Here is a 72,089-nt window from a genome sequence, read left to right as displayed (position 1 = left end):
GGTTGAAGTGGCAGGCACCAGGCCAGGTAATAATAGATGCTCCCTGTTTTAGCTCTCCTGTTTTTCTGGGTTTATGTGTCTCTTGGTTTCCTTTGGGTACACTATATCAGAACGTTGCATTGCAGCCTTGTCATAAGCCGGTTGAAAGTGTCCTTCCAATCTGAATTCCTTCTGTTAGGTCCTATTCTCCAACACAGCCTGCTTTGCTGCCAGCTTTCAGCTTTTTCCCTTTGCAATCAGCTCGCTGCTCATTGTACAGGCAAGGAGGAATCTTTGCAACTGGAGGGTTTGCCATCTGGATGGCCATATGTAATCCCATAAATCCTACTCTCATTGTCCCATGACACTGCTTTCTTCATGTCATTATGCTGTTCAATGGATCCTGGTGCCTCTCCTTTGACTCTGGAACTCAAATCTCTCTCCCTCCTTCCCTCCCCCACCTGTGTGTGTGTGTGTGTGTGTGTGTGTGTGTGTGTGTGTGTGTGTGTGTGTCTGTAGGCACATGGGCATACATGCACATGCATGTGCATGTGCCTGTGCATATGGCAGCCAGAGGAAGACACCATTTTCTGCTTTATTTTATTGAGAACCCTTGAAACAGAGTTTCTCATTGAACTGAGAGCTCACTGTTCTTTTATCTAGGATGGCAGACAGTAAGCCACAGTGATCTTGTCTCCTTACACTCAGCACTGGAGCAGCAGGTGCTCACACAGACACCTGGCATTTTACCTAGATGCTGAGTCAGGTTTTCTTGTTTGCATAACAGAAGTTCTTACAGAGAACCATCTCCATGTCAACCTCTCAAATCAACTTTTTTCCTTCCTTTCTTCTGTCCTTCCTTCTTTCTTTCTATCTAGTATTTTTTGAGTTTTTGTTGTGTTTCTTTGTTTTGTGAGACAGGGTCTCACTTTATAGCTGTGTCTGACCTGAAACTCACTATGTAGACCAGGCTGACCTCTAACTCACCTGAGATCATTGCCTTCTGAGTGATGGGATTAAAGGCTCTGGGGACACCACACCCAGTATCAAACCACATTCTTAAGCCCATACCAAAAAGGCCAAGTGGGAATCCACCAGGCCATGCCAACCCTCTCACATACTCTGTCCCAGGCAATTGCCAATCTTCTTCGCCTTTCTGCCTACCATACAGAGTCTACTCCCTATGTCTTGCCAGCTTCTTCCTCCTTTGTTAATCAAAATGTTCCCTTCTCTTTCATTTTGCATGTACAAACTATCTAGCTTTTCAGTTAGAACACAAATCGCAACCTTCATGAGACTTTCCTTGGGATACCCATTCACAGTGATTCTTTGTTCCACTTTATTTCTTTTTCGATGTTTATAAAAAAACCTTTCTATTTATAAGACAAGGTCTTTCTATGTGCCCAGGCTAGCTTTGAACTCATCCTCCTCTTGTCATAGCCTCTTGAGGGGTGGGATTGCAGGTGCGTGCCTCCACAGCATAGCACTGTCCCAGCTTCCTGTCTTCCCAGAGCTTAAGGTGCAGGTCTTTAATGTAGTAACTTCTATTCATTTCATCTTAATTATGAATGTTCTTTTAGTTGAATAACAGCATCACTCTCATCTTTCCAACTGCATTAGAAGCTATTTGAGGAGAGGCCACATGTCTTGTTAGATATTTGATATGCTTTTTAACTTCTATCCACATGTCAAACATTCTATTTCGAAACTAGAGAAGAAGATGCATTCATATTTCTGTTCCACCCACAAGTCGGTCATCTGGGCTGAAAAGAAAGGGGAACTTTCCCATGCTATCATTTTGGGGTAGGGTTATGAAATATGTATCTGTGGCTCACAAATTTTTACCAATCCCTTCATATATATCTCCAAGCCAATGAATGTATGTACTTATCCTAATATCTTCTAGCTTTCCCCACAAGCCAAACGTTTGTCACTTGGCCAAACATGCAGATGATTTATGAGCAGTGGTGGTATTTCACCGAACGCTTGCATACTCTTCACCCAGCAATGAAAGGAGAAGAGACCTACCCTTTGAAGACTCTGCCAAACTCTTCCCTAAGATGCTTTGCAAATGAGAAACTGAATTTATTACACAACTCATTCTGTTGAAAGAGCATAGTCAGTTTGGGTCCAAATCATGATCTCCTTAAGATTCTAACTAGAGGGCTTTGGAGACTCAAAAACCTGAGTCTTCCTTTGATTCTAAGCAGAAAAACCATTACTGGAAATGCTGACAGTTGATAAGTTTGAGACATATGGTCCTATTCTATTTCTCCAAAATGAGAATGGTGGTTTTAGCAGTAAATTGATAGTGTAAGTAAATCTAGCACTTGAAAGAATTGAATTAAATTCCCCCCTTCTTCAGTGTGAAGTACCAGACAGAATTTATCCTTCTGGGAAAGACAGGTAATGGAATTCCCCCATGGCAAATGGCTGTTGCACTGGACCAACTCCTGCTGAAAAGGCAGGAATGATGTCCATGCAAGATAGCCTGTAGTCAACAATAGATAAAGACTGTCCAATTCTCAGTGGGGAATATATCACAAAGGTCACTAACATGTCAGCTTCCTAGGAGCACTGAGTATCCATCCCTGTGAGCTTGAACACAATAGTCCATAGGTTCCACAGCAAAAAGGAAAGGCCTCAGTCTCACTGATTGGTGAACAGTATTGCACTTGAAGCCACACAGTGGAGGTAAAGGAATGTCAAAATGGGACGAACAGAATTTACTTAAAAACATTTCCAAACAATGCTACGATTTAGTAGACTAACAATTGACTCAGAGCTCTAGAAGCCTGGCTGGTAATTTGAATTTGTTTTCTAACACTTTTTTTCCTAACAAGAAAAGTTCACACAAAAATCCTTTAAGCAATATGCAGTAGAGGGCATAGCCCTGGAAATCCAGTGTGCTATTCAGCATCGTGGCTTTCAGATGGAAAATATTTGTAAACAATTTCAGAAACTCATAAATGAAAGTGATTCCAGCTAAGGATGGCTTGAAATGGATGGGATTTTATGAAGCAGAGGCAAGGTGGATGGAAAGGTGATTACAGCTCTGCATCTAGACAAAGTTATGAAGGAGAGCGAATTAGTCCCATCATATACTCTTCGCCTCTTCCCTTCCTCCAACTCATGTCTATAATGCAGACATGCAAAGTTGGCTGCATGCTTCAACTTCTGTGTCTGCAGCCAGGACCTTCCCTCTGCTGGAAAAAACCATGCTCCTTGCTTTAGAGGGTCTTCCCTTTTCGTTCACACTCAATGGCGATCTCCTCTATGAGCATTCTCAGTCAAAGGTTTTTGAATGGGGGTTCAAGAGGGACAATGAGACAAATTGTTATGGGATATGTTTAAAAGAAGAGTTATCAGCGTTGTGGACACATAGACAACAAAGTGGCGGGTGTCTGAAGAGAGGAGTCAGAGCCCACATAGGAGAAGTGAGGTCTCTTCTTAAACCTTTCTGAGAGTGGGGATGATTTTATAGCATGAGCCATTAGCATTGAAGGTTATTTTTATTTGCCCTTGTTCACCTATAATACCCAGAGCCCCAACTCATTCCAACCCCAGCTGAAACCAACTTCCTTTAGACTCCCTGCTGGAAATACTTTATTGTCCATAATTACACCCTGTTCTCTTGGATCACATTTGTGTATGTTTATTTCTACTCCAGAGCTATATGTTTCCTGATAACAGGAGCATGCATTTTTATTTCCACTGTATCTCTATCTCCTAGCTCAGGGAACAACACAATAGTTGTCCAACAAGTCTTCGATAAGTGAAAGAAATAATTCAATGCATTAAGTTCAAGGAACGAAATGAGTGTGATGCTAAAGCTGTGTACCTGAAGGCAATTACGCTATAATTTTAGTCATCTTACTGATAAATTCCAGCCCAGCAGCCACATACTTGATTTGCTGTTTAAAACAGTATGCTTGCCTCTATTTTGACTATCATGATTTATTCTTTCTGTCTTTCTTTTTAAGAAATACCAGTTTTGCCAGGTGTTGGTGTACGTCTTTAATCCCAGCATTTAGGAGGCAGAGGCAGGCAGATCTCTGAGTTTGTTACCAGTCTGGTCTACAGAGCAAGTTCCAGGACAGCCAGGAAGAAAGAAAGAAAGAAAGAAAGAAAGAAAGAAAGAAAGAAAGAAAGAAAGAAAGAAAGAAAGAAAGAAAGAAAGAAAGAAAGAAAGAAAGAAAGAAAGAAAGAGGAAAGGAAGGAAGGAAGGAAGAAAGAAAGAAAGAAAGAAAGAAAGAAAGAAAGAAAGAAAGAAGGAAGGAAGGAAGGAAGGAAGGAAGGAAGGAAAGAAGAAAAGAATCAGTTCTTTAAATGGAAGCCTCTGCTTTATTTTATTTATTACTACCATGTGGGGGGGGCGGGACATGCCAGTCACATGCTTGTGGAGGCCAGATGACAACTAGGCTCATGATTTTCTACTTCACAATATACATATATATGTATATGTATACATATATATTCTCTTTCTCTGATGACTACCAGTTTCTTTGTTTTTGTGGGAGATGCATGGTTTTGTTGTTTTGTTTTGTACGTGTGTGTGTGTGTGTGTGTGTGTGTGTGTGTGTGTGTGTGGGTGGGTGGGTCCAGGGACAAACATCAACTGAGCTGTCTCCCCAGCTTTGACTACCAGTTTCTTTCTTTTCTTTGTTTCTGTTTCTCGGTCTTTATTTCTTCGTCTTTCCTCCCTTCCTTTCTGGTGTGTGTCTGTGTTATACAGTACTGTGTATGTTTGTGTGGTGTTGTGTATGTGGGTAGTATGTGCCTGTGTACATGTAGAGACCAGATGTGGACTTCAGATGTCTCTCCTTAATCACCCTCTGCTTTTAGTCTGGGGACAAGTTCTCCTGGTGAACCTGTAACTTGTGATTCTGTGAGGCTGGCTGGCCAAGGAGCTTCGGGGATCTGTCTCCCTCCCCTGAACCCCTCCAATTCTGGGATTACAGGCATGTGTTTCATTCTTGGCTTTTTATGTTGGACATTTTGTGGGAGTCCTTTTGTGTGGGTTCTGTGAATTTGAACTTGGCTCCTTGTGTTTGCTGGAGCAGACACTTTACTGACTGAACAACCTCCCTACCCCAAGACTTTAAAGGCAGGTAAATGGCAAATGTGAGTTTTCTTTGGATGCTTTATACACAGTGGGCAGTCAATAAGAGTATGTTGAGTTAATACCTTCTTTATAGCTCTTCACAATTGACAAAGCATCTTAAAGTATTCCAGTGGGGCAAGCAAAGCAAGTGTTATTCCTTCAGCCCATCCTCTTCTTTAGTTAAAGAAACTGAGTAATCAGAAAGCAGGGGGCTTAGCCCACCATCAAACAATGGGCAAGAATCAGGGCTGAATGCCTTGGGAGGCCCCCTGCTTCTAACACTGAGAGAGTGTTTACTTCTTCCCTTTGTGTCCTTTCTGTAGGCCAATCAGCTTCTCCCTGCAGGGAGCTCCTTCTTGGAGAAAAGTTCCCACTGGGTTCATTGATATAAACCACCTCACGGAATGCTTCAGACAGTGAACTGTAACTGCTGCCACACTTGATTGTCCAAAGGACATTCTTCTGAGGCGGGACTTCAGTACTGAGTGATTCCTTTCTGCTTTTCCCAGCTAGCACAAGAAAGTAATCTTTCTCTGGAGTCAGCTCAGAGCCCGGATCAAATTACATCCATCTGAATCTACGCTGACTATGTGTTAGTCAATCACATAATCACTGGGGGGAAAATCCTGTGCATTTTGGAGTGCATATTATGCTTCTTCAGTGTCCATTCAAATACATTACCACATTCAGATCATCCATCAGTGCCCCCAGGGGCAGCAAGAGGCAATTTTATTCCCAGGTGCAAGAAAGAAAACATGTTCAGAGTGATTAAATACATCACCCAGGGTTAGATAGTTACCATTTTTTGGCTGTGATTTTTTTTGGAAGCCTGGAGACTAAGTAGTCCAGACTTAAAAGAACAAAGAACATTTATTAGTAGTCAAGATGAATATGTACTGTGGGTCAAAAAGACGTGACGCTTAATAAAGCACATCAACCATGCAACAAAAGAGGGAAACCCTTCCATAGACAACTGACAAAGGAAGTTATATGGTTCATTTATTTGGTCAATAAATAAAACTCATTTTTTATCATGTTAGCCTGTGACAGGCTCCTATAACAGGGAGGTTGTAGTCTATTCAGCTAAAATGGTATTGTACCAATACTGCATTGTTAACTACTGAGCAAGTGCTCACATACACCACAAATGAGGTCACTTTTGTAGATTTTTGCAAACACGGCGGTAGATTCTGATATTTATCGAAACAACATTTAATTTCCCTGGATCTTGGTTTCAACATCCATTAAATGGAATATATGATATCTACTTCACAGAGGTAGCTATGAGTGTTAATCTTGTACAGTCTGTAAACACACTCTGGAAAGGAAGGGACATTGAATATTGCTTTCAAATACTGTTCTGCTGAAATAAGAGATGTTTCATATTCCCAAACTATAACAATGAGAATAAGTCAGGTATCATATGTAACTCTTTGGGGGTCTCACTATGTAGCTGGGGCTTGGGGATTTAGCTCAGTGGTACAGCACTTGCCTAGCAAGTGCAAAGCCCTGGGTTCTGTCCTCAGCTCCAGAAAAAAAAGAAGAAAAGACAAAAATAACAAAAATGCAGGCAGTGGTGGTGGCTCACGCCTTTAGTCCCAGCACTCAGGAGGCAGAGGCAGGCCAATCTCTGTGAGTTTGAGGCCAGCCTGGTCTACAGAGTGAGTTCCAGACAGCCAGGGCTATATACAGGAACCCTGTCTTGAAACACCCCCCCCCACACACACACACATACACACAAAAAACAAACAAAAACACTTATTCCTTACTACATAGACTGAAGTAGGCCTGGACTCAACGTATTTAGGCTCCCCTAAAATTTGTGAATCTCTTGCCTCAGCCTTCCAAGTGCTGGTGTTGAGTGTGTTCCAACATGCATAGCTTGGAACTCAAAATGACCTAGTATTTCAAATTTAAGAAGACTGGAAGTCATAAGTACACCAGATAAGTCCTGTTGCCTTTCCAAGAATTCTCCCATGTTAGACGATGTTCTTAGACTTGGGATACTTAAAAATATCTCCAGGAATGGGACTTACTTTCATTGCAAAGCCCTCAAGAAAACCAATCTCATTTCTTAATAATCACATTTCAGCTTTAATTCAAAATGTATGGACCACCCAAACAATGCGTTCATTTGACTAGGCTCTAAATGGTATCTGGCTGTTCCCAAACACCTAGTCTACTCCGATGCAAAGCCAGTCCAGTTGAGTACATCTAAGCACCAAGTCCTGGGGAATAATCTGTCCGTTACTCCAGAGACTATGCTTGTGCCTGTGTTCTTGAATGCCAGTTATCAAATCAATATGCTATGTTTTGAATGTTATCTTTATTAATGCTTTAAGTTAGTATACAAAATAATGATTTTTAAATATGACATTTTATACCTATATCCTTATACTTTGTTCTGTTTTACTTTTTTATTTGTGTATGTGTGTGGTGTGCAATGTATGTTGATGTGTGTTTCTGTGTGTGTCTGTGTTTGTGTCTGTGAAGGACAGCGATTGACCCACTTTGTTTATTGAGACAGGCTCTCCTTGAACCCAGAGCTGTCCAGTCCCAACTACTATAGCTAGCTAGTTTGTCCTAGGGATTCCATGTCTCTGCTTGTGTGTGGAGAGACGGGAGTGGCATAGGCAGCTGCTAGGCCTGCTTACCTTTTATCTGAGTTCTGGGGATCTGAACTCTGCTCTTCACACTTCTACTGCAAGCATTTATACACTGAGACATCTCTAGTGGTCCTGTACCTTGTCCTTATTCACCACAATGTGCTCTCAGACCCCCTGGCTTCTGCTGTCTAATCCATTTCTTCCAGACAAGTATTCTCGCCTTCTGTTAGTTTTCATTACCCCGCACTCCCCCTTTTCTCTTCAGTTAAGATTCCTTCCTCTTTCTCTTATTTATACTGTAATGACCTGTGCGCACATGAATAGCTAAACGTTGAACACATATCTATAAATACAATAAAGTAAAATCTAGATTTTGCATATGAGAGAATGGTATTTATATTTTTAAATGTGGCTTATTTCACTTAATGTAATGATTTCTAATGCCATCCATTTTCCTGTAAATGTCATGATCATGTTTTTTTATGGTTGAATATAACTCAACTGCGTATATGTACAATTATTTTCTTTATCTATTCATCTGTTGACGGACAACTAGGCTGGTTCCATTTCCTGGCTCGTGTGAATAGTGCAGTAATAAACATGGATGTGTGAGTACCTGTGTGGTGTGCTGATGTAGAATCCTTCAGGTATATTCTCAGGAGACTCATGTGGTGGTGTTATTTTCAGGGAATTTTTAGTAACCTCCATACTGATTTACATAGTGGCTGTACCAGTATACATTCCTACTGGTAGTAAGTGAAGTTTCCTTGGGTCTTTGGTAGCACTGGCCTTGGTTTTTGTTTTTTTTTTATGATAGACATTCTGATTGTGGTGAAATTGAATCTCAAAGGAATTTAAATTTGCTTTTACCCAATGGCTAAAGATGTTGAATACTTTTTCTTTTCTTTTTTTTTTAAGTAAAACATCTCAAATTTTATCATTGATTACATAGAATTAGCAATGCTGTGGTGTCTTGAGTCAAACAAACAGCACTAAGATTGATTTCACCAGCTTCCCTTCCCTTTTTTAATGAACCTAACACAAAGTGGTAAATTATACATATACTTTTATTATATGGTTTTTCTAATCTTTTGAAATTAAAAATAATATTATTTTCCCTTCCTACAATTCTTTCCATGTGCTCACCACCTTGGTCTCTTCTTTTTCCTTAATTGTTCTGAGAGAGAGAAAGAGAAAGAGAGAGAGAGAGAGAGAGAGAGAGAGAGAGAGAGAGAGAGAGAGAGAGATTGATTTCAGGACTGACCACTTGGTATTAAATAAACTATTGGAGGAGAAAGGCTCTTCCCTGGGGAAGACCATTTCTCCCCTTTCGGTATTCCTTAGTTGCCTGTAGTTCTTCTTCTTTTTTTTTATTTTACAGTACTACATAATAGCCACAGATTCCCTTGTTCTCTCCCTTCCTGCCCCTCTCCCCTTCCCCCCAGCACACCCCCCATTCCCACCTCCTCCAGATCAAGGTCTCCCCCGAGGACTGGGATCGACCTGATAGACTCAGTCCAGGCAGGTCCAGTCCCCTCCTCCCAGATTGAGCCAAGCGTCCCTGTATAAGTCCCAGGTTTCAAACAGCTAACTCATGCAACGAGCCCAGGACCTGGTACCACTGCCTAGATGCCTCCCAAACAGATCAAGCCAATCAACTGTCTCACCTATTCAGAGGGCCTGATCCAGTTGGGGGCCCCTCAGCCTTTGGTTCATAGTTCATGTGTTTCCATTCATTTGGCTATTTGTCCCTGTGCTTTATCCAACCTTGGTTTCAACAATTCTCGCTCATATAAACCCTCCTCTTTCTCGCTAATTAGACTCCCAGCGCTCCACCCGGGGCCTAGCCATGGATGTCTGCATCCAGATTCCTCAGTCCTTGGATGGGGTTTCTGGCCCAACTATTAGGGTGTTTGGCCAGATGTTGAATACTTTTTCATACCTTTGTTGAATATTTTAATTTTTTGAGAATTGTCTATCAGTTCATTACCCCATTTATTGATTGGATGACTTGGTTTGTAGTTAAAAATTTGTAGCTTTTTATATATTATAAATATTATTCCAAGTTTAATATATAATTACAATGGTTTTTTACATTCTGTAAACTATCTCTTTATGCTGCTGATTTATTTATTTTGCTGTATGGAAGCTTTTTGATTTTTATGGAATTCCATTGTTAATTATTGATATCATTTCTTGTGATGATACAGTCCTGTTCAGAAAGTACTTGCTTATTCATACATCTTAAATTTTTACCTTTGTTTTCCTCTAGCAGTTTCACATATCATTGAACCATTTTGGATTCATTTTTCTACAGAATGGACAGCTATGGATCTAGTTTCTTTCTTTTACCTATAGATATCCAATTCTCTTCAGACCATTTGTGGAAGGAATTATCTTTCTCCAATATATGTTTTTGGCATTTTGATTAAAAAATACAGTATCTATTGAAAAATCTTTTGTTCTAGTCCATCAATATGTATATCTGATTTTGTTACTATGGCTCCAGAGTGTAATTTGAGGTGAGGTATTATGATGCTTCTACCACTTCTCTTTCTGCGTCAGATTGCTTTGACTATTTAGGAATCTTTTTTTGCTTCCATATGAATTCTAGTTCTGTGAAGAACATCTTTATGGAGATGTGTTTAATCTGTAATTTCTTTCAGTGACAGCAATTTTTCGATGTTAGTTACTTTATTAGCATGAGAGATCTCTTTCTTTCTTCTGCTGCCTTCAATTTTTCACTAGTATTTTAACTTTTCATTGTAGATACATTTCACTTCCTTAGAATTCTTCCTATGTATTTTATTTTTTACTAATGCTATAGTAAATAAGTTTTTCTTTACTCATTTTCCTTGAATTTGTTATTGATACATAACAAAGCTAATAATTTTATGAGTTGTTTTTGTATCCTGCTAGTATGCTGACATTGTATATCAGATTTAAGAGAGTCAATAGTGTGAAGTACCACGATTTCTTTCTTTGTATTTGTGCTCCTTTTATTTTATTATTTTTTAAGAATTTAAGCACTATATTTAGTAGTATTGTAGAGAGTGGGCACACTTGCCCCATTCCAAATTTTAGAAAACATGCTTACACTTTATCCGTATTTGATATAATGTTGGCTAGCGGTTTACAATATATGCCTTTATCGTGCTGAAATAAGTTCCTTCTATTCCTACTTTCTTTCACCCTGAAAGGATGCTTAACTCTGTCAAAGTCTTTGTGTCTATTGAAATGATCTTATGGTTTCTGTTTTTAATTCTATTTATGATTTGTATTACATTGATTGGTTTGTGTATATTTTAATTTTTTTTCTTTTGTTTTTTTGAGACAGGGTTTCTCTGTGTGGCTTTGCGCCTTTCCTGGAACTCACTTGGTAGCCCAGGCTAGCCTCGAACTCACAGAGATCCGCCTGGCTCTGCCTCCCGAGTGCTGGGATTAAAGGCGTGCACCACCACTGCCCGGCTGGTTTGTGTATATTGAACCAACTGTCCATACTTGAGATGAAAGAAATTTTGTCATGGTGCATGATCTTAAAGAGTTCTTGAATTCAATTTGCAAGGTTTTTTTTTTTTTTTGAGAATTGTTTTTTGTCTGTTAGCTTCATTACAAAAATTAGTCTGTAATCTTTTTTTTTTTTTTCTTGTGTCTTTTTCTGGCTTTGGAATTGTAGAATGAATTTATTGGCATTTCGGAATTCTACTTTACAGAATGATTAGAGGAATTTGGGCACTAGTTCTTCCTTGAAGGTTCTGTAGTATCAGGGGACTATGTCTAACCTGAGCTTTCTGTGTGGGGAAGAGACATTTACTATTGCTCATTATAGATCTGATTAAATCATCTGGATTTCATTTTGAAAGTCTTATATATATCTAAGAATTGATTCAGGCTGGGCAGTGATGGCATACACCTTTAATCCCAGCACTTGGAAGGCAGAGCCAGGCAGATCTCTATGAGTTTGAGGCCAGCCTGGGCTACAGAGCAAGATCTAGGACAGGCACCAAAGTTACACAGAAAAAACCTGTCTCGAAAAAAAAAAAAAACCAAAATAAATAAATAAACAAAAAAATTGATTCATTTATTGTAGGGTTTTTTTGTTTTAAAATATAAGTTTTCAAAATATTTCCTAAAGATCCCCTTGATTTCTTCGGAATCTGTTAGGACAAAACTTTCTTTTTCATCTCTATTTTTATTACTTTTGGTCTTCTCTCTTTTGCTTAGTTTGTCTAGGTGTTTTTCAATTTTGTTTATATTTTAAAAGAACTAGCTCTGTCTTGATTCTATGCATTGTTCTATTAATCTCTAGTTCAGAAATTTATGCTCTAATTTTTATTATTTCTTGCTGTGTACTGATGGGTTTTGGTTTGTTCTTATTTTCCAAAGTTTTTGAGCTGTATCATTAGGTTATATATTTGAGATAGCACTGATTTTTTTTTATTGATTATTTGTGAATCTCACATCATGTACCCTGATCATGCTCACTTCCTGGTCTTCCCATGTCTGCTACCCCTGTGGTCTGCCCCACAAAAAAGTCCCTTTTGTTTCATCCATATACTCACTGGAGCATGGTCAAATTCCTAGTGGCCAGTCCTCCAAGGGAGAGGCGGGACCACCTTTCCCATGCCCAGCACAGGAGCCAGCTCTCCCACACCCACTCCACTGTTGGTGCCACCATGAGGCTGCCAGCAAGGGGCAGGGACAGCTCTCCTACAGCCAAGGATATTATCATGGCTTCAGGCAGCAGCCTAGACCACCAACATCTGCATGGGCTTCAGTGGTAACATTGGCTGCAGACATCAACACAGCCTTTGGCTGTGTCAGGACCACTGACCCACTCCTGGCCCTTAGCAGCTGCACTGGCCATGGGTCTCAACATGGCCTCAGGTGGCTACACATGCCACTCACATCAGGATGGCACCCTGAGGCAGCAAAGCCCAAGGACATCAGCAAGGCATCAGACAGGCAGAAGCACAGACTGCATACAATCACATGGATCTCAGGCTCCATCGGGGCCTGGGGCAGCAGCATGGACCACAGACACCAACATGGCCTCTGGTGTCATCAAGGACCATGGTGGTCCTGGGGGGGATCTAATCCAGACAGTGAACCTTTCCCCATCTCCATCTTCTATCGTTGCCCAGAGCCAGGGGGCGGGGATCCTATGGCCAGGCAGCAGGTTCTGTGGGGCTGAGCCTCCATCTGCATCAGCTCCAGGCTGTTGTACACCACTCTGCCATCTCTACTCTCTACTACATATTTGCTCATGGTAGTTGGCGCCTGCCACCACAGCCCTGGGCCTAGAGGGCCCGGCAGCCCTTGGGTATCTTCTGCCTCTGCCCAGTGAGATAGCTCTGATTTTTAAATATAAGCTATCATAGCCATAAACTTTCCTCTTAAAATTGTTTTTGTTCTAATTAAAAGGGTCTGGTAAGTTGTCTCATTTTCATTTGAGTCTAGGAAATTTTTCAACACCCTCACTATTTTTTTCAATGTCCCATTTATCACTCAAGAGTGTAGTGGTCATTCTCTACATGTTTGTATAGTTTCTGCAGGATTTTTCCAGTTTGAAAGTGTTTATCCCAATTCAAAACTCATGCTGAAACTTACTCCCAAAGCAGTGTTGGGAGGAGGAGCCAAATGGCAGATGATTAAGTCTTGGATGCTCAACCACCCTACTATTTTGCTGCAATAATATTCCTTACCCACATTGTTTCAAATGCATATTGATATATCTGCCTGGTAGATTCTAAAGGAATGGCTCCATTAAAGGGTCTGTAGAACTGTAATGGTGGTATAAATTGCCAAATATGCCCAGAAACTTACAGTTTAGTCTCACTATCAATGTCTGATCATGTTAGTTTTCCAACACCCTCGTCACTGAAGCATGTTGTTAAACCTTTTGTCCCTTGAAAATCTTATATGTTAAAAAAAATACCTCAGTGAGATTTTGATCCATATCTTTCCCACTATGGAGTGAAGTCAAACATCTTTTTTGGTTTTTTTGAGACAGGGTTTCTCTGTGTAGCTTTGGAGCCTGTCCTGGAACTTGCTCTGTAGCCCAGGCTGGCCTCGAACTCACAGAGATCCACCTGGCTCTGCCTCCCGAGTGCTGAGATTAAAGGTGTGCACCACCAGCACCTGGCCAAACATCTTTTGTCATGTTTCAAGTACATTTATATTTTTGTTAGATGGTGATTTTTTAAAAAAAAAAAATTCCACAGATCTTCTCTAAAGATAGAATACAGAAAACTGAGATGAAGCTTTTTAAGATAAGTCTTCATAACCTCTTGATAAAAGATAGGGATCAATGTATTAGACAAGTTCATATTTAACTGGCACAAAGAGAGGTCAAGGTAAAGAATGTTATGTTTCTATGAGAAGGGATGGGAATAGTAATATATTCTTTGACAAATACAGGTTGTTTTATTTAGGATTTAGATGCATCAGTCAAGATTAGCTTGACAACAGACACTAATTTAAAAAAATCACTAAGTTTCTTCTTGTCATTAATATTAAAGTTCTTTCCTCAAATTGCTCACATCTAGGAAGAAAAGAGATATAACAAAGATGTTATTACATAGTACTGGACAAGGCACGAGAAAGAGAATAATGGTGGGTGTGGGAAATGACTTGAGAAATTTTATTATGTCTATTTGCTTATTTGCGAGCTGGGAGCATGTGCACCTGTGTGGAAGTCAGAGGACAACTTGTGGGAGTCAGTTTTTGTCTTCAACCATGTGGATCCAGGGACTAGAACTCAGCTTGCCACACTTGGCAGCCAGCACATTCAACTGATGAGTCATCTCATTAGCTCTCTTTTTTTTAAAGTGGTGAAGTATACAAAACTTTTCTCCAATGCATAATATGTGAGTTAGATCTCCAAGTAGGAATGAGTGTATGAGTGTGTGTGTGTGTGTGTGTGTGTGTGTGTGTGTGTGTGTGTGAAAAACAGGGACCACTACTATCAACCATACAGAAATAGGAAAGATTATAAATAAAAGAATACTGTAGGCAATAAATTGTTAGCCAATAAATAGATAAGATGTTCCAATTTCTAGAAAGCCGTGAACTGCCAAAACTGATTCAAGGAAAAGAAATAGGTAACATGAACAGACCTAAAGAAGAAAAAAGTTTGACTTTTTTAAAAACAAAAAGGAAAAAAGAAAAACTACTCACAAAGAAAAATGTTGACACAGGCAGTTTCACTAGTTAATTCTATCAAATATTTAAAGATAAAGTAATAACAATTCTTCACAAATTATTCAAAATAAAATAGTAATGAAACCTCATGACTTAGTCTATAATACAAGTTCACCTTTATACCCAAACCAGACAAAATATCACAAGGATAAAACATTATAGGCCAACATCTCTTTTAAGTATTGGTGCACAACTTCGTTTGATCTACAGATTCAACACAAACTTTAACATAATCCCAGTCACCTTTTTTATATGTTGTCTCTCTGATTCTAAAACTTACATGGTGTTGCTAAGGACCCAGAAAAAAATCTTATTTTTGTATTTAAATGTATTTTGAAGTAAGGAAATGGTAGTTCTCAATATATGTTTTAGAATTAGGTAATCAATTCCTAATATGGACAGACAAATAAAAAGCCCAATTCCAGAAATGGGATATATCTTTTGGAGTTGTTAGCCAGTGAGGTCTCATAGATTCCCAAACACTATAGGTTATTACCATTGCTCTTGTTTACCTTCCAAAACTTGATACTGATTCTCTATTGCTAAGAACCTACATATTTCAGACATAGAACATGATGGAAATAAGCTAGTACTAACTTGGAAGTTTCATCCCCACTGGCTAGCCTTCACAGTGCTGGAAGGTGTTATGCAAGCTACTGAGGAGGGAAAAAAATCATCAATCGTACCCAGATGTGTATCCTGCAAGCTATAACAATGACTGGCCTAGCAAGACACACAAACATGTGCAAGAGTGGCATGAACATCATGGGAGTAACCAACTACTTTCTAATTAGATGTGAGTCCAGCTCCACAAGATGAATCCCATTCCTTGCACCATTATTGGACCAAGAACCTATGTCTAAATAGACAAATAAGCCCTGGGGGAGAACTACTATTGTGATGCTAAATAGACACAGAATTATACAAACATAACATGTATATGTATATATATCTCAATGCATCTCTCAGTTCTCATCTGTGAAGGCTCTATTTTCGGTAAATGGTGATTAACAGAGTGACCCACAAACTGGCCACAGTGCAGAGGATAAAAGACTGCAGGACACTTATCCCTAAAGGAAATATATATATATTATGCACCTGCCCAGAATTGTCAGGGATAATTGTGAAAGGAGGCGGAAAGAGTCTAAGAGCCTAGGCAGTGAATGACTACAAGGAAACAGACAGCAGTTTTGACAACATGCACAAAACCTATGTAAGCCCAAGTCAGTCCAAAGACCATCATGGAGAGGGGAAATGGACATACAATCCCACACCTAGTCATGGAAGATTGTCAACTATTAATTGCTGGGAGAAAGAGAAAGACAGTTTTCTCTAAGAGTGTCACTCCTGATTAGTGACAGTGGAAAACCACACATCCAAGACTAGTTGAGCATCATAAATTGGTTTTGAAGGGTTTAAAAAGAAGGCCACAAAGTTAAGTGAGTAGGGAAGGTTGGTGGATCTGGGAAGAGTTGAGAGAAGAAGGGTCGAATGTAATCAATCAATATACATTGTACAAAACTGAAAACTCTTAAAAAACTAATGAAATAAATAAGTAAAATTGTCATATCAAATTGAGAAAATTAATGTCAAAGATTAATATTTCCTGATTCTAACACTTAGCAAAATTGGTAATAGTCAAGATAATATCCCATCAATTTTAGATTGTATAGCATTATTTATAGTAAATGGTTGTGGTGGTAAATAATGGATATTTGTTAAGTTACAACACGGGATTTTTTTTTTACCTATTATGTATTCTGAAAAATAATGGTAGATTTAAAACAAATTAATCTTGTTTGAATGTCTTAAACATTGCAATTTATTTTAATATGCTAATATGCTTAATTTGTTCATATTTAATATTCTTAAATTTTTAGCTTTTCCTTGTTCTTTGTAATCACGGTTATAATAGACACAATATATATAGTGTATCTTTTTATCATTTTTGTCTCAATAATATGTTAATTAAAATAGTCATTATTGCTTTTTTGGTTTTTTATTTTTTATTATTATTATTATTATTTTTTTTTTGGTTTTTCAAGACAGGCTTTCTCTGTGTAGCTTTGTGCCTTTCCTGGAACTCACTCTGTAGCCCAGGTGAGCCTTGACCTTACAAAGATCCACCTGCCTCTGCCTCCCAAGTGCTGGGATTAAAGGTGTGTGCTACCACCGCCCGGCTTCATTATTGCTTTCTTAAAATCTTGATGTAGTTCACATTATAGAATTACTGGTTCTTTGTTTGGAAAGGTGTTCAGTGAAAGTGTAGTGGATATGAGAACATAATGGGGTGTATAAGATAAAATACATTATGTACATGTGCAACATTGGCAAAGAATGAATACATTTGTATCTGTATGCATGTTCACTCTTTCTGTTTCCATTTAACTACTATGTGAATATCCTCTATAAAAAATAGTTATTGAGCTCTTTAGTCTCTACATCAAAATTGAAACAAGGCTTTACATATTCTGCAAGGTTAAACTTGAATTTTTCCTGTGGAAATTATTTTAAAATTACATTTTTACTTTCTTGGTGTTTGAACATTTTAATAGTACCATTAAAAGTATAACTTTTATGATTAATATTTATTAAATTTGCATTTGAATCTTGTAATAATTTTGAGGTCAAAAACAATAGACATATAGAGCAACAAAACAGACTAAGAGCCCAGAATTAACTAGATGCCTATGATTAATTGATTGTTGATAAGGCTGGTAACACTACTAAATAGGAAAAATAATCCTCCTTTCAACAAATGGTAATATAACAACTACTTAGCCATATGCAAAATCCTGAAATCAGACAATTGTTCAAACCATGCAATAACGACATTAAAATGGATCAAAGATTAAAGATGAACATGTAAGGTGTCTTAATGACCTCAAAACTGGCAAAACAGTTTCGATATTATGCCCAAAGCATAAACAATAAATTTTGGTTCCCAGCATCTACAAAGCAGTTCCCAATAATCTGTAACTCCCATTTGAGGGAATACATCGCCCTCTTCTGGCCTTGATAGGCACTGCGTACACGTGGTGCATATGCAAACACTCATAACATAAAATAAAAATAAATAAATCATTTTTAAAAGTTCTTGTCTGACCCTCAGAAACCACATAAAACCAGGCAGGCATGGTAGTCACCTGTACATCCAGCACTCAAGAGGCAGAGAGAGTGGGTTCTTGAGGCAAGCTGTCCAGTAGAAGAGCCAGAATCAGCAAGCTACATGTTCAGCAAGATACCCTGCATTAATACAAAGAGAGTGGATAAGAAAGACACCTGATGTCACTTTGTCTTACTGCGACTTGATATGCCATGTTTTGTTGATACTCCTGGGAGACCTGCCCTTTCCTAAACAGAAATGGAGGAGGAGTTGACTGGGGTTAGGAGCAGAGGGGGAATGTCTGTCGGGAAGGGCCTGGGAGGACAGGTGTGGTGATATTTTATTTGTGCTCTAATAAATAAAGCCTGCCTGGAGATCAGAGGGAAAAGCCAGCCACTATAAGTAAACACAAAAGTCATGCAATGGTAGCACATGCCTTTAATCCTATCACTGTGGAGGCAGGGATCTGTCTGGATCTATGTGAGTTCAAGGCCACACTGAGAACAGAGCCAGGCATGGTGGCACATGCCTTAAATTCCAACAGTAGTCAAACGTGATGGTCTGGAAGTCTATACAGACAGACGGGAAGTGATGGAGCTGGGCAGGAAGAGGAAGTGCTGTAGCTGGACAGAGAAAATCAGATGGCAGAACAGCAAGGCATGTAGGCATGGGTAGACAGGAAGTAGCTCTCTTTTGGAAGCTGCAGAGTTGGTGAGGTGAGGTTAGCATGTGGCTGTCCCTATTCCTCTGATCTCTCCCAGGTTTTCACCCCTATATCTGGCTCCGTGTTTTCTATTAATAAGACCATTTAGAAATTCGTCTACAGACAGATGGGAGGGGAAATTGCAGCTGAAATGTAAAATAAATAAATAAATAAATAAATAAATGTATTTATTTAAAAAGGGAAGATACCTGATATTGATGTAACCAACCGTCTTATTAAATAAGAAACACAGAAACAATGTAAAAGAGAAAGCCGAGAGGTCAGAGCTCAGAGCTAAAATCTCACCCTTCCTCCTGCTGTCCCAGCTTCGCGAAAGAGACCTACTTCCTGTCTGTTCATTTTTTTTATAGTATGTTGTTCTGCCTTCTCATTGGTTGTAAACCCAAACACATGACTGCCTCGTCACTGTCTGAATGTACAGCCCCCTAGGTCTTAAAGGCATATGTCTCCAATGCTGGCTATATCCCTGAACACACAGATATCTATGGGATTAAAGGCGTGTGCCACCACCGCCACACTCTTGCTATGGCTCTAATAGCTCTGACCCCCGGACAACTTTATTTATTAACATACAATCAAAATAATATTTCAGTACAATTAGATTACCACCACAACCTGATGTCAACTTTGGACCTTCACTTGCATGTATACACCAATTATTTGCATCTGTACACACAAATATGTGTGTGTGTGTGTGTGTGTGTGTGTACACAAGAATACACACATGTAAGCACCATACACATATGCACAAAAATTAAGTAAATTAGTCAATTAAAAAATCATAGCAGGGCATGGTGGCATATACTTTTAATCCCAGCACTCAGGAGGCAGAGGCAGGTGGATCTGCAAAGTGAGTTTTAGGACAGCCAGTGCTGTTACACAGAGAAACTCTGTCTTGAAAAAGCAAACAAAAAAACCCACAAAAGACTGCAGGCAAAAAATCCATATATAAAAAATTAAAATAGAGAAAGTATGATAATAAAGTAAACAGAGATATCTGAGAAAGAAGTATCAGATAAACAATCTGATAAATCCATTACTACTTAACACCTACTTACTCGAGGCAATTGTTCTAGACACTGGGACATATCTTAAACAATGTTGACAAAAGTCTTTGTCATTATGGAACTTACGTTCCAGCAGGGGCAACATATAAAAGTCTCTCATCTAAACATGACAGTATATTAAAAAAGGATAAGTTTGAGAATAAAATAAGAAGAATTGGAACTGGAAGTATAGATCCATTTATAGAGTGCTAGCCTAGCACATAGAAGCCCTGAGTTCTGTCTGCAGAATCGCATAAACCAAACGTAGCAGTGTGTTTTGGTTACTCAAGAAGTGGAAGCAAGAGGACCACCAGTTCAAAGATATCCTCAGCTATATAGCATGTTTGAGGCTAGTCCCTATTACACAAGATTCCATCTCAAGAAAAGTAAAGACTGGAAGGCATAGTGTTTGGGAGGACAGTGTTGCAATGTTGTACAGAGTGGCCCCATTGAGAAAAGCAGCATTTGAGTAAAATACCCAAAGCAAGAAAAGAAAAGGTAATTTTCTAGACAAATGGAACAGCAAGTACAAGGGCTCATGTTACTCTATCATTGAGAGGACCAGTTAATGGAGGAGGCCTTCCAGGTAATTTCAAAGACCTTGACTTACTCTGAGTAAGGGAATCAGTGGAAAGATTAGTGCATATAACAGCCACAGTAAAGAACTACTGAATTGACTAGGGATTGGGATGGAGGAAGCTCACAAGCAGCAAGAGAATTAAGAAGAGTATAATGATCACCTAGCAACATGAACATGGTTGTTTGCTAGATTCATAGCAGTGGGGATACTATGAAGAGGTCCAGTTTTGGATACACCCTCCCACATATATATGTAAACAAATGTAAGACTTTCAATATCTCAAGATAGATTGGATTGCATGATATGTGAGAAATAGAAGATTTTTTTAAAGATTTATTTATTTATTTATTTATTTATTTATTTATTTATTTATTTATTTATTATGTATGCAATGTTCTGTCTGCATGTATCCCTGCAGGCCAGAAGAGGGAGCTAGATCTCATTACAGATGGTTGTGAGCCACCATGTGGGTGCTGGGAATTGAACTCAGGACCTTTGGAAGAACAGCCAGTGTTCTTAACCTCTGAGCCATCTCTCCAGCCCCAAGAGAAATAGAAGATTTAAGCCCACTCGTAAGGGTTTGGACTAAGTAACTGAAATTCCAGTTTCCATTGACTGAGCTTTATTCTGAGGAGAAGTAGGTTATCAACGGTCAGCACTGGACATGCTAAATCTCAGATGTTTGAATACACACAAGGAAAACTAGAGTAAGTTTGAATATAGAATTGAGAGCAATACAGCTAGAGATGTCAGTTTAGACTATTTAGACTATAATACCCAGAATTGTCTGAAAAGTCATGAGACTGAGTGCAGATTTATTGAAATACTCACACTAGAGTATAATCCTGTGAAAGAGGAATTTGTTTGGAAAGTAGGCAGGGTCAGAATTTTAGAAAACAGACCTTATGATCTTGAGGAAATGGCTTAGTGGGTATTTAAAATGCTTGGCACACAACCATGAGAACTTGAGTTCAGATCTGGGTAAAAGCTGGGCACAGAACACATTTGTCGTCTCAGCACTGGAGTGGTGGGCTGAGACACATGGATACCCGGAGTTCATTGGCTAGGCAGTCTAGCCCAGTTGAAGAACTGCAGGCTCAATGAGAGACCCTGTCTCAAAACATAAGATGGACAGCAACTGAGGAAGGTAGCAGACATCAGCTTCTAGCCTCCACACACATGTGCATACATGAATGTATTCAATTTTGGCAAAGCGTGGTTGAAGCCAACAGAACGAAGTAGGTTATCAACAGAATAGACTTTCTTCATGAAAGTATAAAGGAAAGATTGAGACATCCAAACCATTTAGGAGGCTATCACAAAGTTTAAGACATCACAGAAGTGTTTCTGAACATTATATATACATATATTACAGCACATACACAATGAGACAGGATTAAGAAATAGTGAAGATGGGATTTGCAGGACTTAATAGTTTTTGATTATGAGAACTGAGGTTGAAGGCAGACTTGAAGGTGGTATCCTAAGTTCTATTTTCAATTCATGGGAGGAAACATAAAAATGGGGTGGTGGATACTGTCTAGTAAAAGAAAAACCTAAATATATGAATACAGATGGAGTATCCCTTATCTGAAATACTTAGAACCAGAAGTATTTCAGACTTCCGACTGGTTTTGGACCTTGGGATATTTATACAGACATAATGAGACATCTGGGAGACACAATCCAACTTGACAGGAAATTAATTTGTTTAATATACACCTTCTACACAGAGCCTGAAGAAAATTTTATACAGTTTTAGTGTACCTGTGTTTTGACCACAACTCTAGCATAGGGCCAGGCATGGAATTTTCCATCTGTGGTATGTTGACACTGGAAAAGATTGGACTTGTGAGCATTTCAGATTTTCAATATGTTTAACTTATAGCAAGTTTGAGGCATCCTTGGGATCAGCAAACACACATGATTCTCAGAGTGGTCAGTCCTCTTCACTTTGTTCCTATTGTCCACGTGAAATGAAACTACAGTAGTTAATCCACACAAGCACTGTGATTGGTGTGAACATTGGATTACTGTGCATACGATAACTAGATGTTTGGGTTCCCAACGCTTCATAACTGAGGTCAATGTAGTCTAAAATTTCTTAAGCCCTGGCAGTCTCCCTGAGGTTCCTACTTTGAACAACAGCAATCTGAACTTTTTCATATCGATATTGTTACAGCCACAAGCAAATACATGGGGTCTTTGTTACAAAATTTGGGAAACGTATTATGTTTTTATTCCTCTAAAAGCTTTGGAAAATATAGAAAATTAGAAAAAAAACTAAAGTTGATATTTTTAATTTAATCTTCTGCTGACACCTAGTGCCAGAATTCTGCATATTCTGCTAACTGCCCCCACACAAAGGGTTGGGGGGGTATGCGGATTTTAAAGTTACCATTAATTTGAAACTAATACAATGATCTATTTTATTGAACAATCCTATCTGGGGCTGGCTAGATGGCTGAGGGGATAAAGGCACTTACTTGCCTGGCAAGCCTAATGGCTTGAGGTCTATCGCCTAATGTGGTGGTGAACATTTGTGCTCCCAGAATTCTGAAAGCATCATGGGAGGTGCAGACAGGAGAATCAGTCCGAAGCTCATTGGCCAGCTAGCCTGGAGTACACAGCACAGCACCCAGAGCAAGAGAGGCCTTAATGTCAAAAACAAGATGTCGAGAAAACCAATTCCTGGATGTTGTCCTGCACATAAGTGCTGTGATATGTGTACACCTATGCTCACCAGACACACCACACACACACACACACACACACACACACACACACACACATACACACACACACAAACACACACACACACCATTTTAAAACAACAACCATACTATCCCACTACCATACATTTACATCAGTTTTCTAACATAATCCCTCACATTAAATGCTTGTCAGTAAAAGCAATTAAGATATCCATCTTTTTGCATGTCCAAGAATTCAAATTTTAGGTAATTTCCATTCTTAGTTTGGTTACCTGCTGTAGACATTCTTCAGAGTCTGTAGAGGCCTAAATCACAATTACACCCTGCAAGTTTTGAAGCAGTTAGTGTTAAAGTCTCCTTGGAAGTAATGTTAGCTGGGACTGGAGTCCACAGTATTTCCATATCCATACTTCTCAACCACTGAAGAACCCTCAAATTTATAGTAAGAGTTCATATTAAACAACAACCTGCCATGTAATTAGTATAAACATATTTAAAGGAAGAATAAAAGTGTAGATGGAAGAGGGGCAGAACACTTTCTGGAGAATGAGGCTTGATCTATGTATACATTATTGAAATACTATGAAGGATTTGTAATTAAATCATGTAGTCAGTAGAAACATCCAAGAGGATTATATTTGTGTTTGGTAATGTTATAGCCATAGAGGCAAAGAGAGAAATTAATACTCTAAGATTTACGCAAAATGAGTGTAGCAGTCCTATACTCTACCTTAACCCTAGTACTGTTTCCTCATCTCTAAACTCTAGATAACGATACTATTACTTGCCTTGTGGTTTTGTTAGAAGAATTGAAATGTTCCACAAAACTATAGACACATGGATAGTATCCACTAAAAACATAACTGCCATTTGTAATAATAATATTGAAAAAATTGAAGCATGCCCTTGCCTCTACCCATGCAGTCAAATGCTGTCCCAGTAGCTAGAGAAGGAGATACTTTGCTAGAAAGGCTACAGAGTACTTTGGAAGGTAATTGTGACCACCCCCAGCATCTCAGTACAAGGTGACACAGACCCAAGGTGGTGGGAGCTCAGCTGGGAGACTGGCTCCCACATTTTACCCCAGGGTACTCTTGAGGAGTCAGGGATAAGAGATTTAGACAAAAGGATAGAAGGGAGAGAAATGGATAGAAATACAGGATAGCCTAGGGAGGGCCTGGATCATTATCCATTGGCCCCTCCTATCTCTTCTAAAGGGCTATTATAGGAATGCCAATGGGTGGAGCAAAAGACCTCCCCCTAGCTCAGCCAAGTGTAGACCCTTCCAATCACCTAGTAACCATGCACATGGTCAAGCAATCCTCTAATGCAGCTATGGTGGGTAAAGCAAGCTCAGATCTCATTAGAAAACCTTTGTGGGCCTTTGCACAAGGTCAAGTGTCCTGTGGCAGGTCACGGTGGCATGTTCCCTGAGGGGATATGAAATTGTTCCAAATAACTAACCTTGTTCAAGGTCAGAGAAAAAGGACTAATAAAATACAAATTATTTTACAATGTTTCACTAGCACTTAGGACCTGTGCTCCATTAAAACAAAACCAGTCGGTGTGGAGTGAGGTGGTGAATGAATATAGTGTAGGCTCTAGGGTCAGACTGAACTGAGTTGCAATGCAAGCTTTACCTAGACAAGCTGTGTGACTGCGTACAAGTAAACTTCTCTGAGCATTCACTCCTTGATTTATAAAATTGGGAGTAATGGGAATGTATAACTTGTAGTTGGGTTTTTTCACTCTTTGGTCTTTGGGGGGCCACCACCCAGCTCCCAAATAAATACACAGAGACTTATTCTTACTTAAGAATTCCTGGCCTTAGCTTGGATTGTTTCTAGCTTGGATTGTTTCTAGCCTGCTTTTCTTAAATTATCCCATCTACCATTTGCCTCTGGGCTTTTACCTTTCTCTATTCTATATTCCTTTTTTCACTTCTTACTAAGTAGCTGGCTGGGTGGCTGGGTGGCTGGGTGGCTGGGTGGCTGGGTGGCTGGGTGGCTGGGTGGCTGGGTGGCTGGTGGCTGGGTGGCTGGGTGGCTGGGTGGCTGGCCCCAGCATCCTCTCTCCTTCTCCTTTCCAACTCCCACCTCTTCTCTCTTCTATTTATTCTCTCTGCCTGCCAACCTAGCCTACCCTTTTCTTGCCTAGTTATTGGCCATTCAGCTCTTTGTTAGACCAATCAGGTATTTTACACAGGCAAAGTAATACATCCTCGCAGAGTTAAACAAATGCAATATAAAAAATGAAACAATATTTGCATCATTAAACAAATATTCTACAGCATAAATAAATGCAACACATCTTAAAATAATATTCCACAACGATAACTCTCAAGGCAATTGCAATAATTAAATGTATATAAATCACTTTGCTGAATGCCTAGTATCTAATCTGTAATCAATAGATGATTTTCATTATATCATTAAATCATGCTACTTATTGACACATCCAATCTGGCCTTTATATTTGAAGTATCCTGCAGTGTCAAATAAATTGTAATAATTATTTTTTGAGGTTGTGTGTTTTGTATATGTGTGTGGTGCATGCACATGTGTGTGAAGGTTCCTACACCTATATGTGTAAGGAAGGCCACCGGAAGACAATGGGTGTCCTGCTCTATTACCCTTTGCCTTATTGCCTAGAAACATGGTCTCTCACTGAACATGGAACAGGCTCGTGGCCAACAAATCCCAGTATCTTTCTGTCCCTCCCCCAACCAGTGCTGGTGTATGGATGGATACAGGTGCACACACACACACACACACACACACACACACACACACACACACACACAGCTACACCCAGGTGCGACAAGTGCTGTTCGCCATTGGGTCAGCTCCTCATGCCCTGAATTATAAAAATCTGGGAAGTATGTCTTTAGTTTTCTAATGCTCAAACCTGACCATTATTACTATGTATTAAGCACCTACCAAATGCCAGTTGACCTTTACACTTGTAGAAATAGAAGCTCAGAGAAGGTAAGTAATTTCTTCTCAAGCAACATCACCAAATGTTGAGCCTGGGCCAGTGCTGTAGCCCACCAACCTATATTTAATGTAATGTATTCCCTGACCTTTGAAAAATGTCTTTCACGACTTCTTACAGTACCCAGGGGAAAGGTCAAAACCTTATTACACAAGGCTATTTTTTTGTCTCTCTCTAGCTTCTATTAACCCCTCTGACTCTCCTCACTTGTAGTCCAACAACCTTCTCAAGAAACTCCTCTAGAGCTCTCTGGCCATATCCCCATCATAGTACTTGCCAGGTTGCTCTATAAATGTTGGTTTCATTGTCTGTCCTCTTAACAACACTAACAAAATGCTCAGCACAAGGCAGGGATTCATTGGATTCATGTATGATGAATTAACAAATTAATGAATATTGACTAGGGAGGGCCCGGATAGAAAGCTCCACCATATCCTAGGAAAAAAAAATAAATTAGTTCAGATTGTGTTAGGTACATCCGTGTTTAAGGGTACTATGATAGTTTGAATGTAATTGCCCTCCATTAGCTCATAGGAAGTGTCACTATTAGGAGGTGTGGCTTTGTTGGAATAGGTATGGCCTTGTTGGAGGAAGTGTGTCACTGTAGGAGTGGGCTTTGAGGTTTCCTATATTCAGGATAACACCCAATGTTTCAGTCAACTTCCTGTTGGCTGCAAGAAGTAGGACTCTCAGCTACTTCTCCAGCACCATGTCTACTTGCACGCTGCCATCCTCCCCATCATGATGATAATGGACTGAACCTCTGAAACTGTAAGCGATCCACCCAATTAAATGTTTTTCCTCTATAAGAGTTGCCATGGTCATGATGCCTCTTCACAGCAATAGAAACTCTAACTAAGACAGGTACCTACCCTGAGTTCTAAGAAACTAATTTTTCAACTGTCATACCTGGCAAACAAGGTCTATGTCGATATGTGAGTGTTTGACTGAAGAGGCTGGGATTGTAGATTATATACTAGTCAGTCCCTCTCATGAAATTCTAGTGGATGGGTGAAGAATTCCAGGTGGGCAAGGTTGAATGGGCTTAAGCAGCTGCAGTTGTAGGAAAGATTTACTTGGGTAATCAGTAGGAACTATTTTTAGTGCTTTGTACTAACATGATTTTTCAGTAAACAAAAGAAGTTGTATGGTGATATTTTATTTGTACTGATATGTGATTTTATTTGTATGTTAATAAATAAAGTTGCCTGGGGGTCAGAGCTAATAGCAAGCCATAGCAGAAGTCTGGCAGTGGTAGCACACGCCCTTAATCCCAATCACATGACACATGTGTGTTCAAGGATACCACCAGCATGAAGACACACGCCTTTAATCTCAATACCAACCATAGAAGACCTGGAGGTCTGTATAGATGGGCAGTGAAGAGGAGGTTATGTGGTTGGGTTTACAACCAATGAGAAGGCAGAATAGAAAGTCAATAAAAAGGACAAACACACAGGAAGTAGGTCTCTTATGGAGAGATAGGACAGCAGCAGCGGCAGTGAAGGGTAAGGTTTTTAATCTCAGCTCTTAGCTATTGCTCTGACCTCTTGGCTTTTAACTTTGTATTTGGCTCTGTGTTCTTTATTTAACAAGATGGTTACATCTACAAAGTTGTGCTCAAGAGTTTATAATTCCATTCTTTATTAAACATTTCTTACTTTATTTTTATTTTTTGTGTGTATGTTTATGGGTCTGGGGGTGCATAATCATTAAAATTACTTACCACAGAAACAATTTATGAACTGATGGTAAAATATTAATGGTGATTTTCTGTTAGTAATGGGACTACACATTTATCTTATCTTTTGCAAAGAGTATTAATCTTTATAATGAGAAAAAGATAAGAAAAAATTTAAAAATGTTCTGCATATCTGGGAAACTGATGAGTAAGAACAGGAGGCAGGATTCCAAAGGGAAGATTCTGGGATTTGAGAAGCTAGAAGAAGCTGCAAAGACCCCTGAATAGTCTCAATGATGTGGAGGGGCTCCTGAAGCACTGGAATGAAGGGGGACACCCTTCAGAAGATGGCTGTAGGTGAACACTGAGGACACTATTGACTCACTCATCCTAGTAACTCAGCAACTTGAGGGCAAAAGGAAGGAAGGCCTGCGACATGGCTATTCCCCAAGACCTTGAGGTATGTTTTCTTTCACCGTTAAAGGCCCTAAGGACTGCAACTGACAGAGGTGTGGACTTGAAACGAGGGCAGGAGCATTAACAGAAGTGAGCCACTGATGCCTTAAGCAAACATGTGCCAGGATTGTGTAAAAAGCTGAAAATATTTACCTTGGATTTACATATTCAACATACAATTTATACTCTTTCTTCATACCATGGTTAAAAAAAAAAAAGGTTGTACTGGAAAGGAGATGTGTACAGAATTAAAGCAAAAATTCTAAATCTCAAGGGCATGGGTTTTGATGGCCCCCAATGGGGATGAAATTTATTATTAGAACAGTTTACTTTATTTGAGCAGTCAGTGTCTGGAAGACTAAATGTTTTGAGCAGGTTGTCTGTCTGCGTCTTCTACCAATTGGACTACTACGACCAACTTCAGAAACAAAGGAGTGAAAGTGTGCCTGGCTTTCTGACTCTGAAGCTCAAACTCCTAGAATACAACCCTGCATATTTCAACCCTAGAGATACTCCAAAGCAAGTAACAATAGCCATAAAATGCTAAAATTAGTAATATTTAGGATGAACTTACAAAGAAAGTAACATGCCCATACTTGACTGGTGAGAATGTAAATTGGGTGACCTTTCAGAAGGACAACTTAGCAATATTTTCCCAAAGAATTTTACATGCAAGTACCCCCTTTGTTTCCATTATTGAACAACCAGAAGTTTGCCCTAAAGATTAACTAGCAATGGCATATGCATGAACCATTCAGCGCAAGGAGCTGGAAGCAAAGATTGTCCTTCAATGGGACTTGACCTGCAGACCCAAAGCTGCAGGGTCTCCACAACACAGGGCAAGAGGATATCCAAGAAGAGTCCTAATAAGAGCCCAGCATCAATAGTGCAGCAGAAACCAGAGGCCTCAAACCAGACCAATGACTCTTTGCAATGAACACTTGCACATAAAGATGTATGGACAAAGGGGGTTACTGAATGACTCACTGTGTCATACTGCAGCTCCCAGGATGAGAGATTTAATTTTTCCCATTTTTCTCTTAAATTTTATTTTATTTGGGGGAGGTGCAAGGGCAGAGGGCTGATGCAAAAGGACAGGAAAGTGAATGGGATCAAGATACACAATGTAAAAGACATACAGACTAAATAAAAAGAAAAAAAGATTGTCCTTCAGTAGGAAGGAGGTTTATTTAGTGCAGCAATGGAAGGAAAAGAAACTTATAGGAAAAGGTAAACATATGCTCTGCAAATGAAAACAACTATCAAGATGTATTAAGTGCAAAAAAAGGGGCAAGGTGCAGAATACTGTAAATACTCTTGGTTTAAAAAATGTGTGTAAGCAGAGGATTGAAAGACACACTGGCATGTAAATAATGTTTTACCCTGAAACAAAACATAAGAAGTTTTTAACAGTATAGGTCAGAGGATTATTTTTTGTGTGCCATTTGGACACATTAGGCCTTTTAAAATTTTTTCTTCCCTAACATTTCATTTTTTTTCACTTTTTATTTTATTGGCCTTTTTTTGAGACAGGATCTTGTGTGTTTGAAGCTGGCTTAAAATCAACTATGTAACTCAAGATGACCTGGAACTTCTGACCCCCCAGCTTCCACTTTCCAAGGGCTGGTTTTACAGGCATGCGACACTATGCCTGGTTGTATGAGGTGCTGGTGATTCAAATCAGAGCTTTATGCATGCTCAGCAATCTCTCTACCACCTGAGCCACATCCACAACACCATTAAATTTTTTTTCTTATTTATTTATTTATTTTTTTATTTTTTATTTTTTATTTTACAACACCATTCAGTTCCGCATAATAGCCACAGATTCCCATGCTCTCCCCCCCTCCCTCTCCCCCCAGCCCAACCCCCAATTCCCACCTCCTCCAGATCAAGGTCTAAATTTTTATACAAACATCAAATGTATGTGTTGAAGCTCCATAATGTTAAAGGGGGACTGTGCACTGTTCATTACTTCTAATACTTCACTTCATTCCCATGTCAAACTCTTATCTCCCTTTTACAGGTGAGGAGCTCCAGGCTCAGAGCTGAAAAATCTCTTAAGGTCGTACAGTTAGTTGGCTGCAGAGCCACAATTTAAATGTACCGGTTACCGCACTCATTCTCAACTGCCAGGCCAAACCCTTTTAAATTGTCTTTATACCCTCACTGCCTACAAAGAGTATGTTGGTGAACAACTGGGACCTTATCAGATAATTCATGAGAAATTCTTTTCTAAGTATGGAGCCAGCTAGGGAGGCAGGCAGAGGTTGGAGCTTGTTTAAATTGGACAGACCAGTCCCTAAATGGTTGGGAGATTTTTTTTTTTTGATGTAGTGGCTATTAACAATCTTATTTAGTTCCTCCTTTCAAAACATTACAATCCTTAGGGCCAGCAAGATGGCTCAGTGGGTAAGGGCATTTGCTGATAATCTTGGCAACCTGAGTTTGATCTCAGGAATCCAAGATGGAAGAAGAGAACTGATGTTCCTAAGAGTTGTCCTCTAACCTCCACTCACACACATCATACATGCATACACACACAATAATAATAACAATAAATAAAATACGAAAATTAAAAGATTCTAATTCCTTCCTTTCTAAGTAACTTCAGATTGTTGTTTTAAAAAATAATATTATTTGGAGAATGAAAGTCCACTCAAAGTACTCTTAACCCATAATTAATGGCTTTGTTTCCAAATCAAAGGCTGTATCACACTCATATTTTACAAAGAGAGAGCAAGATGTTCTCTTTTAGTCCTCCACAGGCCATCTTTTCATACCAACATATAAAAATGTACTTCTGTGCCTATAAATTGCATAGTATTCCATTTTTAAACATACACAATTCTGACAAATTACCTGAAATAAATTGGAATTGAAGTTACTTCCGAGTCTAATTTCCTAATGAGTAGTGTAGCTAATGACAAACGTCCTTCCTGACAAGATTTGAGTCTCTTCAGACTGGGTGTAACATTTGTCCATCCTGTAGTGATGAGAGCCGACAGTGATTCAGTTGGACTCTATTGCATGAAGGGGTGTGTTTCGATCTATGCGAAATCAAAGAGCATTCTCATCAACAAGGGCCAAAACAGAGATAGTAAAGTTGCCAACAGGTGGGATGGCCTCAAAAAGAACTGTTTTGACAGTTTAGGGAAAGAGCACAGCCTTGCTTTGATTGCTTGCTGCTGGCTGGATCAGAAGAGGAATTTCCACACTCAGTTCTAAGCATGAGGTGGAGGGCTGTGGATTCCACCAGACAGTCTGGAGACAGCCAGACTGGGAGAGGAGCAGCAGGACTCCAAATCTGGCAACAGCACGTGTGGAACTAACCAGTGACCTATGGGGAGACTCCAACATCACAGGCCAAAGCTCTTCCAGCAGAGGGCAGTGCCTTGAATGTCAGACAGGACCCAGGCTAGCTGGAGGCAGAGCTGGAGACTCCCCTGGAGAGATTGCACCAGCTTGAGACCGAGGAGAAATTGAACTAAACTGTCCTTTGACTACTGTAAGTGACATTGGGGAATACTGACCAGGGACAATGGGACTTCATACTTCTGTGATTCGCCTGTTTTCTAATGCCTAACACTTTAGATTGAATAATACATCTCTTTATCCAGCTTGGTCATTAGGGCTTGCAAATAAGGAAATGTGGAGTCACTTTAACTAGGCTGGCCATGACTCTCTTAGGTTTCTGAATAAAGAAGGGAGTGAAAAGCCCAAAATACTGCCCAGCCTTGTGGCCATGTGGATCTGACATGAAGTTTACAAATAGAAAGTTAGCAGCAACAATTTTCTCTAAAAATAGAACTCAGTTTAACACTGGAGTTATTATTTGCTTTTGAATTTCAAGAGTATGAATGATGACTTTTAAAACAAAGTTTCACTGTGGAACAGCCAGCCGGGCAATTTATTAGATATGCACATGATAAAAGGTTAAATAAAATTATTCCACAGGCCCAAACATTTGCAATCAACTCTCTTGAATATTGGTTACCATTTCTGCTGTATTAAAACTGAACAGCCCACCAGAAAAGTCTACTTGTAATGCTGATCTTTTTTATCCTTGTGATTTTTTTTTAAAAAAGAGTTTTGAATTTGCTGAGGAAGGTGAGTTAGCTATGCCAATTGATAAAGTACGAAGTGGCATATACGACTAAAATGTCACCTAAAATATCAGAGCCCAAACCAACTCTGAGGGTCGTTGGCATATATTGCTCAGGAAAAAAAATCAAGTTGAAGAAATACCAGAAAAGAGAACCAACTTCCTAAACTGTTTTATTTTCCTAACAACTTCCAGCCTTGGGACGTTCGGTGTTCTCTAGGTTATTAGATTATTGGCTGGCGGTCTTGCCAGGGCCAAGGAGGGAATCTGGTCCTCAGAAACAGCCGGTGGACGCCTAGGAGCCTAGGGGACTCTGGCGGTCCAGGGGTCGAGAAAATCGGCCAATCGCGCCTAGCATGAAAGTAGGGGAGCCATAGGTTTCACCGAAGCGCCCTTTCCCAAGGCCATTGCCCCGACCTGTAACCCTGCTGGGCTGCCTGCCTGGCTCGCTCAGCAGGGCGCGGCCCTAGCGCCACCCGGCTCGCCCCGAAGAAGAAGAGGTGGGACTTTCCCCACCGGAAGTGAACGCGTCCAGTCTCGGGGAATTGGGGCACCTCAGCCAGTGTGTCAGGGAAACCCTTCCGGGTTTATGCTGGGGGGGTGGGGGTGGGGGGTGGGTGAGGAAAAAAAAAAGAGGTGGGTTCGACTGGAGTCCCCGCGGCCGCCGCCGCCGCCGCCGCCGCCGGACGGCCCCCGCCCCTTTCCCGTCCGCTAGCAGCTGCGCCGGGGCGGCCGGGTGGCCATGGCCTTGGCTTGACAGAGCCTCCCGGGCGGCTGGGGGAGGGCGGACGGCAGGGTAAGCGACGGCGGCGGCGGCGGCTCCCGGGAAGGAGGCAGCAGAGGCGGCGGCTTTTGGAGGGGGGAGGCCAACGTGGAGGACAGGCGACTCCTAACGTGCCCCTCTCCCCCCTCCCCCGCCCCCCATTACAGGCCGGACGACCCCCGCGGGAACCGGGGGCCGAGACCCCGCCCCGGCGGCAGTGAGCGCGGCGGGGCCCCGAGGCCTGGGCCGGCTCGGCAGCGGCGCCTGCAGGAAGCGGGGTCCCCGGGCCCCTTTGTGTGCAGGGCGGGGGAGGGGTGGCGGGCAGCCCCCGGCCGCGAGGCCCCCGCCCCTTCTCGCGTGGGGGTGCGCGGCGGCTCCCCACCCTTGCTCGGCCGCTGGCGGGCGCTCCCTCCTCCCCACGCCCCCCGGGCCGGCCTTGGGTTCCTATAGGAAGGGCATTACCATCCCATCCCCACCCACCCGACACTTGGCTTTTTCCCCTCCCCCTCCTGTAACTTCCTCCTCGTCCCCGGTTGGGCCCTCTGCTTCTCTGCACTCTCCTCCCCAGCTCGCACATTTCCGCCCACCTTCCGCCTCGCCTTGCCGCAGCGCAGCTAGCGGGGTGTTATTTTTTCCCCCCCTTGGGTAGGAGTTGGTGAAGGTGAGACTCATGAGGGAATACAAGGTAGTGGTGTTAGGGAGCGGAGGGGTTGGCAAATCTGCCCTCACTGTGCAGTTTGTCACTGGGACTTTCATTGAGAAATATGACCCCACCATTGAAGATTTCTACCGCAAAGAGATCGAAGTGGACTCTTCCCCCTCAGTCCTGGAAATTCTGGACACCGCAGGAACCGAGCAGTTTGCCTCCATGAGAGATCTGTACATCAAAAACGGCCAAGGTTTCATCCTGGTGTATAGTTTGGTTAATCAACAGTCTTTTCAGGTAATCAAACGAGTCTTGTAATTTCTTCGAAGGGGGTGTGGTAATCCTACATGGACTTCTGATTTGCTTGGGCTGTGCGTTAATGAGTGTGTTTGGCTTTTGAAAGTTTGGCATGGCATGGAAAGGCACTGGATTGTTTCTGTTGAGAGTGCTAAAGTAACAGGCATCGACCAATATTTTAAAGTTATTTTTAAGGAAAAGAAAAGTGAAAACGAAATAGGTCAGCCTGAGTATATTTAGCCCTCGCTATAACCTGAAGTTGCTTATTCAATTCAACAAGTATCGATTAATGTGCTCAACAAAACATTTCATAGATAATCTCAAGTAAATGGAGCACGAAGAAAGAAATTGTTAAGTCCATTATCTCTTACACATAGATCAAAACCTGTGCGCCTGCTTTTCCTTCCTCCACTTCTCTGTTTGCGTCTAAGTTCCTCAACTGGAATCCTAAATCTCAGTGCTGCAAAATGAGTATAAGTCCTGTTTTCGTGGTATTTTACTTGGGGGAATGCAGCCAAAAAGGAAGTTACTAGTCTAAAAGACTAGTACCTGGGATTCATAACCAACAGAAAGTTAGAATGACTCCTTTTCTCTCGTTGATCCTAATCGTTTCTGCCGTCGTAGCCTATACTTACAGAAAATATGTGGAACTGGGAAGGCTGAGCGCCAGCAGATTTCTTATCCCAGTAGGGTAGCCAATCTGGATCTGGTCCAGTTGCTTCAGAAAATCTGTCCTGTCTTTCACTGAAGTTAACGTTATTTTAAGAGATGCAATGATTGTACTATTTATTCTTTGAAAATAAATGACCTTACATTGACCCGTTATATTGACCTCCATTGATTTAGGAAACGGATATTTTTTTTATGCATTTAAGGTACGCACTTAATGTTGCTTACTTAAGAAATCTGAAGTGCCTTAGCCAGTGTAGTGTGCTAGTTTCACATTCTTTAGGAGTTGGAGTTAAAGTGCTATAGAGGAATTTTCCCGATAACCTCATCTAACAACTTCAGGAACTTCTTTGTGAAGATAGGAAGGTCTGTGTAAATTAATCTAAAGTACATTTCAGGTAGATTCAAATTCCAAACGAAAGCACCATAAAAGCATTTCCCTCAGAAAGTACTCAGGGTATTTTCTAGCTAAGGGATCCTCAGGAGATTGGCTTGTTATCAGCAGACTCTCCTGAGGCTCGGAGTCTTTTCAAGGGTGTTTCCTAAGATTTCCACTTTATCCACTTCTGTTATAGACATAAGTATGGAATATGGAACTGTGGCATTATTTCAGTAGAGACTCAAGAGTCTTTTGAGGCAAAAGTTGGTATTCTTAGCTAAACTTGTTCCATAAGGAAATCCAGAAAATCAGCTTACCAATTCAGAGAAGACTGAATTGGTAGATTTGACATGTGTGTGAGTGTTCTGTTTACCGTAATTACTCAAATACATATTTTATATTTGTTAACTCTTTTAAGTTACCAAACTCAAAAAGAATATGCAATGCTGGGCCTAAACCTGTAATATTGTCTTATATCAGTACAGTTCTCTCCAAATTTGATATTACTGAAACATAGCTAAGGCTCTGATCTCTGTGTGAAAAATCAGTTAGGGAAGTACACATGGGAGAAGAAATGTATGCCTTCTTACCCACATTCCAGATGCATTGTCCTTCTTGGGACATGTTCACTGTTAACACAGTTGTTTGGTATTACAAGGCTAAACACATAGTAACCAATTTAAAACCAAATCTTTATGGGTCTGAATCTGTTTTTACAACTGGATTTCTAGGCATTAGTTTTCTGAGGGGTTGTTGATTTGGGGGAGGGTTTTTTGTTGCTGTTCCCTCTTTAAACACTTTCTCTTCAGCCCTCTTGCTAAATGGCTCGGAGTTACAGAGCTGCTGCAATCTTGTGCTGGGATAACAGGTGTTACAAGGAACGATGACAAGCAGGCAGGTTTAGGGAGCTCCCAAACATCTGTATGCACAAATGGATTAATCATATTTGGGACTTGATTCTTGAATTGAAATAGAGGGTGGGGGCAGTGGTTAGGTGAATTTTAAGGTTAGTGTGCCACTTACATTTTATATTCCTGATACAAAGGCTATTTGTATACAGCTAGTACCTGTGGAGATTATCTAGTTCTCATTTCTATGGGGAAAAATGACATTGTTGTCTTTATTTCGGTACATGCTTTTAGCTTTATATAATCACCAAAGACTGATTTTTTTTTGATATTGTAACATGGCTGCTGTGGAATGCAAACATATAATTTTGTTCTTTTCCTTTGTGATTGCTTGAATAGGATATCAAGCCAATGAGAGATCAGATTGTGAGAGTGAAGAGATATGAAAAAGTTCCACTAATCCTAGTAGGAAACAAAGTGGATCTGGAACCAGAAAGAGAGGTTATGTCTTCGGAAGGCAGAGCTCTGGCTCAAGAATGGGGCTGCCCTTTCATGGAAACATCAGCAAAAAGTAAATCGATGGTGGATGAACTTTTTGCTGAGATCGTCAGGCAAATGAACTATTCATCCCTGCCCGAGAAGCAAGATCAGTGTTGTACAACTTGTGTTGTCCAGTAAAAAAAGAAAACCTCAATCATGGCCATACCGAGCAGGTTAGTTGTTGGTGGAATTGTATGGGCCAGGTGGCCTTTGGGTCTTGATCAGGTGTGAAATAAACAACTGATTAATAGTAATACATCCATGCATTTGATACCACCTTAAATTTCTGTATTTTTAAAATAACATTTTTTCCTCAGCATAAACCCATCATCATTCAAAGCAGAAAACCTTTTTAAACTGCAGATAAGTAGAACAAAGGTAAGACATTGTGTGTGTTGCCATTGATGAGACTTAGTTTTTAAGGAGTGGCTTCCTAGTTTTCCTTCTCAGCCTTACTCGATACCATTTGGGGGGGATGATTCATCCCATAGTACATCTTTCCCCTGTTCTGCAGTCTTAGTGTCCAAGATGCACAGCAGAACATTCAAAAATAATATCACAAGATGATGAGTAATGTTCTGATGTTTTTAATATTTTTATATTCTGGGCAAGAGAGCCTCTATAATTGAAACCACCAATTTTCTAATCACCCAAGTACTTGATTTAACAGAATGATTATTTAATCAAGTTCATCTGTACCTTGCACTCGTGCAACTTAAGTGACCTCTGGTAATAACAAATTACACTGCCACAAAGTACCTTCACTTCATGCTGACTACCTGATGAAATGAAAATCTGCTTGAATCATCTGTGATATATCAGAAGGACCCATCCTGAGCAAAGGGGTCACTTCTACTCAGCCTAATGAATAATACAACTAAGAACAATAAGAAGCCTTCTTTCACACCTTATTATGTTAAATGATAGTATGGTTTTTAAGAGCTTTTGAGAAAATACGGTTATGTAAAACTTTATTGTGCATTTAAGATGAGATGGTTGTGTACATATCTTGATTTTTCAGCTGGATCGTAATCGGGCAAATAGTCTCACTGAGAGTAGCACTTAAATAGTCATGTAAAGCATCAATACTGTGCAAGACTAAGAAAACCCCAGTAAATGCCAGACTAGCAAGACAGTATCAGGAATGCAGCTGACCCTTCTGAGCCAGGACTGACCTCCAGTCTCGGAAGCAGCTTTGCAAATGGCAACAGGCATGTCAGATCACAGACATGATTCCTAACCAAAGTCTGCCTTTATTTGTGCTTCCTAGAGAAAGGACTCCTAGGCCCTAATCTCTCTCTTTAGACAAGGACTCTTGTCAGGCGGTGTCATCTTTGAAAATGAAGGATGACAACAGTGCTTTATTCAAAATGCTTTCACTCATCAGCCTTTACCATCCAAAGCCTTGATGGAAACTCTATTATGTCTAGCTACATCTGTTATTTTATATACTCAGTGTTGGGACTGTAGTCTAGCTTATGTATGCTGATAGTGTCATGCATCCAGTGCAGCTAGCTTTTTAGGTGGGAACCGGCTTATGTAGATGTGTAAGTGATTGAGTCCCACGTTCTTGATTCTATAATCTGTCTTTTAAATTGTAAACCAACTTCAGGTTTGAACAAGTTCTGTATGCTGATAGCATCTTTACCATTCAATTCTACTTCTCTCACACTTTTGAACAGAAGACATAAATATATGTACTTTGTTTGAGTTTTATCATCCTTATACAAAACTAACCAAATCCCATAAAATGCTTCTTTGTGTTATTAATGTAGGAAAGGGGAGTAAAAGCAAAATTAGTCTCATATACATAGAGGGTCGATTGTTACCCCTGTTGGGGATTGGATAATTTCTACAGATATCATTAAATTTTTTATTATAAATTATATGTGAGTTTGTTTCACTTTATATGCTCTCATGACCTCAGTTTTCCCATTACTTATAGGGATGTGTACATAGGAGGGATTAAATATACCAAACCTACTATGTTCATGTTTCTTGTCGATTAACAAACTAAACTCAGCTGTCATTAATACCAGTAATTGCATGTTTTTATTAAGTGACTTTTTAATAGTGTGTAGCTTTCTGCTTGGTTTTTTGTTTTTGTAAGCAGAGCACATGGCTGAAGGTGTGGCCCCTGAAATGAAACACTTAATCAGCTGGATTTCTGAAGGATCTTTTAGAACTGTGTACTATGTGCAGGATTTTTCTCTGACACCAAATCAGATAGGACTGATAGGTATGCAGGTCTGTAACCTGAGGGGAATGGAGTTTGTGGTCGTCCTCCACGTTGTTACCTGAACAAGTATGTGATGGATTGTGAGTCCGTGTGAGTCATGGAGCCCTGAAGGCTGTCAGTTCCAGATCTAGAGTGACGATCAAACCTTGGCGAGTAAAGGTGACTTGAAAAGGGTTTGTCCTTCATCTTAGAAGAGGACTTTGAAGCTAGAAGGAACAGTACTTAAGACAGAAAGAGCAGGCTGCTGCTGATCGCTGGCGGTGTTTCATGAGGAGGGGGCATTTATTAGTGCTCTAAGAATGGCTCCTGATAATTCCTCACATTTATTTCCTAACACCCTTTCATTTGGGTCACCAATCTGTTGCCCAACACCTGCTTCAGGGCCGGGCTCCCATAATTGTTTCTTCCCCTTTTACCCTCCCACTGGCAGTCATTTTATTGTAAATTAGGAAGTGTGGCAGATTCTTTAGACCCAGCCACCATCCTGATTTCCTTACTGACCCGCAGGGGCTTCTAGCAAGCACTTTGTAGAACTGTTTTCACTGGGCAGCTGCAGTTTCAGAAAAGCCTAGGTCAGTGTTGGAGCCCTTGTTTTAGTCCCTAAGACGGTAAGACGGTAGCTCCTTCATCTGGTGGATAGTATTTCAATCGACAGTGTGCTGTTTGCGTATAATGGTGTTGAGAAGGATGGCTGTTCTGTTAAGAACACACTGTAAAAGAAGAAAATCAGAGCAGCCTGGGGATTGAGAGGAAGGAGAAAGCAGAAATTCTCAGTACTCTGGGCTTTGGTTTTTGAGTGCTGTCCTGTGTTTCGGGCCATCAAATGTTGAGCAACATCCCTGGCAGCTACCCAGTAGGTTTGATACTATGCTCCAACCCTCCACTTTTGACAAAACGTATTATCTTCAGAAATTGCAGAATATCCCTGTGGATGTGGGGGTAGAGCGACCACTGGTTAAGAACCAGTGAGCTTAAGTAGCTTGTGAACAGTAGCATTTGAGTCGGGCCTTGAAAAATGGATATTGTGCAGGGAATGGAAGGTAGAATTTTTTTCTAAACACAAGGAATCTGAAGAAAAGGCTTAATAATACCCTTAAATAGTCTATCCATTTCCCAAAAAGAAGGGAGATGTGCATTAAAGCTATCCCCTATGTGATAATTTGGTCTAATCTTTTGGGAAATAGAGCTTTTACAAATGATGCTTGAAGCAGTCTTACGTGTCAGTCCAGTAGTGATGAATGTTACAAAGGAAAAATTTTTTTAAAAGAGGGAAATGTTCCCTTTACTGTGGTCTGAAGGTCTGAAAATTTTTCTACAGTTTTCCTCAGCATGCTATGGAACAGGTTCTCCCAAGTACAGTAAATGGTGCACCAGAGTACCAAACACCAGGAAGTAAAAGGAAAGAACAAAGATCATTATTTATGTCAGCCCAGTTCATTATATATGTCAGCCTGAAGAAAAAGGGAGATTCTTGATTCAAGACTAGCACATCATTTCACGTGTCAGCAGAATGCCCGGGATGTTAACAAAGGCTCCTGGAAGGCTAAACAATCTATGAATGGGATTTTATTCCAGCTGGGCTTATTAGTTCTTAATAGAGTAGGAGGGATTCAAATTTTCAAGGTTTTTAATATAAATGTAGACTGAGAACAGTTTATTAATCCTTTTTCCCTTTTTTTTTCACTAAATATGATAGTTCAGCAAATGTGAAAGGAAACTCCTCAAGATTAATCACATTATGTGCTTACAATGCTGGCATTTTCCTATCCCAGTGCAATAGTGCTCGTGTGAGGAGAAGCCTAAGGTGGCTAGCTGTTGCAGAAAGTGCAGAGCAGAAAGTCAGGTGCATTTTTTCTCCCCACCCTGTTGAGCATGCCACTTGCAGTGGGGACACACAGCCCCCTCTCCATGTGAGGAGCCCGAGAGGAGAGGAGGATTTGGATTGGGGAAAAGCATGCTTAGGGACAGAGTACCATGAGTACCTACAGCTGACCTGGGGTGCTAGGGATGAACAAAACTGTTTGCCTTCCCTACCCCGCTCCCTTGATTTTCCCCAGCCCTCTGACCCCCCCACAAGGTTCTCAGGTTGACACTTCAAAAGAGATGGGTGCCTAATTAGACCTGCCCTGGGTGTGAGGGTGTCTGATTAGAAAGAGACTATGTATCTGTTCCCTCATTAATTGTTCCCTCTCACCTCAAGATTAGGCTTTTATTGTAGAATGAAGTGTTTGTGAGCCACTAAGTTTTACTCCATTACCTCTTTGGCTTAGAATGAACCATCAGTAGAATTAACAAAAAATGCATCATGGAGTTGGAGAATTGCCACTGAGGAAGCGTTCTAGCCTTACTACTGGAACAATTCTCCTCATGGGATTACTTCTCAGTGGAGTTGTACAAATCAGAAGATATGTAACTAAGAAAAATTGAAGTCTTGTCACTTGTTGGAAAAACGTATCCAATCAAAACCATATGCACAAATTCCTTGGATTAGCCACAGTATTGGAAATATTGCTTTCATACTATTTACAGTTGTGGGAAACACTACGTTACTTGGTCTGATTCAAAGTTAGCAATTGGAATCACATCGTTGGTCTCACATGGTGACAGTATTTGAGATGTTAAAATTGAATTCATCATGTTAAAACATTTGACAGTCATAGGTCTAGGTAATATGAACACTATCTAATCCCTTCCTTCCCTTTGATTCTGGGTTCATCATATACACTCAGCACGTGTGCTTCTCTTCCAACCTGGTTCCACCTCCCTTCAAGGCATCTATGACATGGATTCATCTTTTGCTGTTTGTTTAATGGGAGACAATGAGTACTTTTAATGATTTGGCCTTCTATTCCAGTGCCAATAAGCTTCATGCAAATTAGGGTAAAAAATGAAACAAGATAGGTAAACAACAACAATAGAAAACCTGCCTCTATCACAATAATCCCATCAATACAACTAATATTTAGCTCAAATATGAAAACATCAAGTAAAAGTGTAAAGAGAATTTTATCCTTTAGGATTGTTCCTTGCTTAAATCTCCAGAATTTCAAATGTCTGAAACTAGAAAAAAATAAAAAGAAAGAAAAAAGTAACTGTGGTTGCATACCTATATTTGCTAAAATGATAAAAATTATGGTAGTAAATGGCAAGTCTATTTAAGCTAAAAAAGACATTCACAAACTGCTAGCCCCTGATGATCCTTTGTCACCATCCCAGGCCTGCTGCTGCTTCGTGAAATGATGTGTTTTGTCCTGAATTAAGAATCTCCCTCTTTCTTCAGGCTGCATAAACAATGATCTTTGTTCTTTCAGGTCTGTGTTTGGTACATTTATGTACCAGTTTACTCTACTTGGGAGATCCTTTTTCATTTATTGAGATAGTGTTTGAACGATTGTTTGCTTCTATTTTTTTACTCTGATAATTTTATTAGACAAACATATTAAATAAAACCAAACACTTTAGTGAGAGTTTGAGTAGAAGCTGCCAGAATAAAGGTTTGTTTGCTGGCAGGTAGCTTAAGTATTATCTTATGGCAGCAAGTTAAGGCTTTGCAGCAAGTGTGTCTCAGTATGACAGCCTGAGAGTGAAAATGTACTCATCTGACTGGCTGCCTTCAAAGATTCTGGAGTAGTTTTCTTTTAAGTAATGAGAGTGTTAATAAAACTGAACATTTTGCTGTCACTGTAGAGCAGGCACATTTACATTTTCCATCTTGAACATTCCTAATATGAGAGACACTGTCCTTTGGTTTAATGAAAGAAGTTGCTTCAGGATTTATTGCTGCAGAGGATTATAATTTATTGCTCTCTTGAAAAGTGACCCTTATTACTTTGTTTAAAGGTATGCTCAATGTTAATATTGTTGAGTGTTATTCAGAATTTATCTGTATGGCTTGATTTCACTGGAGGCCAGTAGATAGACCAAATGTTACTCAGGTTTTTTTGGGTGAAAAATGATGGATATATAGTTTTTATTTCATATAGAACGTGATTAGTAAGCTGGTTTGTGGTATGTAAGTATTTTGTCACTTTGATGTTAGAGTATTAAACTGTCACATTTTATATCTTAAATATGATGTTATATCTGAAAAATTCAAGCTCTTGTATATTTATTTTGAAAATCTCAAATTAGAATTTATAGTACACTGATTTGAATTAATTGGGGGAAGTCTAATATGAATTAGTGAAAAGTCTAATATTATATATAAATAATCAAATACTTTTTAGTTTAAAAGATATATAAATTCTAACTAAACTTGAAAAGAATGAATGTCTTTAGTTTAGATTTTAAAGAATTGATGATCTGATCCTCGTGGTTTAAAAATCAATAGCATGGTTGGGAAATGAGAGCAATTCCTGATGTTATATACTCATTTTATGGAGTGCTTTCACACACTGCCTTATATGATAGAGATAGCAATTCTGTGAGGGAAAGATGTTTCTCACTATTTTAATGATGCGGAAACTGGACTTTCTCACACTTAATCCATGTTCTAATCTAATACTTAGCTCTCCACGTTTAAGCCTGACTTTTAAGTAGACAAAGTTTTTATGATCGTTTCTAAAGAGGAAGATTTTCCTAATATGTTTAGGTGGCAGAATTTCAATAATGATGAGTGGGAAATTCTTTCAGAGTAATCATGTTTATGATACAGCTAATGAGAACACATTCTCTCAGGCTCTTTGAACACTAATAGAAGTGTAGCTGTCAAGTGAGTTTAAAATTATGTGCTTATAGACATTGCTAGAGCCCGTGGAGATCTTACGATCATCGACTTCACTTGGCACTCTTTCATGGTTGCTTTTCTTTTGGTTTTGGCTGTTATGATAACATTTTTTTTTATCTTCTGCATTAAACAACAGACACAATTTCGTTCCTCTAGAAGCCAGTTGGTGACTCAGCACAGCTGAAAGACATAATGCTTGTCTGAATGATAGATTTTTTTTCCTCCCCCAGTATTAAATGGAAGGCAGAAATCTGTCAGCTATAAGGATAGAAACTGAGGAGTCTCTATTAGAGGAGTTCTTGTGAATGGGAGGTGGTCCATAAAAAGAACAGATCAAAGTAGGGCATGTGACCTGCTGCATGTCACCCCAGGTTTGAATCATACTGAATTCCCACAAAACCAAACTTTGGAAAAAGTAGTCTACTAACAAAGTAACTCATACTGAGCATTGAAGTCTGTCACCGTTTCCAGTTACAGTAGGAACAGATTGAGTCCAAAGCAGAGCATCCTTTGCCACATCTTCTGTATTGTAAGATCGTTTTGATCATCACAAATGTTTTTAATACCTCATACATGTAAGTAGGAAGTGTCACGGTATTATAACAACTAGTAACAGAGATACGGTGTATTCTATCCAATTCAGCCTTACTATACTCCTGCTTTTTGGTGACTTTTCTGAACCTCTGCAGAAAATTATTTCGTTACTTAAACTGATGGAGAACACAGTGAAATTATACTCTAAGATCTCATACTAGTGATGGTCAGCATGCATGCATGCATGCATGCATACATACAGATCTGTTGTCAGGGTTGCTCTGGATACTCTACTGTATTCATGAAATGTCTTTGATCTTACTTGCAGATAAAACTCAGAGGAAATTTGCACAGATGCTGCTTTGGAGAACTTTACAACCTGGGTTGCAGAACTGAGCCTTGGTAAACCTGTCTCTATCACAGCATGTTGCCATACATCTAATGAAGTGCATAAGGTCTTTGGCCCTCAAGATCCAAGGACCTTAACAGTAATGCTTAGCACGTTTACCATACATTGAAAATTTGTTCTTTATCAATCCGTCCTTTTATAGCTTTTTAAGTTCTTGTTGATGGCTAATATGAAAGGGTTAATTTTTAATATGTTAGTTGATTTCTTTAATCAGTTTCTCAACTTGTATTTATTACTCAAACTCAGTATTACCTACTCAATGCCTTTTAAAAGAAAGATATAATGGAGAAAAAAATTGAGCCTTAAACAAATGGTTACTTCTGTATATTACCTCGTACCAATGCTTCATCCTATTTGTAAAATCTTTCTCCTTTAAATGGTTGGTTAATACTTTGAGACTTTGTTTACGTGTGGCAGTGTTGTAAAAAGAAACTAAAGATCACATTTTACCTGTATGGATGGAATTTCCCTTTTCTTCAAGTGCAGTTTGTGACGTGTTTTCTAATTAACAATCTGAAAGTTACAGGTGATATTGGGAGTTGACTGTACAGCATTTACTTGAAGAGTTTATTCGAGTCCATTAGGCCTTCCCATGTGTTAATCTCATTTACAGCATTGAATTGCGGCAGTAACATTTTCCTTTCTATGAAGTTCTAAACTTAGTTATGACCTACTTAGTAATGCCTTTGAAAAGGGATGTTGTGTCCATGGTAAATTAATTGTATACCTAAACAGAGATAGCTCAGCTTTGCCTGTCAGGCTTGTCATTGACATCTGCTAGACTTCTGCACATGTAAAATTGAATTCAAATAAAATCCCGTACGCTTTCTAGTTCTTAAGATTTGTCTTTCCAAGCCGTAGTTTAAAGCAATATTTGTTAATGTTTTCTTGCACTATCACAACTGCTTTTTAGTTATTTTTCAAGAAGCATTGTTTGTAGTAGAGACAAAAATTTGTGTAGCGGGGGGGGGAGAATAGCGCCAAGTCTCTGGCTGTTTTTTTTTTTTTCCTTTCATTTTTGCAAATGTGCTTTCTAATAACCATTGCCTTCCATGTTGTTTACCTAATCAGCACATTTTCTCTGAATACTTGAACATTTTACCAGTAACGCAGGTATAGAATCAGAAAAAAAACTTACAGTTTTAACATCATGACCAGTGCTTTTTCTAGCAATTATTTTTCAATTGTGTAAGTTTGACAGTATTTTGTTCCTGGGTTTTTATTTGGTTTTATTTGTGTGCTTTTAATTTGCAGAAGTTAGTAACTGCAGCTCACCTACTGCACCAAAGTTCTCAATTTTAGGAGCCCAGCTTTAGTCATTTGAACATGCTTCTAAATAAAATAAAACCAAAACAATACTTTTGATCTATAATAATAGCTCAGTAACTTTGTCAAGCAAAGCTCTACTATATGCAGTGATGCTTCGTGGAAGGGTGTGGCAGTTTTAAATCTGTATTGTGTGTGGTGTTCAAATAAAGTGATATCTACATTTCATGTGATTTATTGGTCAGCATGGCCATTAATTAATGAGTAGAAAATGATTAAGCTTTGATTTCCTTTTTTTAAATCGTGTTGCATTTGATTCCTGACCAGATTCCCTCAAAGTGAGCTCGTGTTCTTCAATCTGGGATTTGAGGGTGAGATTATAACGGTAGAGGCAATCGAAACATTGTTCCTTATTTACAAACTGCTTGAAATGAATACTTCATTTAAGTCTGCACTTTAAGACCAAATGCTCATTTCAAAGGAGCTTAAGTGGTTGTGGCTCATCATTACTAGCTCTGTGAAATTCTAAAGGAATCAAAGAATTCATGATGACTTCCAATTTCTGCAGATTGGTTTTTATACAGTGTTCTTTCCTGTGGGTATTTCTTCCCTCCTTCCCTTTGCCTTCTGTCACCTCTATCTATCACAGTGTTCTTTGTCATTGACCTCAGCAGCAGATTTCACTTGGATTCACTTAGGATCACAGGAATCAGGGGAAAAGTGATTTTAAAGGTGGTTTCTCCAGCACATTTTAAGAAAAGGGACCAAAAGTTATTTTAGCTTCCTCAATAGATTGCATGTTGCTTATTAGGATAAGAAATGAATATTAAATGCAATATATGTCTTGTCTTTACTATGGCATCTGTTTAGGAGTTGTTCAAATCACTGCAGTAGGGCTCTGGAAATAAAATCATGTAACCTATTATCATGGATCTAATGTACTGTAACTTTATCAGTGAACGGTAAAAATCTCGAGTAACAAGTACAAACATTGAACAATTACCTATGAAGATTTGTAAAAGTAAATTTTTTCCAATAGATTTCATTCTTGTCATTTTGTAAGACGACCCTGCAGTCCACCTGTTTGTAACTTTTTTAATAAAATAGATATCTGTATTACTGAGGCTTGTCTCTTTAATTTTTTAATTATTGGTATATTGTTTCTTGTTCTAGATTTGCTAACTTGTATTTTTTTTTAGCAGAAAGTCATTATCCATTTCATATTTATTATAGTATATATTTAAACAGAAATTAAAAATTTATTCACTTGTTTCCTTAGTTGCCATTTTGACATTATAGAGGGGATATTAAAATATGTCCTAAATTATAATGCTTAATCAATTGGAATAACTCAAATAATAAATAATAAGTAAAAAATGCATATAACTTAATCTTTATGCAGAAAGTATCCCAAATACAAATTTGTTGGCTGGAAACTATCCATAGATTAATAATTTCAGACAACATTATGTGTGTAATTAAGTTTTGATATATCAAATTAGGAAAATTCAAACACATTAAGTTAGCATTTTGCTTTTGGGGTGCCGTTTGTTTTGTTTTGACAATGCTTGGAATTGAACCTAGGGCCTTGTACACACTGGGCAGACTCAGCTGGATCGCTACATTGTCTTGTCCATTTGAAGGTTTTGCCGGTTAATTCACTGTTGAGCCCAGTGCTTTTAACTTGAACTGTGTAGGTGTTTTAACCTTACTTTTTAAATTGGACAGGCCTGTGCAGGTGCATGTGGACTACATTTGAGAATTTGGAAGGAATTAGCTGATGTGTATTCCTGTGTCACAACATACAGAAAAATGTTATTGTTTATTATTATTTGTTTATTACTGTCAATCACCAGTCTTCTTTTGGGCTCCAGCATCCCATATCTGCTGTATTAGGTATATCCCCCCCCCCAGTCTTCCAGGGTTTGTCCAACTTTCTTTGGCCAAAGGAATAGAATCCCTTCATCCGGTAAGGCCCACATTTTTACCCAGTGAGCAAAAGAAAGGATGGGGCCGTACAAGAAAGGGCTAAGGAAAAGTAAGTAGATGAGCCAGAATGAGCATCAGGTATGAGAAGGGAACTATACCCCAGATCACCTTTACCTCCTCCATGTGGTCCTAAGAGGTCATTCTTATCTAGGAAGACGGTTCATCTAATCTTTACACTCCTTCAGGATATAACATTAGGGTTGAGATCCAAAGCTGTAAGACTTACTTAGGATTGAAGTAGAGGCAGTTTTTCCTTTCTAGTTGATGAAACTAAGGTGCAGAAAAGTCATGACTTAAGTGCATAAAGGAAAAATCAAATGACCAAAACAAAACAAAACCCTGATTCTTTTGGACATGAATTCATCATTGGGTAGAATCAAGCTTGTACTATTAAAATGAAAATCTGGTAGGGCCTAGAGAGATGGCTGCTGCCCAGTTGAAGGGTACTTACACCAGAAAAGCATTTCCTTGCCAGCACCCACATCAGGTGGAACTCCAGTCGCAGGGACTCCCCACCCTCTTCTGTTGCCTGTTGGCACCAGATACACGCACAGTCTGTGTACATTCAAGCGAGCATTCTTCACAGACATTAAAGCTTGGGGGTTTACTTTGTTTTGTTTTTTATAGAAACCTTGAAGAACCAAGTTTTTTGTTGTTGTTGTTTTGTTTTTCTGTGTAGCTTTTTGGAGCCTGTCCTGGAACTCGCTCTGTAGACCAGGCTGGCCTTGAACTCACAGAGATCCGCCTGGTTCTGCCTCCTGAGTGCTGGGATTAAAGGCGAACACCACCACTGCCCGGCTCCAAGATTTTTTTTTTTAAAGAGAGGAAGAAATGGTGGTTTTGACTCAGTGTGACAGTCCACGTGCAATAAAGTACTGTGGGTCCTGTTTAATGTGTATGTGATACTGCTAAGAGTTTGTGTAAGACATAAGCTATTTTCATTGTACTTATTTTTCATTGGAAAGGCAATGTCTTAAATCAGGGATTTGGCAGCCTTTGACCGCCAGACAGAATCCAGCCCCGTTAGTGCCAAAAAGAACTGAAGTTTGATTTAGCAGCTGTATCCAGAATCCATCGCAGAGCTCAGCTCCATCCCCCCACCCCAGTACTTAACCAAGTATGCATGGAGACTCAGAAGTGCAGCTGGGCCCAGTCACGTCCTTCTTCAGTAAAAAACTCGCCTTCTGTGATTTTCAGATACTTTCATCGCCCAGGTTACCCTCTTCAGAAATGCCAGGGTTTCCACCTTTGAATTTTAATTTGAACTGCTTCCTTGGAGTGTGAGCCCAAGAATTTTGGCCAAGTCACCTGTTTAGTCTTAGTGTTTACCCTAGTTTGTTACAAATATCCAATAAATGCCTTACAAAGTAAGTATGCACCTAGGTGTTTACCCTTGAGGACAACCCCTCCCTGTTTCCTGCTGGAGTTTCATACACACCAATTGGGTACCAAGGGAAACAGTTTTCTTTTTTTAAATTTTATTTATTTTATTTTACAATACCATTCAGTTCTACATATCAGCCACGGGTTCCCCTATTCTCCCCCCTCCCACTCCCCTCCCCTTACCCCCAGACAACCCCCATTCCCACCTCCTCCAGGGCAAAGCCTCCCCCAGGACCACGATCAACCTGGTAGTTTCAGTCCAGGCAGGTCCGGTCCCTTCCTCCCAACCTGAGCCAAGCGTCCCTGCATAAGCTCCAGGTTTCAAACAGCCAACTCATGCAATTAGCACAGGACTTGGTCACACTGCCTAGTTGCCTCCCGAACTGATCAAGCCAATCAGCTGTCACACCTATTCAGAGGGCCTGATCCAGCTGGGGGCCCCTCAGCCTTTGGTTCATAGTTCATGTGGGGAAACAGTTTTCTTCCTCATCTTTGGTAGTGCTGGATTTTTTTTTTTTTGGTTTTGATTTGCTTTTTCATTCTGTTTCTAATAGTGGTTTCTAAAATCACTTCCAAAGTAACAGTGTAGCATGAGTAGATGTCAAGTATAGGAACCATGTGACTGGATTGAAAAGCCTCAAGTCCATGACCAAATCCTCTATGATTCAAGGGACAGAATTATAATGAATGGATGTAAGGCCTGCTCCACAGAATAAGATGAATGTCTGGCACTGTAAATCTGGCTATGAACCCGTGGTTAGAGAGCTCACAGGCTCCATGGGGACCCTACTATTATATTATTATACATTACATACTATATATTAGTCTGCTAAATAAATGGACATGGTAAAAAAAAACTTCCCTCAAAATTTGACTCTCTCAGACCTCATCAGACATTGCTTTGTGCGGTGGACAGTGGTTCACATAGAATCGCGTGGTCAAAGTGCAGCGAATGAGAGTCCATGGAGTGCTCAGTCACAACTGGGACATTTATACCACAACTTCTCCCCGGGGCTCAGGGCCCATCCCAGGAGAGGGGGTGGAAAAATGTCCATGACAGAAGTGCTGCTGTGAGTAAGTCACTGCAGCTGCGGCTGTCTGCACAAATTCGAGCCAGTCAACATTCTAGTATGGAGTGGAAGGGGGAGGTTAGAAGCCACCCTGCCTAAGGAGCTATTGAGAGTCCGTGGCTGCTAGGGAAGGGAGAGTCCATTTTCTTTAAGGGTGTGGCTCTTGGTAGGTCAGCCGCTCCCCGGTGGTTGACCCCACACTCAGGAGTATATAGGCAGCACGAATTGGAGTCGATGGGCTGTGTTTTTTTTATTTCAAAAGGACAGCACATTTGATGGCAGGGAGGTGGGTGTGGATCTGGAGGGAGACAGAGATGTGAGTGAGGAATAGATAGGAAATATGGTCAAAATATATTGTATGCAACTCTCAAAGTTTTCTTTCAAAAAGTATAATCAGGAAAGCATTTGCTGCCCATCCTTGGGGTTCCTTTCCTCTCGACATCTAACCACACTCAATTCTTATGTCTGAGAAAAAAAAGTGTTCACATAAAGATTCCCCAAACTGTCCAATGTCTCCCTTTTAATGTGGCAACAATTTCCTCTTCCCCTCTGAACATCAAATGACCTCCCACCTAGACTGCTATGCACGACTCTGCTGCCTTTCCCGTGTCCCTACCCCCATTTTCTCACTGCACTTGTCAACTAGCTTGCACCTCATTTAACTGAACGACTCACCTCCCGCCCTGTCGCCCTTTTCTGTATGAATCAGTGTCATAAGTGATGAAACCCTCAAACTCAGTTCTCAACTCCTTTCACAACAGTAGTTTTTGAAAGAGTTTGCTGCTTGTCCTTCAAGCAGCCTCAGACTATCCTGGGAATAAAAGTATGTACTCCAATAGAGCGCTCTGTGTAGTGTGTCATATATGCAGTCTCCCAGATGCCCCAGAAAGCCCTCCAGGAACTGGATACTGAGGTTCTAGGCACTCCGTACTCTGCAGTGAACACCATGGAATGTGCTGGTGTTTAAAGCCTCTAGTTCAAAGCTCCTGCAGGCTGCTAGAATGTTTAAAAGTTGGAGGTGGGGAGGTACAAGGCCAAGCCCATCCTAACCTTTCCTTAGAACTTAAAAGCCGACAGATGTAATAATATTATTATCTCAAAAATAAATTGTAAAAATATTTGAGCTGGAAACTGCAAATTTACTGTTTGCATGAAGGAATAGTAAGAAATACTAATGGAAAACCTAGAAACCAAAGTAATCCATGTGTATGATGATTGTAAGTAAAATAACGTGGGCACTTGATTTTTTAAAAACTGAACAGATGTGCATTCCACAGTTGAGAAATAGAAATATCCCTAACAGTTCGAGCCCTTTATGGGAGGAGAGTATAGTTCCCTGTGGTTTCTCTTTTGGACATACTAGCTATCTTTAGAAAAAAAAAATCCCCACTTTAAGTATAGAAATAGCATTCCCTAAGATCACTCTAAGCATGTTTTTAGTACTTTGCTTAGTCCCAAAATGTACAGAAGTGAAGGGGAGGGCATTTAAGATGCATGCCAGGCTTTATATGCTAATTGTTGACCAGTTGAGTCTAAATACATGTTTGAATCACTCTGGCGGCTGTGCCCCAGCTGTTCCTGAGCCATAGATCTTTAAAATCTCCAGCTGAGGAAATAGAGCAGTTACCTTGACCTAGGAATGGAAACCTGGCCCAGAAAAGTGGTTTGCTTGTTACAGTAAAGTTGCTTGGTGTAGATGGGAACTATTTTAGAAAAAAAAAAAAATGGACCTTAAAGATCAGTGCCTTCATTTACCATTCATTGAGGTTCTAAGGCTGTACCAAACATGGTGCTATAAGGTGAGTATAAATGATATATGATATGGCCTCATGTCCTCAGAGAGCTTGCATTCTAACCTGGGAGACAGGCTTCCGCACAACCACCACGAGGCAATGTGATGTGTGCTCTAATGATATCGGCATGTACCAGATGCCAGGGAGTCCAGAGAAAGGATTTGATCTTTTTTTTTTGGGTCAAGGGAAGGTCAGAGGAATTTGCATTGTGAGTTGTTTCTTCAAGGCTGAGAGCAACTTACAAAAAAAAAATGGGCATTTCTGGTGGGCTTTGAAAGAACAGTGTGAGCAGTGTGATGTCCTGAGAGTCCCTGGTAGGCTTGGGGCATCTACCGGAGTGGATAACAGCTAAAGTACTGTGGCTTGAAAAGTGAGACCGAAGGGTGGAAGAGGAAGCTACAAGGCTTTAGAGGGGAATGTGAGGCTCTTTGCAGGGACACTCAGGTCTGGAAAAGAGGCTGCTACAATCCTGTAAATGATAAAGAGCAAATACCTTGACTGGACACCGTTAGAGAAGATGGTAGTGATGCATTCAGGTGGCCTGAGACATGGACTCAAGTCCCCCCTTCTCCAGCTTAAATAGCTTTCATAACTCTGGAACCCATCTTACTAAGCAAGGGCTTTCACATTTCAGCATGGCCCATCCCCCACCCCCCCCAGCTCATCATCCACGTCTTCTTCCAGAACCAAACCTGGGTGGCAGGGATCCCACACATCATGTTAGCTACTTCCCATGTCCTCACACAAGCGATTCCATTCTCATTTGCCTAAAGAGGGTTCTTTGGCTAGTACACAGGGAGTACTTACTGCAATAGTTCACATTTACCTGTTTACACATTACTCAGCTCCACAAGGCAGTCAGCTTCTCTGCGATGAGAAAGGAATCCTTTTTTTTAAAAAAACCTAGCTTGGCCACTGGATGCACAGAAGGATTCGATAAGTGCTGAGTGCTTAAAGGAATTTAGGATGAAGACCTCACCGGACTTGGTGTACTTATTGGTGATGGTATAAAAAGATGTGTTAGTTCCTTTGCTTGTTGTGACAAAATTCTGGGCAAAAACAGCTTAAAAGAGGAAGAACTTGTTTTTGCCGACAGTTTTCTCCTGATGGGGAGGCATGGCATCAGGCATGGGGGACAGATGGTCACACTGTGTCCACAGGGAGAAAGCTGGGCTACAGCAGGGCAAGGGCTCCACGCAGTTTCTCCTTTCCATTCGCTTCTGGACCCCAGCCCATAGGATAGTGCTGCCTGCCTTCATGGTGGCTCTTCCTGCTCAGGTAAAGCTCTTTGGAAATGCCCCTGTAGACACCCCCTCCCAGGTGTGTTTCCACGGTGATTCTAAATCCAGTCAAGCTGCTGATACTTGCCATCCCAGGGTAGAAGTGGAAAGCTGTGGCTTTCAGTCTGGGCATTGGCCCTAAATTGTTTCTGTTTCTATGTAGGTTCCTCTGCTAGGTTTCTGCTTTTCATTGAAAAAGGGTGGGTGCAGTGTCTTGCCATGGAGTCCAGCTTGGCCACGAACCCTACATCCTTCTGTCTCAGCTAGACCAATGCTGGAATTCAAGATGTGAGGCACCTCTCACAGTTGCAGTCCCTCACCTGCCAGCACCCCTGCCTTTCGCTCTTGATATGTAGTAATCCTTTCTGTGAGGCAACCAGGCTAATCTCTTACAAATGTAAACACAACCCCAGCCTGATTTTCCGGGGTCCAAAGCTCCCTGGAGACTGCTTGCTTATCAGGATCAACTTTGGTTCAGACTTCCTTGCAGGATCTGACCCCCGCTGATTTGTCCACATTCTTGTTTTCCACCCGTTTACCCTTGATGCCCCTTGCCCTCCTATAGCAAAGGGCTTCGTAGATTCTTGAAAACGTGTCCTCTGTCCTGCTAGTCTCTTCCCCTTCTTTGCCGGTCTCTTACTCGGACATTGAATTTGCTTGCCTGGCTGCCTCTGCATGTACTAGAAACTTCTCGGACTAAGCACAGAACTGGAGTCAGGTAGCAAAGAGTGATAGTACTCGTAGGACTTTTGGACGGAATGAGGAAGCTGCTGGGCCAGGTGGGAGCAAGGGTGTGTGCTGGAATTTTAACCTGGGGCGGGTTGAACCCTTGACAGATGTGGAGGTTTAAGATCCTCTCCAGGCACAAGCTCCTGTCTTCCATCCTGTCATGGAATGGCACTCTTAGAGCAGAGCCAGAGACTCGGGTCAGTCCAGCGAGGTAACTGTCAACCTCCCAGTTCACATCGGTACAAATCTGACTGCGTGTGGCGGTGCACCTTAGCTGTTCCAGACAAGTGGGGGGCTGAGACAGCAGGAGCTTGAACCCAGGACAACACAGACACTCTTCTCAAACAACAACTACAGCAAGTATGCCGATGCCTACCCAAAAGAAAGTCGGCCAAGGTCAATTTCTAGTCTCTTTGCTTCCAGCTCTGTTCCTAGAGATGGAGAATGGACTAGGGCAAAACAGACATGTTTTCTTCTGTCGCCTTGAACTGCAGTTGTAGCCCAAGTCAAGGGACGCTAGTAAAGGCTTCCTCATCCCTGGAACCCATACATTTGAAGTGGGTGAATTACAGTCCGCCTCACTTTCCTGCAACCCAAGCCAATCTCTGTGTGCCTTAATCTGTTCCTGAGCGAATGAATACTCTCCTATCTTTTCTGTTGGGTGTGTATGTCAAGGCAGAAGTACCTTTTACAAATAATTCCATTTCTGATATGTTTCTTTATTTGCCACTATAAAAGAATAACGAGAGGTGTAATGGAATCTAAGCAGAGATCACTCACCCTACTGAGGGCAGCCGTATAGTATGCATCTGTACTATCTCACACAAGTATATTCATTCTGTCTGGTATTGCTTCTAAATGGGTCTCATTAGGAGACCTGGTGATATATATTGTATAAATACAGCATAAATAAGAGTACCTTTCTATCTTTCTTTTTTTTTCAGTTTTTTTCCTCAGTGCTGGGAATGGAACCAAGAGTCTTCTTCCTCTTAATAGGGAAGTGCTTTTCCACATTATTACACACACACACACACACACACACACACACACACACACACACACACACTGGGGCCGAAGCAGCTTTCTTTCATTTAAAGAGGAGGACTCGCAGGGGTCATGTGCATTGAGAGTGGTCATCACATGTGACAGGAAACAGAAGGCAGGATGACTTTGGGTAGGTAGGGGACCAGTAAGGAGGGAGACGGTGCTAAGAAACAAGTAGAACATCTATAAAAATGTCATGGTGAGACAACTAGTTTGTCCTACTAACTTAAAATGAATTTCAGAAGCTCTGGAGAGATGGCTCAGCAGTTACGAATGGGTACTCCTCCTACAGAGGAGCCAAGTGTGCTTCCCAACACCTAGAATCACTTTAACTCCAGGTCTAGGATCTGAACCCCTCTTCTGAATTCCGAGGACACTTGCACTCATATGTACATACCCTCTCACAGACATGCGCATGCACTTGTAATTTAAAACCAATAAAAATGATTCTAAAAATTTAACTTTAGGGCCAGTGGAATGGTTCAGTGCATAAAGACATTTGTTGCTGAGCCTAACTCCCTGATATCAGGACCCAGAAGTCACATGGGAGAGAGAACCGGCTCCCAAGGTCTGACCTGTGACCTCGAGGCATGCACCGTGGAACCCACACACACACAACACTCTCACACACAAATGCATAAATAAATAAATGGACAAAATTTCAATTAATTAAAAAGAAAAAGGAAAAGCCAGCAAGACGGCCATCAGATAAAGGCCCTTGCCACCAAGTTTGATGACCTAAATTTGATCACTGGAACCTTAGAGCCGTGGCTCCAAGTTTGTCTCTGAATTCCACACACACACATCATGGACTGCACACACTAACACAGTCATGCACAAAATAAGTAAATAAATAAATGTTTTAAAATTTTAAGATGAAGATTCTCTCTCTCTCTCTCTCTCTCTATATATATATATATACATATATATATATACATAACCATATGATGTATATTCTTATGTGTGAACTTATATATGGTTATATATGCTTTATGTAGTAACTTAAATTGTTTTCTTGTGTAGAAACTGTTAAAATACGTAGACAGGCATACTATCTGAAATGAAGCCTGTAGCTTGGAGGGCTTCTCCCCAGGTTCCCCAAGCCCCGCAGTCCCACAATCCACTTATAAAATAATCACTCAGACGCTTATATCACTTATAAACTGTATGGCCGTGGCAGGCTTCTTGCTAACTGTTCTTTTATCTTAAATTAACCCATTTTTATAAATCTATAGCTTGCCACGTGGCTGGTGGCTTACCGGCGTCTCTACATGCTCTTCTCCTGGTGGTGGCTGCAGTCTCTCTCTCCCAGCCTTCCGCTTCCCAGAATTCTCCTCTCTCCTTGTCCACCTACCTCCTGCCTGGTCATTGGCCATCAGTGTTTTATTTACATAGAGTGATATCCACAGCACTTCCCCTTTCTTCTTTTTTTAAAAAGGAAGGTTTTAACTTTAACATGGTAAAATTACATATAACAAAACAATTACCGAGCAAGAATTATAGTTACAATATTAAAGAAGATGTCCTATCTATCTTATATTTGTGAGTTTAAGGTTTTATAGCTAACTTATCTTTTATCATAACTGAGGAAATTACGACTATCTAGCCTTCAACCACATCAAAGACCTGAGAAGGAACATAATGGTACCTGAGAAATGGTAGACGGATGCAAGCAACTTCGGGAATCTTGCAAGAGTAGACCAAGACAGCTGGCAGCCTGGACAGTCACCTGATGTTTCTCAGCATTGTTGGTGCATTCAAATTGGCTACAGGCCTAGAGTATCTGACAGACCATTTTCAGAAGCAGGAATTCTGAGAGACCATCTTACCCTGTCTTGGCAGAGTACAGTGGTCGCTTTCCTTGTGTCCCGCTTGTCCAGAAAGGACAGCATTGCATTTGTACTGTCAGCCGTCAAGGCAAGGGCAGTTCTTTGCCCAGTAGGCCATTTTGTGCCAAAAAGACAAACTTCCAAATGGAAATGTCTTAGAAGCCCAACATTCTCTCGGGATCAATTGGTGCAGCCAGGAGCAATTGTGTCTCACGTCAACAGAATTTTAAGTTATTTAAATGCCATATTCTCTAGGTCTATGAAGTGTTTGAAGATTACCTATCTATCTGAAATATATCTATGTATACCTAGAAGACTTAACTAACATGGCTACAAATATGATTATCATAGATGACTGATTATTAATCTATTTTTAATTATCCATTACAATTTTAAATGAGTTACATAAACATAATATCTCAAACAAGAATAGAAATATATATATACAGTATAACAAAATTAACCTCAAGTTTGTATCAACAAACCAAAATCCATACCAATGTAAAACATTTTAAACATAAACTAAAATCTATACCAATGTAAAACATTTTAAACAAGTTGTTCTTTAAAAGTAGGTTCATTAATCTACCCTTTTATCTTATCATCTCCATATCCTCCTATATATCATATCCCCTTTTCTTTTTCAGAAAGAGATCACATTTATAATCAACCTGTTTTAAATAAAAATATTGGTTTCTCTCTGTCCCACACCAGAGGGCTCTTCTGATTTGGGACACAAGAATCTCTTAACCATTTTTTTTTTTTTAAAGCAATATGTCTGGGTTTAGAGGGGAGTGAGCCAATTCCACCTCTAAAGCCAGCTTGGTATATTTGGGAATTTGGGCGTAGCATGTCTTACTACTTCCTGCTGGAGGGGGGCGCTGTATCTTATGGGGATGCAAAGAAAATTTTAGACCTATGGGGTAGTCCGTGAGGCTGTATTGTTTGAACCAGTTGCCTTGAAACCGCTCTGGATGTTGGATCATCTGGGCCATGGTGTCATCGGAGACCTTTCAGGGGGTCTTGGCTGGTGAAACCTGATGTATCTTAATCTGGAACAAATCCATAGCCTCTGGCTTTCTGTGGAAACAAAAGCAGAACCTCTTTTGCAAAGTAACATATCCTTATATCCAAATTTTGAAGTCAAGGTACCTTTAAAATATACATTTTGGCATAACTCAACAGGTTTTGTAATCAAATGTTTTTCTTTAGTTATGAATATCAAAGAGAACATAATCCAGCTTCTCTGTGTGGTAGCCATCTTTATGTGGCTTATGTTTTATATTACCTTGAGCCTTGAGCCTATTGCTTTAAACTGTACCATTGTAAGCCTGAAACGGCGCTGTGGCTGCTGGCTCCGCCCACTTTAGCTTCCAACATGGCAGTGGTACGTTTTCCGCCAGCTCTGGGAGTCATCAAGTCTCAGAAATAGTGGGTCTAAGCTTTTATCAAAGCAGCATGTAGCCCAGAAACCTTTTTTTTAAAAAAATACTAGTAAAGACTAAATCTACTACGCAGCATAATGTGCCTCTGGCAGACTCCTCATTCCCGCCATACTGCCGGTCAAATGCACTCGCCAGGAACCCGCCAGTGTTCAAACCTGCGTTTTGCGGCGTCTAGCTGCTCATATGAGACAAGAAGCAGGAACCTGGTTTTGGCTCTGTTTAGAATTGGTTATTAAATATTCTCAGGTTTAAGGTGGAAACTCGAGTCGTTGGGCACCATTTGTAGCTTGGAGGGCTTCTCCCCAGGTTCCCCAAGCCCCGCAGTCCCACAATCCACTTATAAAATAATCACTCAGACGCTTATATCACTTATAAACTGTATGGCCGTGGCAGGCTTCTTGCTAACTGTTCTTTTATCTTAAATTAACCCATTTTTATAAATCTATAGCTTGCCACGTGGCTGGTGGCTTACCGGCGTCTCTACATGCTCTTCTCCTGGTGGTGGCTGCAGTCTCTCTCTCCCAGCCTTCCGCTTCCCAGAATTCTCCTCTCTCCTTGTCCCACCTACCTCCTGCCTGGTCATTGGCCATCAGTGTTTTATTTACATAGAGTGATATCCACAGCAAAGCCATCCTGTTGATAACTAATAAACATAGTTGAAAGACAGTCTCACTATTAGTAGGTATGTACTGAAAATAGTATTCATGTATTCCTGGTAGGGTCATACAGTGAGTAGAAATTAGTTCAACAATAAATGACTGTTTAGTAATATGGGTCTGAACAACTGTTTACATTTTCATGCACTTGATTGTATAATTGCACTTGAAATCTATGTAGTAGTAAAGCAAAGATACAAACATGTATGTTTAATGATGTTTATTGAGACACTTCTGTGCTGGGTATTTTTTTTTCAGCTTGACATAAGCTAGAATCATTTAATAAGGACTCTCAATTAAGGAAATGCCTCTATATGATTAGCCTATAGGCAAGCCTTTGGAGCATTTTCTTGATTACAGATTAATGTGGGAAGGCCCAGCCTACTGTGGGTGGGGCCAATCCTGAGTTGTATAGGGAAGCAGGTTGAGCAAACCATGGAAAGAAAGGCAGTTAGCATTCCTCCATGGCTTTTGCTTCAGTTCCTGCCTCGAGGTTTTTCTGTCTTGAATTCCTGCTCATGATGCTACAAATGTAAGCTAAATAAACCCTTTCCTACCCAAGTTCCTTTTGGTTGTAGTGTTTTATCACTGTAATATAAAATCTAACTAAGACAGCTTTACAATAGCAAAAGGATATTGTGATATATCCATAAAATAAAATCTTATTGCAGCCATGTATTAATTTATATATTATAGAATGTATAGTAAGAAATGTTCTTTTTTCCTTACTATGCTTTTGAAAAATATTTGATTAGTGTTTGTTGTATAAAGCAATAATTTTCATGACTTTTTTGTTCAAGTATATTTTGACCAAATTCGCTCCCTATTACTCTCTTCTGTTTCCTTCCCTACTCCACTTGTCCCACTCTGCATCCCAAACATCATCCCTTTTATTTTGATGTCATATATGTATATATATATGTGTAGGGCATACATACATATATTCATATATATGTGTGTGTGTGTGTGTGTGTGTGTGTGTGTGCTCTAGGTTCCACATACAAGAGAAAAATGAAAATTCTATATCTGACTTATTTTGGTTAATATGATGATCTCCAATTCAATTAATTTTCCCACAAATGACATAATTTTATTCTTTTTTGAAGAATAAAACTCTATTGTGCATATGTGTCCCACCTTGTTTACTAGTACATATGTTGATGGGCATCTAGGCTAGCTCCATATATTGTGAATAGTGGAATAGTGTAAGACTAAATGGGTGTGCAAGTATTTCTGTGTATGCTGACTGCATTCCTTTAGGTATTTTCCCAGAAGTGGTAGAGCTGGATCAATTTTAGCCCTTTGAAAAACTTCCATACTAATTTCCATAGTAGTCCTACCGGTCTACTTTCCCACCAGCAGCGTGTGATTTCCCTGTCTCCCCACATCCTTGCCAGCTTTAGTTGTTTGCCTTTTGATGATAACAGTCTGATACTGGTCAGATGGAGTTTCAGTGCAGTTCTGATTTGCAGGAAAAATGTGCTTGATATAATGTTAAGTGAAAATTACCCAACAATATTGTATAGAGTAGCATAGTCCTAATGTATTCGTGTGTGTGTGTGTGTGTGTGTGTGTGTGTGTGTATGTGTGTGTGTGCAAGAAAGTATTTTGGAATATTAATGAATATATGTAGATGGTGGGATTGTGACCAATTTTTATTTCTTTTTTGTGAGTATGCTTCCTTTTTTATATATACTTCAGGCTAGTGAGCACATTGGGTTTTTTAGAACACACTAAAAATCCTTTTTAAGTATGTGTATTTGAGTGTCTGTATATATGTGCATGTGAGTGCAGGTGCCTGTGGATTCCAGAAGAGTGTGTTGTATCCTCTGGAGCTCGAGTTACAAGTGACTGTGAGCTGTCTGACATGGGTGCTTGCAATTGAACTGAAGTCCTCTGCAAGAGCATGACATGCTCCTAACCACTGAACCATCTCCCCAGCCCCTATACATTGCTTTTATAACCAGAACAAAAGATGTCAACAAGAAAGCAATGTTAGTGGTAATGGTGACTGTGTAGAACAATTCCTTATCAGTGAGCGTATTAGTTACTCTTTTGATACTGTGATAAAACAGCCTGACCCAGGCAACCTGTAGAGGATGAGTCTCTGGGGGCAGAAGGCATAGCAACAAGCAGCAGCCAGGGTAGCAATGGCAGGAACCTGAGAACTCACATCTTCTAGTATAACTAGGAAGCAGGGAGAGCACACTGGAAATGCCATGAAGCCTTTACCCTCCAAGTCCATTCTACTTACTCCAGCAAGCTGCATTACCTCCCCATGAAATGCCACCAACTGGGGACCAAGTGGTCACATGCTAGAGATGGGGGTTGGAGAGGCAATTCTCATTCAAACCACTACAGTGGGTGTTATTAGTACAGGGTGAGAGCACATACATCGAAGGCAAGTCCCAGGATTGTAGATTTAAAGATATCCTTCTGTTAGAGTTCAATAGCACTTCATATCCTGTGGGCCTGAATTCGATGGGTCAACTAATATCCCAGAAAGCCTAGCAAAGAAATGGATTTTCTTTTACTCAGGAGGGAAAACAAACAAACAAAAAAACAAAACAAACAAACAAATAAACAAAACCACTCCTGCTCTCAAAGCATCTAGAAAGTTCTGTCTGCACATGCTGAACTTCCCGTTTCCTATGAAATGTGAAGAACTCTGTTCATATATTTCATTCTTTTATACATATGCCAGGCTTTGTTGGCCCTTGTCTCTTCTCCCAGCTCACTGAAAGGAGACTCCAACCATAAACATTTCTCTGGATGGTTTTAGGGAGGATCTCATATGTGCTTATGAATAAATACTGACAATTTGTTTCCACATTGCTTTTGTGTTTTCTCTTTTTCCTATTCTTTGGGTCCAGCTTATATCCTCTGAGGGCTGTTGTGTGATCTAAGCATAGCTATATTTTCCGGGCTTAGTTGACACTTGTATTGTGTAATGTTGATTGAAAAATACTGTGCTACATCTACTGAGCATCAGCTGCTTCTACTGGCTTCTGCAATTCACACTGGAGACCACAGTTTACATCTATGTTCCTGGTAATAGCTCTTTCTAGAGTCCACAAAAGAGGGTTGGTTATCACTAACTAACCTGTGCTCAGAGAAAATACACCTTGCCACCAAAGTCAACACAGACAATTATGAAGACTGTACAAGGCCCAAGAGATGGTTAGCTGAGAAGATAAAGAAACTGAAATCCAGCCAGTGTTTCCCTGCCATGCTGTGGAGGTGATGGCTACTCGACTCTAGCTAACCTACCTTAAAGGGCATTGCCTGGACTCAGCTTTGGGGATACCTAGAGAAGGTATCATAGTTACCATTTAGATTAGCAGTGACCCTGTTTGGTATGAAGTTCAGAAAGGGTCTGACCCTTTTAAAGTCCACACCACAATGAGAACTCTGTCACTCTGTCACTGCGGTCTCCCCAGCCCCTAGCATAAAATCTGCAACAAAGCGGGGCTGAGTAGTCATTGACTGAAAATTATGAATGGAGTAATGGAGGTTCAAGACAAGCATGTGTGTACCATAATGATAACATGTTTATGCAAAACAACTTTTTTCCTTTAACTATAATTTCTTTGGGGCTGATAAGGCCAAGACACTGAACCCATGAGACTATACCAAGAGAAAAACTCATGTGAAAAGCCTCTAGCCCCTGTTGAGCAAGGCCTCTCCCTTCATGTAATGACAAAAGCTTTCTTCATGGGCCAAGTGTGTATTGTGCCTCTTTCTTCCCTAGGACAAACGATCTCCCCGGAGCTCCTGAAAATTTCAATACAAATACACTTCTGCCAGGCCTGCCTAACCTGTTTCCCAGCCATGCCTGGGCATGTGTGGATGCCAGCACTGACCCAGCTTCCTCTCTAGTAAAGACCCTCCCTCCCCCAACTACACAGGCACACACAGCCACGTTGAATGCATTCCTAACCAGAGCCAGGCACACACATGTCTGTTCATGCAGAGCCGCAGCCACCCACTTCTCCATTCACATACATGCCGTCACACAGAGCCATAGAAACAAGCATGCATGTGCATGTTTGCAGACACACCATGCACATGCCCACGCAGAAGCACATGCCCAGAACACCTTTCTAACAGACTTGTAATTAGATGTAGTCCTTTGCCAAGGAACTTGATTTCATTGTTCAATCCTGAGCTTTGGATTGAACTCCCCCAAAACTAAATTCACACACAGACCATCTAAGTGGGGAGGGTTCTAATCCATTTCAGTCATCCTGGTAGAATATACGTCTAAGCTTAGCTCCCTTCCCATTGTCACAACTGCCCTCTTCTCTAGCTAATACGTTTTGTTCTCTGCCTTTTGGTTGAAGCTTCAGTCAGGAATTTGTGGTTAAACTTCAAGTATCTCACAGTTGAGGCAGACGGATGCATCCTGGCCCTGATGATAAATGAAATAAGAAAGCACAAGACAAGGGACAATGTCTAATGAGCTTGCTAAAACCCAGAAAGCTCTGCTCCTCGGGTTCTGGGGGAGAACTCTTGAAAGCAGTCCCACTCAAATTAGACCTTGAAGGATGTGCGACCTGGCTATGCCAGCCAGAGGCAGTAAATTCCAGAGAGGAAGGAGGGTCATGGAAGTCCAGAGTTGGGACAGAGGAATGAACACAGAAACTGTAGTATTTCAAATATTTGCAGCAAGGGGACTGTTGGCATGGTAGGATTGTGGAAGATCCTGTAGCCCCGCTAAGAAGTCTGACCTTTCGCTTTAGAAAACCGAGGAGGCAAAATCGGCATTGCTGGACTCCCAGGTAAGATCGCAAACTAGAAGCTGCCTCTGGGAGGCAATGAAGCGAGTCCGAAAGTGAGAAAACAGACTTTGTCCCTACCAGAAGGAAAGGAAGAGCTCCGGAAATCCTCCAAGGAAGTAAACAGATATGGAACAAGAGGACTGGAGTGCCAAGAACTGCTTCGTGCAGAGTGAACTGATAGAGGGAATGGCCGATGCCAGGGAAGCTGGTTAGAAGTTTGTGCACGAGCCCTGGCAGCATGTGATGACAGAGTAGGTGGGATGCATGGAGCCAGAAAGAGAGACATGATATTCCAAGGATATGTAGGAGGCAGGCGGCAGCAGGAGGCAAGACTTGGGCAGGGGCAGGGATAAGACCCAGGGTGGACATGACGAGGTCTAGGGAAGCACTGGAAGGCATTTGTACAAGACAGACAGCTGGGATGACATTGGCACTCTCCCATGATGGCTGGGACTGCAGTGTAGAGAAGGTTGGGAGGGGAAGAAGAGAGGCAGGCCAGGAAGATGTTGCAATCATTATGTAAGACATGCTGGAGGCCTAGCCTAGGTGGTGCCTGTGGAGATTGGTGCAAGAAATGTTGCACAGTGGATTTTGATGGCATTGGATGACAAATACATTATGAAAGGTAAGGGTATGCCAGTCAATCTCAGTGATGGCTAGTGTTTGGTTTTCTATCAGGTTCAATGTGATGGGGGTGGGAGTATCACATTCCCTCAGGGAACAAGGATACTTGTTCCTTACTCATAGGAAGAATGTGGACTTTATGAGGAGACTGAAACATTGTCAGCTCAGAGGACACTGACTGAATGTTCATTGAGCTGATGTTTCTCCTAGTCCCTCCATCGCTCACATCACCGCCTCCTCAGCACAGTGAAAACTGCTGCCTGCTGAACAAGCTTTGGGATCTGAAGGCAATGATGATGAACCTCTATACGTATTTTCATTTGCTTTCTATACCCAAACCTCCTTCCAAGCCTAGAAGAAATCAGTTATTCTCCTCAATGGAGAAATGAAGTCTCAGCTGGGTCAGCTAATGGCCTGGTCATCTGATTCAGTCTGGGTCACTTCAAGTGCATGCTCTGTCACCTCAATTAGTGGGTCTACAACTCAGCTGAGCACTCTAATCATGTGGTGAATGTTCACTCTTTTAAAAGGGCTTGATTGAGATATGATTCACACCATACAATTTTCCCATTTAAACAGTCTGATTTCAGGACTCTAATACACTCACAGATTGGTGCAACCATCACCACAGTCCATGTCAGAGTATTTCATCTCCTCCAAAAGGAATACTAACCAGTTCTCACTATAGTATCAACACCTGTGCTCCCATCCAACTCTCGGCATCCACTCACTAGTTCAATTCCCGACTCCAAGAAACGAACAAGAATCCAGAATCCTTCAGTACCCATTCACCAGCTAAGCCAGCTCTCCTGGTGACACGTGGTTCTGAGAAAAGAATGTTTGACTAGAACTTTCAAGGCTTGGAGCTCTTTTTATGATTTCCACAACGGGAAACCAAGACGATAAATACCAGGTTAAATTATCAGTGTCCTCCAAAGGGATTACTTCCACACACTGCCAGATTTCCTAGAATGATGCCATCAACATTTTCTTCACCGTTATCTGGACAGACTGTCCGTGTTCAAGAGTTCCTTCTGCAAAGGCAAAGCTTGTAGAGAGGAAGTTGTCAGGCAGAGGGAACCAGGTGGAGACGCAACTTGGGTTTTGGCAAAATGTGTAGGGAGAGGAAATTGGCAGGAAGGAGTGTTTGTTTCTCGCAGCCCCCGTGTGCCCTCGGCAGTTCCTCCACTTTCCTGCATTACTGGAGAGTGAGGTATGTTCTGCCTCTGCTGGTAGGGGACACTGGGGGTGGAGACTGCGGGGTGGGGGTGGAGGGTGATGAAGGAGGTCAAAAAGACACATCCTGGATTTCATCATCCCACCCCAGGAGAACCTTCCTTGTTTGGCAGGACTCGGCGCCTGGAGGCTTACAGCTGAGGGTTCTCAGAATATTGCCAGGAGTATGTTCACAGCAAAAACACATTGAATCCATTGCTAATTATGAATTCTCCATCCACTTCATATTGCTTCCAGGCGTTTTCTCTGGCGACTGGTCTTCTTAATGCGTTTTAAAAGAACTGCCACACCTTTGAAATTTCAGCCATTTCAGTTTTCAACATGTGGTGTATAGTTTAGATATGCACAAACTGAATTTGTATATGCACATTACAATTTTGACCTTGAAAATATATTGGCGATATTATTTTCTCTGGTTCCATATGAGGAAACAGTGGTGGTTAGATGATTTGTCTAGACACGCACCACTGATTTGCTGCAGAGAAAGCACTAGAACTGGGGTCTTCTGAGATTAATGTCCACTACACCCTGAAAAGCATCTATTTTTGTGATTAGATTTATTTTTAAATGTCTCCAACTGCAACTATTAACAAAGGCAAAGAGTAAAACATATTAGTAAGATTCAGAAACCTGTTGAGTTAAAAAATTAATTTGCAAAGGAACTAATTGTAACTGTTGTTCACAACAACTAATTTTTTTTTTAAAAAAATACTGTATTTATTGTTAGAGAAGTTCTTACATGCTCACAATTCATTTTATCATATCGACCTCTAGCTCTCCACACTTGCACTCCTCCTGGGTCCTCCCTCAGTGTACCCCTACCATATTTATGTCTACTTAAAACAATTAGCCAGTGAGTCCTGTTAGGGCAGTTAGGGCAGCCCATACGCACACGGATGTAGGGCCATCCACTGTAGCATCGCCAACCCGTTATGAGCGGTCACAACCACAAAGAATATTGATTCTTTCTCCTCAAGCAGCCATCAACTGCCAATGGCTTCTCAGCTAATTGTGGAGCCTTGGTATTTCCTCCCACCTCCATTCTGAACTTTTTAACTGGCTTAATCTTGTGCAGGTCTTATGCAGGTAACAAAAGCTGCCGGGACTTCATGGGTACAATGACCATGCCATGTCCAGAAGACAGCATTTCTCAGCACTTCTCTGCATCCTCTGGCTCTTAGAGTGTTTCGAACCCCTCTTCTTAGATATTCTGTAAGCAGTGAGGGCTGAGCACTCACAGTGATTTATTCTTAACATCTTATGCCATTTGAGTCACTCTATCAGTTGTTGTCATTGAAAAAAAAAGGCCTCTCTGACCAGAGTTGAGAATAGCTCAAATCTATGAGTATAAATAGAAATATTTAGAAGACAGTTGGACAATATAACCCTTCAGTAAAGCAAGAGCAGATTCACCCATAGGGCCTATGATCCCTCTGGCCATGGGATTTTGATCAGGTTCACAGTACTAGGCATAAATTCCTTCCTTGGAACAGCCCTCATATCCAGTGAGAAAGCAATTGGCTAGCCTCAGAATAGTCATGATCCCATTACACCAGTGGACACATATTGACTGGCAGGTCAGGTTTGTAGCATGCATAGCTCAGTGCTTGATAAGATCACTGAGGTTTTTCTCCCCTAGTGGCCTGCAGAACATCTTCTAGCACTGTGAAAGCTAGCCAGAAGGGAGGAAGTTTCCTGCTCTGTTCCAGATTGATTTCTTCATGGCTTGCAACCAACATATGTAGTGTCTTGCCATCTAGTTATGGTGGGCAACCAAGAACAATGGTAATAGATTGCATTGTTTAGGGGCCTTGAGGCTTTTAGGGATATATCCCATGTCTGATTTTTTTTTAAAATTACCCCTTGTCTTCTAGAAGCATCAATACCCTCCCACCACCACAGGGCACTTCTGTTCAAACTCCATTTTTAACAAATATTCTTCTTAGTTAGCTTACAAAGTAGTGGGTTTCCATTGGGATTTTCCATACATCCTTAATTTTTGTTATTTCAGAGTCTCCTCTCCCCCTTCTCCCTGCTCCAATCCCCACTTAAACCTCTAATCCCCGATATCCACCCCCTTTCGTAAAATGTGTTCTATTAACTCTTCCTCCCATAAGGTCCCTCCCCCTCCCCCTCTCATAGACTCTATCTGGCTTGCTGATTTCTACACACATCCAAGTTCAACATACCAATGTAAAAAATTGAAGCTAGGATCCACACATGAAAAAGATCATATAATGTTTATCTTTCTGGGCCTGGTTGTCTCAGTATACTATTTTCCAGTGCCATCCATTTTTCTGAAAATTTTACAGTTGTATTTTTCTTTACGATTGAAGGAATTTTATTGTGCATATATATTGCATTTTCCTTGTTGATTCATCAGTTGGTAGACATCTGTGGTGATTCCATTTTCTAGCTATTGTGAATAGAGAGGCAATGAACATGGATATGCAAGTTTCTCTGGCATTAAGATGCTGACTCCTTGGATATATGCCCAGGAATGTCTGGGTCATGTGATAGTGGCTACACCAATTTACAGTCCCACGCATAGTGGATAAAAGGTCCCCCTTTCTGACCTCCTTCCTGCATTGTTGTCTGTATTCCTGATAATAGCTATTCTGATTGAGATGAGGTGGGATCGCTAAGTAGTTTTAATTTAGATTTTCCTGATGGCTAGTGATGTTGAATCCTTTTATAATGCTTATTAGACATGTGTATTTCTTCTTTTCAGAATTCTGTCAGCTGCAGAACCTGTTTTTGATTGGTTTCTTTTCTGGGTGTTTGTTTTAAGTTCATTGTATAGTCTAGGTGCTAATCCCCAGTTGGACATATAGCAGAAAAGATTTTCTCCCATTCTGCAAGCTACTTCTTAACTTAAATGATAGTTTTCTGTGCTGTGTGGAGGCTTTTAAACCTCATGAGGCCCTGTTTGTCAATTATTGGCCTTATTTCTTGGCCAGTTGGATTTCTATTGAGAAAGTCTTTACCTAGGCCAATATCATGCAGTACATTCCCTAGTTTTTTGTTCAGCAGCTTGGGTTTCATGTCTGATGTTAAGGTCCTTGATCCACTTGAGGTGACTTTGTGCAGGAAGAGTGATAAGGATCTAGTTTCTTCTTCTGTGTGCAGATTATTTTCCCAACACCATTTGTTGAAGGTCTTGTCTTTTCTCCGATTTTTTGGGGGGAGGTATCTTTGTTACAAATCAGATGGCTGTGGATGTATGACTATGTAATAGGGTTCTTTATTCTATTCCATTGATGCATGTGTCTGTTTTTAGGACAGAATACCATGCTGTTATTTTTATTGGAGGTCTGTATTATAACTTGAAATCAGGAAGAGTGATATCTAGAGGTGCACTTTTTGTTGTTCAGGATTTTTGGCTAGCCTGTTTTGTTTGGTTTTGGTTTGTTTGTGTATGTGTTTCACCATAGAATTTTTTTCAAATTATGTGAATAATTGCATTGAAATTTTGATGGGGATTGTATTGAATTAGTACATTGGTTTTGATAGGCTTGCCGTTTTTTACAATGTTAATCCTAGCAGTCCATCAGCACGAGAGGTCTTTCCATCTGCTATTATCCTCTTAAATTTCTCTCTTCAGTGCCTTAACTTTTCCATTGTACAAGCCTTTAGCTTCCTTGCTGAAATTCATTCCAAGATATTTTGAGCTTTTTTGGCTATTGTGAATCTGATTGTTTCCCTGATTGATTTCTTGGTGTGTTTGTCATTGGTGTATATAAAAGCCACTGATTTTTGTATCTTAATATAAATTACTTTAGTCTATTTCTATCATGAAAAGGTTGTTTCCTTCAGTTATGACAGATATCTTTGCTGGGTATAGTAGTCTGGGTCAGTAGTTGCTTATCTTTCAACACTTCATTCCAAGTCCTTCTGGCTTTAAAGTTTTTGGTTGAATAATCTGGCATGATTTTGATGGGCCTGCCTTTATATGTATTTTGGTGTTTCCCTCTTGCTGCTTTTAAAAAGATTTTCTTTAGTCTGTGTATTTGTCTTTTAATTACAATCTGACAAAGGAGATTCTTTTCTGGTCTTGTCTATTTGGTGTCCTAAATATCCTTTTTCTGGGTTGGCATCTGTTTTCTGAAAGCTGGAAAGTTTTGATGTTATTCCTTCGAGAATGTCTAGAATGAAATTCTCCTACTTTTATTTCTGCAATATGTAGATTTGGTCTTTTCAGAGTATCCTGTATATCTTAGAATTCCCCTAGTATCTTCTTCTATCTTATCTTTTTTCTTGTTGAATTGCGCCTGCTTTTCCACCTTGTCTTCAAGCTTAGATATTGTTTTCTCTCTGATAAATTCTATTGCTAAGACTTTTTTTTTCCATTTTTCTTTATTAAGAAATTTTCTACTCACTCCACATATCATCCACAGATCCCCCCTCCTCCCTCCTCCCACTTCCCAGCCCTCTTTCCCAAGCTACCCCACATCCCCACACCCCTCAAATTGAGGTCTCACAGCACACAGAGCCTTGCTAAGATTTTTCATTGAGATTTTTATCTGACTTCTGATGTTCTTTATTTCAAAGATTTTCCTTCAGTATGCTACCTTGTTGTTATAGTCCTGTCATGTCACCCATGACCTTCCTTATTTCATTCAGGTATTTGTATCTTTGAGCATACATATAACCACACTTCTGAGTTCTCTGTCTGGGATTTCATCTAACTCACTCTCATTAGATGACGTTACTTAGGGTTAATAAGTTTTTAGGCATTGTATTTTCTTGGCTTTTCATGGTTCTTATGTCACTGCCTTGGGATTTATACATCTGGTGTTATTTCAGTTTGAGGGTTATTTTTTGTCAGCTGTATTCTTTCAGTTGTGGGATTTGCAATGTTCAAGTAAGATTTGGATGTCGTAGAGTTGATTGTGTAGTTTAGAAAAGTATTCTTCAGCCCAGGAGCTTACAGTTCCTGGTGTAAGCTATAGATAATTCCCTGAATGGAATAGTAACTGGAAGAGGAACCACAGCTCTTTGATATTACCTCTATGAAATTGTCCTACCAGCTATCTGAAAACAGTGGCCCCTTTGATTTTGATAAGTGTTGGAAGATAAACATCCAAGGATAATGTCTTAGTTACTTTTCAACTGCTATACCAAGATACTATGACCAAGGCTACTTATAACAGAAAGTGTTTAATTTGGGATTGTAGTTTCACAGTGTTAGAGTTCATGATGTCAGAGCAAAGGAAGAACTGAGGGCTGATGTCTTGATCCACAATCATGAGGCTGAGACACACACACACACACACACACACACACACACACACACAGTGGGAACAGCATGGGTCTTTTGAAACCTCGAAGCCCTGGGGACACATCTCCTTCAACAAGGCCAAGACTCCTAATCCTTTCCAAACAGTCCCATCAACTGGGAAACAAGTATTGAACTATTTGAGCCTATGAGGTCATTCTCATTCAAGTCATCATAGATAGTATGGTGTATACTCAGATTTTAGTTAATAAGACTAGCAGTGGGAGGGAAGTATGCTCAATAAGGATAAGGATTAAGTATTAAACTCACCTTATAAAGAAAAAAATGAGGTGAGTAAAGTAGCTGGGAAAGGAAAGTTGGTATACTAGTAGAGCTCAAGGTTTTCAGAGACTGTTATATCTATGGAAGATGACAATTAAGAAGCAAAAGAAGAGCCGAGCAGTGGTGGTGGCGGCGGCGGCGGCGGCGGCGGCGGCGGCGGCGGCGGCGCACGCCTTTAATCCCAGCACTCGGAAGGCAGAGCCAGGTGGATCTCTGTGAGTTCGAGGCCAGCCTGGTCTCCAAAGCGAGTTCCAGGAAAGGCGCAAAGCTACACAGATACACAGAGAAACCCTGTCTCAAAAAACCAAAACCAAAAAAAAAAAAAAAAAAAAAAAAAAAAAAAAAAAAAAAAAAAAAAAGAAGAAGCAAAAGAGGAAGGGCTAAGACTAAGAGAAAGAAGTAAGAATGAGGGGAGTTATATGAGTTGTGAGTGAAAAGCATAGTGGAGAATTCCTTATAGTACAGCATTTGTACAGACTTAAACAACAGCCCTAAACCTGATTGAGCGATTGAGCAATATACGAACAAAAGGAAAACCATGATGAGACACATATCCAATAGTGTAAATTAGATAATAGAAAATAAGAAATATAAAGAAAGAGTTGCAGATTAATGACTACTGAGAGAGAACTCCAGAGGCAGGCCCCCTCATATGAGATCTAATCCCAAGAGGTCAGCCCTATACATGTATCCATATGAGCAACACTAGATGAACTCAGCAGATTGTATTTATAAATTCATATGTGTGTGTATATATGTGTGTGTGTGTGTGTAACAATAACATTTAAAGAATAAGAGGCCATGAATTTGAGAAGGAGTGGAGTAAGGAGAGATGAATAATGTAAATGCAGTACCCATACATTAAATTCTCAAAAATTAAATTATATATGTGTGTATATATACATACATATATATATAATATTTGTGAGTGAATTGCTAATTTGAAAGATGAAGTTTTCAGATCCCTCTGGCTCTAGCAGGGTCCACATGGTTCAGTGTGTGCCTCATTGTACTGGTTCTGGGTTTCTGGAATGTGAGGAAGTGGAGTTTGGAAAT

The 72,089-nt window shown here is 40.4% G+C and overlaps 1 protein-coding gene across 1 annotated transcript; it reads left to right on the top strand.

Annotated features, from left to right (window-relative positions):
- Positions 1-32,994: 32,994 nt before the first annotated feature.
- Rap2c (RAP2C, member of RAS oncogene family) lies at positions 32,995-46,733 on the top strand. The gene is made up of 4 exons (XM_028887080.2): positions 32,995-33,094; positions 33,229-34,004; positions 36,300-36,613; positions 44,268-46,733. Exons 2-3 carry the CDS (start codon positions 33,732-33,734, stop codon positions 36,576-36,578), a joined length of 552 nt encoding a protein of 183 aa, XP_028742913.1. The 5' UTR covers positions 32,995-33,094; positions 33,229-33,731; the 3' UTR covers positions 36,579-36,613; positions 44,268-46,733.
- The last annotated feature ends 25,356 nt before the right edge of the window (positions 46,734-72,089 follow it).

Source organism: Peromyscus leucopus, chromosome X, assembly GCF_004664715.2.
Source record: "Peromyscus leucopus breed LL Stock chromosome X, UCI_PerLeu_2.1, whole genome shotgun sequence".
NCBI lineage: Eukaryota > Metazoa > Chordata > Mammalia > Rodentia > Cricetidae > Peromyscus > Peromyscus leucopus.
The sequence above is the reverse complement of the archived record's forward strand: the minus strand, read 5'-3'. Positions and strand labels throughout refer to the sequence as shown.

Bases quoted from the DNA above. Each gene is read 5' to 3' on its own strand.
- Rap2c (XM_028887080.2), top strand. From the start codon at position 33,732: ATGAGGGAATACAAGGTAGTGGTGTTAGGGAGCGGAGGGGTTGGCAAA. The intron at 34,005-36,299 runs GTAATCAAACGA...TTGCTTGAATAG, and splicing joins TTAATCAACAGTCTTTTCAG to GATATCAAGCCAATGAGAGA.